Source organism: Dendrobates tinctorius, unplaced genomic scaffold (genome assembly GCF_039654945.1).
Source record: "Dendrobates tinctorius isolate UK_male_01 unplaced genomic scaffold, ASM3965494v1 ptg000095l, whole genome shotgun sequence".
Classification (NCBI taxonomy): domain Eukaryota; kingdom Metazoa; phylum Chordata; class Amphibia; order Anura; family Dendrobatidae; genus Dendrobates; species Dendrobates tinctorius.
Window position 1 is genome coordinate 2,792,443 of NW_027361763.1, and position 72,089 is coordinate 2,864,531.

The window sequence follows — 72,089 nt, forward strand, 5'->3', positions numbered from 1 at the left end:
CAAATACTGCCTATATGCCTGCTCTGATCTATACTGTCTCTCTTAGATCATCTTGTCACCATATCTTATATAAGACCTGATGACGTGATGCGGCTGGCCAATTACAGTAATTCCAGTAGCCAACATGGCTACGGCATTACTGTATATGGCAGGCAATCCCTGCATGTTTACTGGCTATCTACCAGCCAAAAAACATGTGTGGTGGGGACTTGAGCATGGTGGTTGAGCACCCACGATACTTGATTGAGCAACAAGCACACACGAGCTCGATCGATTATGGAGCAATGACGAACACACTAGCTCATCACTAGTGGCAAGGTCTATATTCCATGACCGGTGGTTAAAAACCCTGCAAACCCCCCCTTTACTTACTTGCTTGCATCCTTGGCTCCTCTTTTTATTAGGTGGCCTGGTTTGACACATCATGCCAGACCAGCTAATCAAAAGAGGAGCTGTGGATTCCATGAGGTAGCGAACTGTTCACAGGGCTCCCATCCAGCAGCCATGGAATACTGACAGACATCACGCTTGCTCATCACTAGTCATGACCCTTTCCAGCTAAGCCATGCTCTTAATCACAAAACCTCACCTTTTTCAAGTGAAATACAAATGGTGGGGCAGATTAACTAAGCTAAAGATTCCAGGACTTAGACCTAATTTCCCTCCAAAACTATGTTATATGGTTTGCACCACTTTTATTTGTGTTTTTAACACTTTGTTTGACTCATGTGACATGGTCCTAATGGAAAGGTGACATGGCTTGTAGGGAAAGAATGTATTTAGTAAATTGTGATACTCAGAACCAAAATGATGACCAAAATTGCATGAAAATTTGAAACAAATTATAAATGCAAAGTAAGCCAGTTAATAGGCAATTAAAAAAGGCTCCAAATGTATCAAATAGCATGAATTGTTCTGATAGATTTAACCCTTTAATCCCCAGGGGTATTTTGGTATTTTCGTTTTTTGTTCCCCTTCTTCCCAGAGGCATAACTTTTATTTTTTGGTCAATATTGCCCTGTGAGGGCTTGTTTTTTGTGGGACGAGTTTTACTTTTAAATGACACCATTGGTTTTAACATATCACAGATTGGAAAACAGGAAAAATTCCAAGTGCGGTGAAATTGCAAAAAAAGTGCAATCCCACAGTTGTTTTTTTTTCTTTTTTTTACCATGTTCACTAAATGCTAAAACTCTAAATCTGACCTGCCATTATGATTCTCCAGGTCACTACGAGTTCATAGACACCAAACATGTCTAGGTTCTTTTTTATCTAAGTGGTGAAGAAAAATTCCAAAATTTGTTAACCAGAAAGAAAAAAATGTGCCATTTTCTGGTACCCATAGTGTCTCCATTTTTCGTGATCTTGGGTTGGGTGAGGGTTTATATTTTTGCGTGCCGAGCTGATGTTTTTAATGATACCATTTTGGTGCAGATATGATCTTTTGATCGCCCGTTATTGCATTTTAATGCAGTGTTGCGACAACCAAAAAACTTAATTATGGCGTTGTGACTTTTTTCTCATTACGTCGTTTAGTGATCAGGTTAATTCTTATTTTTATATTGATAGATTGGGTGAGTCTGAATGCAGCGATACCAAACATGTGCATGTTTGATTTTATTTTATAGCTTTATTTTGAATGGGGCGAAAATTTGAACTTTTTTGCTTTCATTTTTTAATGTTTATAAAAACATTTTTTTTTATACTTTTGGCATGCTTCAATAGTCTCCATGGGAGACTATAAGCTGCCAGAATCTGATCGGCTGTGCTATATACAGGCGATGGGTTAAAACAAGTTTGACATTTTTTCCCAAAATTCAAATTGCACTGAATATTGGAGCATTTTCTGCCAAAGTCATGATAGTAACTTTACCACTTTTTTTTTTAAAACAAAAACTGGAGATAACCCAGGTTTCAGATCCAGTAAAGGTATATGTGAACTTCAGGATAATAATTGGATCAGTACAAGTCAATGGTGATGGAAATAGAAAATTGCATTGAAACTATTGGACCAATCTCACCTGCTTCATAAGTTTATATAAAAGCTCACCCACATCATATACAAATATCTTTGCAATATACAGAACAAAATATTTTTCTCATCTCTTTAGAGAAAAAAAAAGAAGCAAATTCAGATCAGGGAAAGGTATTGTGTGATGGAAGACGGTTCGTATTTCCATAGAGTTTTCGACTGTTTGTTGCTTCCCCATAATATATACTTTTCTGTGTGTATAATAAATGCAATTTTCTTCTGCCTTTTTATATTGAAATTACAATTTAAGTGAATGGTATTCAAAGCCCATGCATCTAACAGTAAGTGAACTATCCATTTAAACAAAGCTGAAAGCCCATTATGAAGGAACATTCGCTGCACAGTATCGGAATCATGAATCTATTCTTATGGCGGAGGAGAATTCTTTTAAAAGTCGAGCTTCAATTGTTTCTGCAATTTAAATACAATTCTTAAAAAAAAAATGAAGTCTTAATTATGTTTATTTGATGAACGGCCTCCTGTGGAAGAGGCATCCATTTTCCTTACTATAATCCCTATTATTTGATGTTGCATTTATATCGTCCTTTGGTTGTTTTATTATAGCTTAAATTTAGAGGAGCTGTCGGAAGTATTACTGATCTTTTTCAAAAGCCATTCATATCTCTTTAAAGTTTAAACTAGATGGTTGTCTCTGTTTCTGCACAATTCTTTACTATTTAACTGTAATAGAAAAAGTATACACTACCAATGTAGGAGTATTTATGATATTGCAATGTACCGTGACTCGGGCGGTCACCATTGGCAAGGTACTCATCTCCTACGTCACGGCACATTACATGAAAGTGGAGGTCCTGGCTGGCTTTGTGGACTTGTGCTGCGAGGGCATTATGCCCGGTGTTTCAGCCTCATGTAACCGTTAGTGTTGAGCATTCCGATACTGCAATATCGGGTATAGGCCGATATTCACGGTATCGGAGTTCCGATACTTTTAGAATATCGAATACCGGAATCGGAAGTTCCCATAATGCAATGAGCCAGTTTGATTTTATTCAGCCATTGAGGAATCCTAAGAAGTGTGGGCACATCCTGTTATGCATGTAGGCATGTTAACTAATGGCATGGCTGTGATTGGCTGCTGAAATGATGTCATGATGCACTATAAAAGCCGCCGCCGCCATTTTGGGTTCACTCTGCTGTGAATTTACTTAGGGACAGGACGCTGCTGTTCTGACTCTAAGGGACAGTTTGAGCTAGCGATTTGCTTTATTGTGCTTTACCCAGGCTACTTTAGCAACTGCTGTGTGAGAAGCTTTCTTTTGCCTTGCAGCGCTGTTCACGGCTGTCTGTGAGGTCTCTGTGTGTGAGTGCAGCTCACGCTGTAGTGTGTTCCGCAGCCACCTCCGGTTGTAGTCCGCACAGCGTGCGTCACTGCCTCATACATTGTCCTTTTTTGCATTAGTGCTGCTCATTTTTCCAGATTTCTCCTATTAGTGTGGTTCCATTTGTATCCAGCTAGATTGCTTGAAAACACTATATAGGAGTAGATAGAAGAGCTTTTCTGCAGCCTTGCAGCGCTATTCACTGCTGTCTGCGAGGTCTCTGTGTGAGTGCAGCTCACGCTGAAGTGTGTTCTGCAGCCACCTCTGGTTGTAGTCCGCTCAGCGTGCATCACTGCCTCATACATTGTCCTTTTTTGCATTAGTGCTGCTCATTTTTCCAGATTACTCCTATTAGTGTGGTTCCATCCGTATCCAGCTAGAATATTTGCAAACACTGTATAGGAGTTGATAGAGGAGCCTTTCTGCTGGCTTGTGCCCTGCAGCCCCAGCGAGATTAGTATTAGCCTATTTTTTAGAGCCTCATCTATTGCATTGTAGGTTACCTTCCTGCATTGTAATAGCTACAAAAAGTTTGTGATACTACCGGTTTTACATCTTTGGGCACATCCAGTGTCTTTTTGTGAAAAAAAAAAAGTTAATAAAGTTCACCAAACACTCCACTTTACAGTTGTGTAGGCCACATTAGCTCATATTAAAGTCTAGTCCACACTTTATAAAATTAGTGTTTCTTATACCTGTTAGCAGCTGTTCAGGAATAAGCACACTAAGCCCTTAGTACTTTTCTGCCTATCTTTATCAGTCTACCAAGATGAAGAAGGCAGGGAGTAAGGCACTTGGTCGTGGGCGTGGAGTTTCTGCAGGGAGAGGACGTGGGTATTCTGTGCCTGCTGCGGGCACCAGTGACTCAGCATCCCCCAGTTTTACCAGGGAACAGTCCTTTATGCGCAGCTTTGTAGGAGCTCGCCGTACCCCATTGCTGCGGGAGGAAAAAATTGAAGCCGTTGTCGGATGGATGGCAGCTAACGCATCGACTTCAATTAATTCCAGATCCTCTCAGGTCCAGAGCACTGAAGAGCACCCATCTGTCTCTTCACCACCTGCCAAATTGCCGAGGCACACCAACCTGACATACACTACATCACGCACATCAACCTGACGTAGTGTGTCAGGTTGGTGTGTGTGGCGTAGTGTACGTAAGGTTGGTGTGTGTGGCGTAGCGTACGCCAGGTTGGTGTGTGTTTGGTGTATACTATATCACACACACCAACCTGACATACACTACACCACACCACACAATACCACTCACACCAACCTGACATACACTACACCACGTACATCAACCTGATGTAGTGTGTCAGGTTGGTATGTGTGGCATAGTGTGTCAGGTTGTTGTGTGTGGCGTAGGGTACGTCAGTTTGGGGTGTGTGTGTGTGTGTGTGTGGTGTATACTACACCACACAAACCAACCTGACATACACTGCATAATTTCCATAAGCGACATGGTGTCTGCTGATTGGAGCTAATTTTCTATTCAAAAAGTCAAATGGCGCTCCTTCCCTTCCGAGCCCTGCTGTGTGCCCAAACAGTGGTTTATGACCACATATGAGGTATCAGTGTCCTCAGGAGAAATTTACCAACAAATTTTAGGACCCATTTTATCCTGTTGCCCATGAGAAAATGAAAAAGTTGAGGCTAAAACAAAATTTTTGTGGAAAAAAAGTACTTTTTCTTTTTTACGGATCAATTTGGGAAGCACCTGGGGGTTCAAGGTGCTCACTATGCATCTAAATAAGTTCCTGGGGAATCTTGTTTCCAAAATGGGGTCACTTGTGAGGGAGCTCCAATGTTTAGGCACACAGGTGCTCTCCAAATGCGACATGTCAACCGCTAACAATTGGAGCTAATTTTCCATTCAAAAAGTCAAATGGCGCTCCTACCCTTCTGGGCCTTGCCGTGCACCCAGACAGTGGTTTATGACCACATATGAGGTATCGGTGTACTCAAGATAAGTTGCCCAACAAATTTTAGGATCTATTTTATCCTGTTGCTCATGTGAAAATGATAAAATTGAGGCTAAAACAATTTTTGTGAAAAAAAAGTACTTTTTCTTTATTACGGATCAATTTGTGAAGCACCTGGGGGTTCAAGGTGCTCACTATGCATCTAGATAAGTTCCTTTGGGGGTCTAGTTTCCAAAATTAGGTCATTTGTGGGGGAGCTCTAATGTTTAGACACACAGGGGCTCTCCAAATGTGACATGGCAACTGCTAAATATTCCAGCATATTTTCCATTCAAAAAGTCATATGGTGCTCCTTCCCTTCCGAGCCCTGCCGTGCGCCCAACCAGTGGTTTATGACCACATATGAGGTATCGTTGTACTCAGGATAAATTGCCCAACAAATTTTATGATCCATTTTATTCTGTTGCCCATGTGAAAATGATAAAATTGATGCTAAAAGAAAATTTTTGTTGGAAAAATTAAAATGTCCATTTTTTCTTTCCACGTTGCTTTAGTTCCTGTGAAGCACCTGAAGGGTTAATAATCTTCTTGAATGTTGTTTTGAGTAGCTTGAGGGGTGCAGTTTTTAGAATGGTGTTACTTTTGGGTATTTTCTGCCATATAGACCCCTCAAAGTGACTTCAAATGTGAGGTGGTCCCTAAAAAAATGGTTTTATAAATTTTGTTGTAAAAATGAGAAATTGCTGGTCAACTTTTATCCCTTATAACTTCCTAACAAAAATAAATTTTGTTTCCAAAATTGTGCTGATGTAAAGTAGACATGTGGGAAATGTTATTTAGTACCTATTTTTTGTCATATAACTCTCTGGCTTAACAGAATACAAATTCAAAATTTTTCCACAAATAAACGCAAAAATTATCGACCTAAATTTACCACTAACACGAAGCCCAATATGTCACGAAAAAACCGTCTCGGAATCGCTAGGATGCGTTGAAGTGTTCCAGAGTTATTACCTCATAAAGGGACAGTGGTCAGAATTGCATAAAATGGCCTGGTCATTAAGGTCAAAATAGGCTTGGTCATGAAGGGGTTAATGGAATGTTGCGTGAAAGGAAAAGGTGTGTTAGAAAAAGTTGCACAAGCAACCGGGATAACCGCAGCCTTGAAAGGATTGTTTAGAAAAGACCATTAAAAATTTGGGGGCGATTTACAAGGAGTGGACTGCTCCTGTAGTCATTGCTTCACACCACACACAGACGTATCGAGGACATGGGCTACAAGTGTCGCATTCGTTATGTCAAGCCACTCACGACCAATAGAGAATGCCAGAAGCGTCTTTCCTGGGCCAAGGAGAAAAAGAACTGGACTGTTGCTCAGTGGTCCAAGGTGTTGTCTTCAGATGAAAGTAAATTTTGCATTTCATTTGGAAGTCAAGGTCCCAGAGTCTGGAGGAAGAGTGGAGAGGCCACAATCCAAGCTGCTTGAGGTCTAGTGTGAAATTTCCACAATCAATGATGGTTTGGGGAGCCATGTCATCTGCTGGTGTAGGTCCACTGTGTTTTATTAAGACCAAAGTCAGCACAGACATCTACCAGGGGAAATTTTAGAGCACTTCATGCTTCCCTCTGCCGACAAGCTTTTTGGAGATGGAAATTTCATTCTCCAGCAGGACTTGGCCTCGGTCCACACTGCCTAAAGTACCAATATCCGGTGTACACACACCAGTATCACTGTGCTTGATTGGCCATCAAATTCGCCTGACCTTAACCCCATAGAGAATCTATGGGGTATTGTCAAGAGAAAGATGATAGACACTGTTTGGGTGCATAGCAGAGCTTGGAAGGAAAGGAGCGCCGTTTTTCACTTTCAACGCAAAATTGGCTGGAATTAAGATTGAAGACATGTCATGTTTGGAGAGCCCCTGATGTGCCTAAACACAAGGGACACCATTTTGTAAACTAGACCACTAAGGAACTAGTCTAGATGTGTGGTGAGCACTTTGAACCCCCAAGTGTTTCACAGAAGTTTATAACGTAGCACCGTTAAAAAAATCACATTTTTTCCACAAAAATGATCTTTTCACCCACAATTATTTATTTTCCCAAAGGTAGCAGAAAAAATTGGACCCCAAAAGTTATTGTGAAAATTGTCCTGAGTATGCTGATGCCCCATATGTTGGGGTAAACCACTGTTTGGGGGCATGGCAGAGCTCAGAAGGGATGGAGAGCCAGATTTTACTGTTATGGTTTGCAGGTGCCATGGGAGAGCCCATGAGGTGCCAAAACAGGAGAATTCCCCATAAGTAACACCATTTTATGAACTACACCTCTCAATGAATTCATATAGGGGTACAGTGATCATATTGACACCATGGGTGTGTCACAGAATTTTATACCATTATTCAGTGGAGACAAAACTAAAATGCCTGGAGCCATCTGTGACCATGCCTGGAGCCATCTGTGACTGCTCCTGGCACCTAATGCCAGGTGTCAGCTGTCAGAATCAGCTGACACCTGGCCACGATCTGCCAAGCATCCCCCCGTGTGCACTTCCAATCACGATGATGTAGTATTCCATCCATGGTCAAATTGACCCAGGTAACATGGACGGAATATTGCATCAGATGTCAGAAAGGGGTTAAAAACTTTTTAATTTTTTTTTTGTTTGTTCCTTTGTCCCACTATGGGACTATCATTTTTTGCAGGCTGATCGCTTGTATAGCAAGGGGATGCAGCATCATCCCTTTGCTATGCAAACTGTCAGCACTGCACTGACATTTCAAGTTGCTGATCATGCTCTGAGTACGATCTAGCAACTTTGCTAGCTCTGGTGACCCGGATGTCATCATGTACGACATCGTGTCACCATGTCAATGATCGGGACCCTATGATGACATTGCGGGATCTGCAATCCAAAGGCAGAGGGGCTTCCTTCCCTCTGACTGCTCCCGGATTGTTGAATTTGAGGGTGTTAAAGAGGCAGGAGTGGTGCGGGGATGCTCCTGGCGCTAAGTGTCGGGTGCCAGCTGTCATAATTACCTGACATCCGGTGGCGATTGCACAAGATCTTCTGGTCACAGGGATTTATGGATATGTCCAAGGTGAGAAAGGGATGAAAGGGTTGATAATGATTTGTAGGATTGCTCCTTCCAACAGGTGGCACTATAGAGTTCAAATCATCTGACTTTCTGAAGAGGCAATTTGCATATTCTTGCAGCTATTCATTCACACTCTTTTAATATCATTCATTAAAAGTAGTTTTCTCATAAACAAAGAGCATTTTAATGAATAGATTAGGCATCAAATAAAAATAGCCCCAGCACCAAAGCCAAAACGCTAGTAGAGGTGTGAATTGCAAAATCGCATCATGGAACTCCGGTACAAATTGATCTTGGGTAGTTAACGCAGAATGGAGTAAATGAAATTGTCAAAGAAGAGGCAGCTCTCACCATCCCTTGAGAAATCCTTTATTTAGAACTGTTAAATACATGATGGCGGGAGACAAGTGTGAAGACAAATTTGGACTACATCCGTTTTGCGCTGTGTGTGCTTCCACAGGTCCACCCATCTTCCCTGTTCACTTTTTGGACTTTTTTTGCAAACTCGAGCCTTTGCTTCTTATAGTGATATTGAAGTTGAGGCTTCTTCACCTTTTTCGGGCCACAATTCCAGACCTGTGTATCATGCATCGCACGGTTGTCTGTGATCTCACTATTGCCAAGCATACGAGCCACCTCTACTGTCTCTGAATCTGATATTTTGCCTGGACATTCACCTCTTGGCTTTTGAATGGATGAGTGGATTTAATTTCATATTCTTACAACTGTCATGGCGCTCACATGATGTATTTTGGCAATTTATTTGGCTGAGAGACTGCTATCGATGAGCTGGATGATGCTGTGATGATGCTGATTTTCTTTTCTTGGGAAATCTTCATGTCTGCTTCTTCATTAGAACCAGTGACTTTTAGCATGGGAATCAACCTAATAACACACTGAGCTATAAGGGCATATGAGAAACAGATTGTAATTTGCTGTATAAAGGGTGAAAAAGATTTTTCCACCACCAGAAACAAAACAGTAACATGAAAAGAATCTGCATAACTAATCATATGCTAAACAGCTGCAAGTCAAATATATGTGTGAGATAGCCAAGATGATTGTCTATAAAATGATGGTAGCCTCACAATCAAAGCAGCAGCGGATGGTGAGATATGGAGCCTAAAAGTCAAGAGTCCAAAACATTGATACTCTTTTGCTCGTCAATTCATATTATAGCAATGACAACGAAATTAAGAACGTCAGTACTCACCCCTTTTGGAAGATACTTCAGTCCTTTTTAATTTTCACTTAATTCTGGACAATGACAAAATTGCACCACTGCTAGCAGCGTGGCAGAAGGTGCAGTGATTTCCAAAAAAGAGACATGATGGACAATGAACTTTTCGTGCTTAAATTGCACTTCTACTCCATGTCAAACATTCAAATCATATTATAACATTCTTCATAATTAATTCCTTTCCAACTATTCAATTGATTCTCTCTACTTCTGTGGTTGGCTCAGAGTGTTGATAAAGGTGTGTTTTTCTCATTCTCTACATTTTTGGATGTCCAAAGCACTGGACTTCTACTCATCATAACATTTTGGCATATTTTAGCATTAGGTTGTAATATTCTAAAATGGGAATCTTTACATCTTTAAGGAAGCACTTCCATTAAAGTTTTCATCCTTTTAATATATTGTAATCATCATATTATAAGTGTACCTGCAAGTGCACAGTGTACCTGCAATTGCTCACTTTCCCTTTCTACCCATTTTATTCTTCTCTTTTCCCTTTCTCTGCTCTATATAGACACAGGAAGTCTCTTTTCCCTGCATGAGTCATCCCCCTCTTCACTCCTGACCCATCTGCTCCTCTCCTCCCCTTGCCAAGGAATTTTTCCAGTAATTAGAGGTGAGCGACTTTGCCTTTTTTAGGGTCGAGTCGGGTTTCATGAAACCCGACTTTTGCAAAAGTCGGGTCGAACGAAATCGGCCGACTATAGCAAAAAGTCAAAGGCCGACTGAAACACGAAACCCAATGCAAGTCAATGGGGAAGCAAAGTCGGCAGGGAGTGGAGGACAGTAAACACACCGACAGTGCCCATTTCAATGCCAAAAGCATCAATTCTTATTACTGAAGCATGTCAACCTTAATTTACTTCATAATAATAGTTACGCATTGAAAACTGGGGGTTATTTGGCTAAAGTTGTGGGGGGGTAGGGCTGGCTTCAGGTTTTCGTGTGCCCTGGGCCAAAGAGTGTCAGTGAACCCCTTTAACACATACCTCAACTCATGATGCTCCGATACGGCACAGAAATATAGGTATAGTACAATGACAAATACTTTACTGCTTACATAACATGACAGATCTATTTTAAATTGTACAATAGCTCAAAAACAGGACAGTATATTACTCCATAAAGTGTTATGGCCACCACATTGTGCGCCATACAGAATAATGAGCCCCATATATTTCTCCATACAGAATAATTGGTCACATATAATGTTCCATACAGTATATGATGAGCTCCACATAATGCTACAGTATATGGTCCCTTTGGACGATGCTCCAGTGTGTTATGGGCCCAAATAATGCTCCATATATAATGGGCCCCATTTCTAATGCTCCAGTGTATAATGTGCCCCATTGATGCTGCTCCAGTGTCTGATCTGCCCCATTGCCCCATTTACAATGCTCCAGTATATGATGGGCAGGCCTCATGGATGATGCTCCAGTGTATGATGGGCCCAAATAATGCTCCATATATAATGGGCCCCATTTCTAATGCTCCAGTGTATAATGGGCCCCGTAAATGTTGCTCCAGTGTCTGATGTCCCCCATTTGGAATACTCCAGTATATGATGGGCCCCATTTTTAATTAACCCAGGCATGGTATGTGAAAAGATCTCCATGGAGTAATCTGAAGTGTGTGCTGCCGCATTCTTCACTTTTGTTGTGGGTGAAGGACACAAGGAAAGGGGTTGCTCCTGACCAGAAGCCTGCGCTTACGACTCAGTGCTTGCATTTTTTTTAAACTTCAGTAGAGGAGGTGATAGAGCTGGAGGCTGTTTCAGCAATGTAAGCCAAAAACAGTTCCTGATGCTCCGGCTTTAAAAGCAGTCTACCTACTCCCAGAAAATGGAACCTTACAGGCCTTCCAAAGATACATCATGACGCAGGCTCAACACCTCCTGCCTTAGTTGCTACTGTGTTTTTGGCACTACCAGCAGATGCACCACCACCACCATCAGTACCAGGTGGCCCCCCACACCCACATGCGCGTCCTCTTCCACCATACTTCCTCATGTTTTGGAAAATGGACCCAAAATACCAGCAGATATATGGTACTGTATCAGAAGTGTACAGCTCTATACAGTCTAGGGATAACAGTAAATCTCTGTATATATTTCATGAGTCATACACAGACGCTCACAGGCTCAGTATGGATTACCCAATAAAATAAAAGGTTGAAAAAGGGTACAGTATGACCAGATACAAGGTATGTATAGTATAGTGTAAACATTCTGAATCTCCATATACATTTCAGGAGGCAGACACAAACGCTCTCAGGCCCAGTATGGATTACAAAAGAATATGAAAAGCTGTAAATGGGTAATGTAACACAAGCGTACAGCTGTATACAGTGTTGGGGTAATCTTAAAGCTCCAAATATATTGCCGGAGTAACAGACAGACGTTCACAGGCTCATTATGGATTACACCAGAATCTAAATAGCTAAAAAGGTTACTGTATCAGAAGCGTACATCTGTATACAGTGATGGCCAAATTTTAAATCTCGGTATATATTTCCGGAGTCACCCTCAGACGCTCACTCAGTCTGGGTTTTACCATAATAAAAAATGTTGTAAAAAAGGTACTGGATAACAAGATTGCAAGTATATACACTCACTGGCCACTTTATTAGGTACACCTGTCCAACTGTGTGTTAAGACTTAATTTCTAATCAGCCAATCACATGGCGGCAACTCAGTGCATTTAGGCATGTAGACATGGTCAAGACAATCTCCTGCAGTTCAAACCGAGCATCAGTATGGGGAAGAAAGGTGATTTGAGTGCCTTTGAACATGGCATGATTGTTGGTGCCAGAAGGGCTGGTCTGAGAATTTCAGAAACTGCTGATCTACTGGGATTTTCACGCACAACCATCTCTAGGGTTTACAGAGAATGGTCCGAAAAAGAAAAAAAATCCAGTGAGCGGCAGTTCTGTGGCCGGAAATGCCATGTTGATGCCAGAGGTCAGAGGAGAATGGGCAGACTGGTTCGAGCTGATAGAAAGGCAACAGTGACTCAAATTGCCACCCGTTACAACCAAGGTAGGCAGAAGAGCATCTCTGAACGCACAGTGCGTCGAACTTTGAGGCAGATGGGCTACAGCAGCAGAAGACCACACTGGGTACCACTCCTCTCAGCTAAGAACAGGAAACTGAGGCTACAATTTGCACAAGCTCATCAAAATTGGACAGTAGAAGATTGGAAAAACGTTGCCTGGTCTGATGAGTCTCGATTTCTGCTGCGACATTCGGATGGTAGGGTCAGAATTTGGCGTAAACAACATGAAAGCATGGATCCATCCTGCCTTGTATCAACGGTTCAGGCTGGTGGTGGTGGTGTCATGGTGTGGGGAATTTTTTCTGGGCACTCTTTGGGCCCCTTGGTACCAATTGAGCATCGTTGCAACGCCACAGCCTACCTGAGTATTGTTGCTGACCATGTCCATCCCTTTATGACCACAATGTACCCAACATCTGATGGCTACTTTCAGCAGGATAATGCGCCATGTCATAAAGCTCGAATCATCTCAGATTGGTTTCTTGAACATGACAATGAGTTTACTGTACTCAAATGGCCTCCTCAGTCACCAGATCTCAATCCAATAGAGCATCTTTGAGATGTGGTGGAACGGGAGATTCGCATCAGGGATGTGCAGCCGACAAATCTGCGCCAACTGTGTGATGCCATCATGTCAATATGGTCCAAAATCTCTGAGGAATGCTTCCAGCACCTTGTTGAATCTCTGCCACGAAGAATTGAGGCAGTTCTGAAGGCAAAAGGGGGTCCAACCCCTTACTAGCATGGTGTACCTAATAAAGTGGCCAGTGAGTGTATATTATATGGTACAATTGAAATCTCCATATACATAGTCCCGTAGTCACTCTCAGACGTTCACCCAGTATGGATTTGACCGTAATACTAAATGTCGAACAAAGGTACCGTATAACAAGATACAAGCTGTATCGAGTATAGGATAAAAATTGGTATCTCCGATTCACCGTATATATAGAAGGCGTAAACCACACACGCTAACTCACTATGGATGATACCGTAACACAAAATTTTGAACAAAGGTACTGTATCAGCACATACCAGGTGTATCCAGTCTAGGGGTAATTGTTAATTTACGTCTATGCTTCCTATTAGGAGTCAGGTTTCTGCGGTCGCTATGCAGGAATCCAGACCCTCACATTCTGCAGTCTCCTGCTCTTTATCCACTGCAGGAGAGATTGCAGAGGAGATTGCCTTGCAGCAAATCTCTCCCGAGGCTGTCCTTCTGTCCTCTCACTGAGCATGCTCATGGGACGATCTCCCATTGGAGATCGAGAGTCATGGGCTCAGGTCCTGCTCCAAATCTCATTTGTCCATCTCAGAGATCTGAAGGCGTGCGGAAGATCCCGGCTGCTATAAAAGGCGCGCATGGCTGTTCCGCCATGCGCTAGTATAGACATACTTGCTGCTGAGTGAATGTTTGATGGCTGCATGATCTGGTGAATGACTCATTTGAAACCTCTTCCCTTTGATAATACACTTGTGTGAGGGATTGAGTTACTACCAGTGCCAGCACGCTATTGCTCCATACTCAGCTGCTAGCGTCTGACATTGCTCCTGCACCATAGCAGTGTCGTTGAGCGGCAGTATTCACGCCGCGTTGCAGTAGCAGCCCACTTGAGCATTCGCGGCTGCAACGCTATATACTCGGACACACATGGTAGGTCTAGAAGGACTTAGTGCCGCCATCTTGGGCTATTCCTGTGACCGCTTACCGTGTGTGTTATTGCTCTGAGCTCCTGTGCCCCTAACAGGCTCAGTACTTTATGTTTTTGCCATCTCTGTGACTAAACAGCGATTGCTTTGTGCACCAGGGTGAAGGCTAACCCCGTGCGCACCTCCGCCATATTGCTCTGCCACCGTCTAGCAGCGGTTATAGCACCAACCAGAGGGTGGACCCCGAGCGGGGAACGCACTTTATTTATATTTTTATTTAGTGCTTTCCGCCGTTCCTAACATTATACTAGCGCCAGGGTCAGGCTAGTGATGGCAGAACAGCAGCAACTCTTGCAGTGCATTCGGCAGCTTGAGGGCCGGTTGGCCACTCTTGAGAGGGCTCTCTCAGCTGCGCAATCCACCGAAGCTCCTGTGCAAGCAATCACTGACGCAGTTACGCGTATGTCCACATCCTCCCACGCGCCGACATTTACCCGCCTCCCGTTGCCCGATAAATTTTCTGGCGATGGCGCCTCCTGTAGGGGTTTCATCAGCCAGTGCTCTATCCAGCTGGAGCTACTGGCTGCGTGATTCCCTACGGAGCGGGCCAAGGTGGGGTTTATTGTCTCCCTTCTGTCGGGCAAGGTGTTGGAGTGGGCTACACCACTATGGGAGCGTGGTGACCCAGAAGTTCAGACTGCTGCTCAGTTTTTAACAGCTATTAAGCAGGTCTTCCTCAGTCCATGAGTCACGCACAACACCTCTCTTCAGCTTCTGGCTTTGACCCAAGGATCCCTCTCGGTTAGTCAGTATGCCGTTCGTTTTCAGACACTGGCTTCCGAGCTGGAGTGGTCCAACAAAGCCCTTATCCCTGTGTTTTGCAGAGGTTTGGTGGAGCACATCAAAGATGCTCTCTCTACCAGAGAGGTACCCGCAACTTTGGAGGAGCTGATTGCCATCTCCACCCGCATTGACCTCCGTTTTTCGGAGCGTGGTATGGAGCGTGCTCAATCCAAACGGAAGGTGATTTCATCTCCCAACTTTTTTGAGCCTCTGGAACCACCCGAGCCAGAGATGCCACCCCCTGAGCCCATGGAGGTGTCTTGCTCCGTTTTCGAGGCGTGTCTGGCACAAGACTCCATTTGCGGTTACCGTTGTCAACATGCTGTTGCTCCAGACAACAGCGCCCCGCAATGGCCAAACTCTGTGCCGCCGGGTAAGACCTTTGTCCCTCATCACCTTCGGCCGAGGGTTCTCGCGTGGGCACACGCTTCCAGGAGGGGTGGTCACTGCGGCTATATGCAGACCACTAAACTCCAGGCTAGGTCTTCTTGGTGGCCGCACAGGGCTCGGGGTGTAAAAAAATATATTCAGGCCGGTGCCTTTTATTCACAGGATAGCCTCTCCAAATGGAGAGTGGCGACGCCTGCCGACACACGGTGGCATCCCACTTTAACTTCCGCTCCCGTTGTCTCCCATGTGTCCCTTCTCAAACCTGGCGATCTTGCCATCCCTGATGCCTTCCGCATGTCCCAGGTTTCCTTGTCACCTACCCGGACATCAGACTTGCCTTTGGAAGAGTCTGAGGCCTACGCCCCTAATAGGCACAAGTTGGCTGGTCGGAAGTCTCAGGGAGGGGGGGCCCTTATAGGGGGGGTAATGTTAGGAGTCAGATTTCTGCGGTCGCTATGCAGGAATCCAGACCCTCACATTCTGCAGTCTCCTGCTCTTTATCCACTGCAGAAGAGATTGCAGAGGAGATTGCCTTGCAGCAAATCTCTCCTGAGGCTAAGTCCTTCTGTCCTCTTACTGAGCATGCTCATGGGACGATCTCCCATTGGAGATTGAGAGTCATGTGCTCAGGTCCTGCTCCAAATCTCATTTGTCCATCTCAGAGATCTGAAGGCGTGTGGAAGGTCCCGGCTGCTATAAAAGGCGTGCATGGCTGTTCTGCCATGCGCTAGTATAGACATACTTGCTACTGAGTGAATGTTTGATGGCTGCATGATCTGGTGAATGACTCATTTGAAACCCCTTCCCTTTGATAATACGCTTGTGTGAGGGATTGAGTTACTACCAGTGCCAGCGCGCTATTGCTCCATACTCAGTTGCTAGCATCAGACATTGCACCTGCGCCATAGCAGTGTCGTTGAGCGGCAGTATTCACGCCGCGTTGCAGTAGCAGCTCACTTGAGCGTTCGCGGCTGCGATGCTGTATACTCGGACACACACGGTAGGTCTAGAAGGACTTAGTGCCGCCATCTTGGGCTATTCCTGTGACCGCTTACCGTGTATGTTATTGCTCTGAGCTCCTGTGCCCCTAAAAGGCTCAGTACTTTATGTTTTTGCCATCTCTGTGACTAAACAGTGATTGCTTTGTGCACCTGGGTGAAGGCTAACCCCGTGCGCACCTCCGCCATATTGCTCTGCCGCCGTCTAGCAGCTGTTATACCACCTACCACAGGGTGAACCCCGAGCGGCGAACGCACTTTATTTATATTTTTATTTAGTGTTTTCCGCCGTTCCTAACACTTCCGGAGTCAGACACAGACACTCACAAGCTCACTATGTAGTACACCAGAATTTAAAAAGTAGAAAAAGGGAAAGGTAGTCGAAGCATACAACAGTATACAGTGTTGTGGTACTTTTAAATCTTCGTATATATTTCAATGTCAGTAAGCCAGTCCAGACTCTCCGCTACTGGAAACTACATGGATACAAGTACAGACGGAAAGTTGAGTGTTAGCAGAAATTTGGGAATTACTCATCGCGGGAAAACCTCCCAGTAGATGTTGCAGAGGCGATGCAGACCCTCAATTACTGTGTCTGTGGAGACAGCGAAAACGGTTCTTTGTGAAGAAAGGATTGCTTTATCGCAGTAACGTGGATCACATCACCGTTACTCGTCTCCATCAAATTATTATCACAGGGAGAGATGTAGACATGGTCCTCACTGCCTATCATGATGTGTCTGGTCATTTTGGAGTGCAAAAGACAGAAGCCACAGGCCGTAGGCTATTCTATTGGATTGGCATGAGAGGAGACATTGAAAAATGGTGGCAGGAATGTCCCACGTCTGTGACTATCAGAACTGTGAAAGGTAATCATAAAGCACCACTGCATCCGCTTGTAAGTTGACGTCCATTACAAATGGTAGCCATTGATCATCTGAAGGTAGAGGCCAGCAGGAGAGGCCATAGCTACATCTTAACCATCATCAATCAATACACCAAATTTCTAGTGACCGTCCCTGTGAAGGATTTAACTGTACAGACTACACAGCAGTGGATCAGGGAGAGGTAAGTATTGCAACTTGCAAGTGCTGTGGCCATGACCAAGCAGGGGGGCACACTTGTGGTCGACGGTACTGGCACAGGGCCCCTCATAGTACACTGGTGTGTCTGACGGCGAGTGGGCCCCCCCACCGTCAGAGACACTGTATTGTACTATGAGGGGCCCTGTGCCAGTGCCTTCGGCCATCAGAGGGCCCATCCACCTGTTCAGAGCAACGGCACTTGCCAGGGTGCGCCAGGTATTGACCCCAGCCCTTGGGGGGGTGGGCAGCCCAGTTGGGGAGGTTTAAAAAATGGCATATGTTGATGTGCTGGCTGGACATTCAGCTGCTGCAAAGGGCGGAATTGGGCAAGTCCGAGGAAGAGGAGGACAAAAGCAAGGCAGTTTTCTGGCAACCTATGTGTCATCAGGCGAAGGTGGGACAAAATCCTTCGAAACCCATTCATGGTTCATTTCAATGAAGGTTAGAGCATCAACATTTTGGGTCGACAGATGGGTCCTTTTTTCTGTCAGGATTGATCCAGCAGCACTTAAGACTCTTTCAGATAACACACTAGCAGCAGGGCAAGCGAGGTCCTGTAAGGCATATTGTGCCAATTCAGGCCAGGTGTCCAGTTTAGAGGCCCAATAGTCAAAGGGGAATGACCTGTGAGGGAAAACATCGATATGGGAGGAGAAGTAGATGGTAACCATAGTTGACAACTGCTATCTCCTGTCACTTTTAATCGATGCAGTATTAGCAGTCATGTGAGAGGTACTTGAGAAATCATTCCACAACATGGTCATTAAACCCCTGTCTCCAACGCCCTTTCGGCTGTGTGCACCATGAACACCTCTTCCGTTGTGCCCACTACGGCTCGTGGGAGAACCAGCACCGCTGCTGTGTGCTGGGAAAGCCTCAAACAAACGGTTTACCAGAGTTGCTGGTTTGTTAGCCAATATTATCTCTAGGTTCTCCTGTGGCATGATGTTGTGTAATTTGCCTTTGTAGCGTGGATCGAGGATGCTGGCCAGCCAGTCGTCGTCATCCCTCATCATTTTGGCAATGTGGGGGTCCCTTTTTAGGATCCGCAAGGCATAATCGCACATGTGGGCCCATGTTCCAGATGTCAATGATGCACTGCCACTGCTGGGTGGAGGAGCACTTTCTGGCAAATCCACATCCCTACAGTCACGCACATGGCTGCCACAAAATTACGGCCGTTATCACTGACTACCTTGCCTGTCTCAAGATGTAGACTGCCCGGCCATGGCTCAGTTTGTCGCTGCAAGTATTTGGCCAGTACCTCCGCGGTGTGTCTGTTGTCACCCAAAGACATCATCTTTAACACAGCCTGCTGACACTTACCACTAGCTGTTCGATAGTGGGACACCTCGTGTGCAACACTGCCAGCTGCGGATGGAGTGCTCGTGCGACTGCGCTCTGTGGATGAGCTTTTGCTGATGGAGGAGGAGGAGGGTTGAAAGCCTACAGCCAACTGTTTCCTATACCGAGGGCTAGGCAGCACTGTTCCACCGCCGCTGTCCCCTGTGGAGCCTGCATCCACCACATTAACCCAGTGCGCAGTGATGGACACGTAATGGCCCTGGCCATGCCTACTGGTCCATGCATCTGTTGTGAGGTGCACCTTTCCACTCACAGACTGTTTTAGTGCATGGACAATGCGGTCTTTCACATGCCGGTGTAGGGCAGGGTTGGATTTTTGAGAAAAGATCTGCCGACTGGGTAGGTCATAGCGTGGGACAGAGTAGGCCATGAGCTCGCGGAAAGCTTTGCTTTCAATCAAATGGTAGGGCATCATCTCTAATGAGATTAGTTTGGCAATGTAGGTGTTCAAACACAGTGTATGCGGATGAGGGGATGAATACTTTCTTGTCCTACCCAGAGTGTCTGGTAGGGAGAGCTGGACTGGAGAGCTGCATATGGGGGAAGTAGCAGTGGACCGGACGGAGTGAGAGGGGGTTGGTGATGGTATTGGTGGTGATGGCCTAGATTCAGTGTTGTGTTGCAAAACCATTGTGATTCCCTGAGTGTTTTGGCCTTGCGACGACACCTCTTTCCGCACTTCTTACAGGTAACCTTTGCCTCATCAGTAGGATTTTGGACAAAGAAGTGACACACTGCACTCTTCCTACTATGGTATACATTTTCTTGCCTTGCATGCTGTGCTAAGTTGACCATCTGGCCAAGCTGTCCTGCAACTCTTTTAGTTTTTGTTCCACGTTTTTGGACAGCTACGGGCCTTCCAGATAACCGCTGCTGCGATGTCAATGCCTGCTGCGGATCCTTCTCCTTATCTGAACCTTCCTCTTTACCTTCCCCTGTGTCACCGTGTAAAGTGGTATAGTATGTGGGAAGGGGCACCTGAGTTTCATCAGAGTCAGATTCTGGCTCAGTACACTGCGAGGGCAATGTAGTGCCGTGGCTGAATGTACCAGCAGAATCAGCTAGCAATTGCTGTGCATCAGTGCACTCCATGTCAGATTCATCTTTGACTGGGGAATTCAGGATTTGACTGGATAACCCAGGCATGGTATGTGAAAAGAACTCCATAGAGTAATCTGAAGTGTGGGCTGCCGCATCCTTAAATTTGGGTGGGGGTGAAGGACACAGGGAAAGGTGTTTTTCCTGACCAGAACCCTGCACTGACTGTGCTTGCAGGTTTCCAAAGTTCAGAAGAGGAGGCAATAGAGTTGGTGGCTGTTTCGGCAGTGTACGCCAAAACCTGTTCCTGATGCTCCAGCTTTAAAAGCAGTGTTCCTACTCAAAGAAAAGGGAACTTTACAGGCCTTCTTGGGCCAGAGGATGCTCAACACCTCCTGCCTTAGCTGCTATTGTACTTTTGCCAGAACCAGCCGATGCACCACCACCATCAGTACCAGCTGCGCCCCCCCTGCCCACGTCCGTGGACTCTTCCACCATACTTCCTCATGTTTGGGAAAATGTACCAAAAATACCAGCAGAGAGATGGTACTGTATGAGGCGCGTCCACCTGTGTAAGGTGTATTAAAAAAATTAAATCTGCGTATATATTTTGTTAGTCACAGACGCTCTCACAGTATGTATTTGACTGTAATCCAACAAGCAGATATACGGAACTGTATCAGAAGTGTACAGCTGTATTCGATTTTTGTGTAACTAACAATCTCCGCATATGTATTTACGGAGTGTCACACACACGCTGACTCTGTATAGATGTGACTGTAATGCAAATGGCAGATATACAATACTGTTTGAGAATTGGACAGCTCTATACGGTGTTTGTATGGAAAATTGTCAATCTCCGTCTATTTGTATACAGACTGACACACGCTGTCTCTGTCTAGTTTTGACCATAATCAAACAGCAGATATACGAAACTGTTTGAAAAGCGGACAGCTCTCTAAGGTGTAGGTCTGGAAAAATGGAAAATCTCCTCGGCTTGTTTTTCCAGAGTCACACCCAGATAGCTTCTATTTGTCCGTGATACCAGCCGGTACACGGTAGTGTGTGAGGAGCATACACCGCTATACGATGTGTGAAAAAATGAACGCTCGGTAACTCACCAGAACAAAATAATAAAAGTTGGAGCGCTTTGAAAAAGCAGTTTGATCAGCAGTGTGCACACAGCAATGCAGCTAGCAGGTAGCCTTAAAGGGCAGCCTAATCACCATCAGGGCTGCTGCACACAACAAAAATCCTCCCCTTTCACTGCACACTAACTGTACAGTGAAAAGCGCTATCAGCAGAAGCAGTTTTTTTTCTTCTTCTCTGCCTAATGCTCTCCCTATTCAGAATCAGCAGCTGCAGCTCTCCCTATTGTAAGATCGGCAGAAGTAAGATGGCGGTCGGCGGTCACGGCCTTTTATACCCACTGTGACACCACACAAAGCCAACCAATCACTTCAATGCCCTTCTCTAAGATGGTGGTGGCCGCTGCCCATGTCATCGCATTGCCCACAGTGTGCGTCTTCCATCATTGGCTGAGAAAAGGCGCTGGAAGCATTATTTGAAACACAACTTTGGCGCTCGGCTCGGCGACCACATGACCATCCTCATGCTATGGTCGGGTTTCAATCAGCGAAACCTGACTTTAGCTAAAGTCGGCGATTTTTTAATTTGACCGACCCGTTTCGCTCAACTCTACCAATAATGTATAATTGTAGTTCTAATGATGACTCATGCAGGGAAAAGACACTTCCTGTTTGTGCATAGAGCAGAGAAAGGGAAAAGAGAAGAATTACATTTCAGCGAGTCTGTTTTTAATCTTGTGATGTTATAGACATAATGGAAAAGGGAATAATTAACTGGGTAGGAGTGCAAAATGAGCAATTGTAAGTGCACAGTGCTATATAACGTGATGACTGCAATATATTCAGAGGATAAAAATGTTGAGGAGATGCTTCTTTAAGATTCTTTCTGTGTATGTTCACCTATCTCTTAACATTTTTTCTTAATTTTACTGAAAATTTAGTCACATAATTGAAAAATTTTACAGTAGAAATCAGTTCTCCATAAACTGATTTCCTGTGTATATACACAGCAGGTAATCAGAGCAGCAGTGTAAAGTATAGAAGATATACAGAAAAGCATTCTTGCACAACTATGTGGCCTTTAACAGTACAGAATGAATTTACATTAATTTCTCCATAATCCATTTGACAGCTCTTGCCACCTCAGCCTCTGCCTCTGCCCCTGCATATGACCCCCCCAATCTAAATGTTTGGAATCGGTTTATGTGTGGCAAAACCATACCTTTTGAGAAAAAAATAAATCAGCAGTGGCAAAGTCAGTTGGGTAGGTACTATAAAGGAACACTATGTGACTGCAGACACGTGGATCTTCACACCGTGTATACTGCACGTTGGGAGGATTCTCTGGTGTCAGAGCTGCGAATGTGTGACCGAAATTATGCGATTTGGATATATGCAGTCAAATGCCAGCTAGATGAGCACAGACTCACTCAATGCACATGTATTGAGCGAGGCCGGACACGTCTAGTCAGAATTAGAGATGAGCGACTTTGCCTCGGGGAGGGTCGAGTTTACCAAAAGTCGAGTCGAACGAAATCGGCCGACTATCGGCAAAAGTCGAAGGCCGACCGAAACCCGACCCCAATGCAAGTCAATGGGGAATAAAACTCGGCAGTGAGTGGAGGACAGTAAAAACACCTACAGTGCCCATTTCAATGGCAACAACATCAATTCTTATTACTTAAGCTAGTCAACCTTATTTTACTTTATAATAATAGTAATGCATTAAAAACTTTGGGTTATTTGGCTAAAGTTGTTGGGGGGGGGTACAGCCCAGTTAGTATGGTGAAAAAACTGGCATATGTTGAGGTGTAGGCTGGATGTTCAGTAGCTGTAAATGGAGGAATTGGAGAAGTTGGAGGAAGAGGAGAACAAAGCGAGCCATTTTGCTGGCAACCTATGTGTCATCAGGGGAAGGTGGTACAAAATCATTTGAAACCCATGCATGGTTCATTTTAATGAAGGTGCGATCACCTACATTTTGGGTTGACAGCCGGGTCCTTCTTTCTGTCAGGATTGATCCAGCAGCACTGAAGACTCTTTCTGATAGCACATTACCAGCAGGGCAAGCAAGCTCCTGTAAGGCATATTGTGCCAATTCAGGCCAGGTGTCCAGTTTACAGGCCCAGTAGTCAAAGGGGAATGAACTGTGAGGGAGAACATCGATAGGGGAGGAGAGGTAATTTTGAACCATAGTTGACAACTGCTGTCTCCTGTCTGTTGCAATCGATTCGGTATTACCAGTCGTGTGAGCGGTATTCGAGAAATCAGTCCACAACATGGTCATGAAACCCCTGTCTCCAACGCCACTTCGGTTGTGTGCACCACAAACAACTCTTCCATGTTGCCCAGTATGGCTCGTGGTAGAACCTGCTCCGCTGCTGTGTGCTGGGAATGCCTCTAACAAACGGTTTACCAGAGTTGCTTGTTTGTTTGCCAATATTAGCTCTAGGTTCTCCTGTGGCATGATGTTCTGTAATTTGCCTTTATAGCGTGGATCGAGAATGCTGGCCAACCAGTAGTCGTCATCCTTCATAATTTTGGCAATGCGGGGCTCCCTTTTTAGGATCCGCAAGAGATAATCACACATGTGGGCCAATGTTCCAGGTGTCAATGATGCACTGCCAGTGGTGGGTGGAGGAGCACTTTCTGACAAATCCACATCCCTCCAGTCATGCACAAACCCTGTATCTGACCTTGGCAAGCCAACATTTTCTCTTGCCCCCTGAGAAGCATCCTCCTCTCCAAAATAATAATCCCCCTCATCCTCCTCCTTCTCCTCTTCCTCTTCTTCCTCCACCTCGTCCAGGACAGTTCCCTGAGCAGACAATGCCTGACTGTCATCAAGGCTTCCCTCCTCCTCCTCCTCTGCAGATGCCTGATCCTTAATGTGCGTCAAAGTTTGCAAGAGCAGATGCATAAGTGGAATGCTCATGCTTATGATGGAGTCATCTGAGCTTACCAGCCGTGTGCTTTCCTCAAAACACTGAAGGACTTTACAGAGGTCTTTCAGCTTTGACCACTGCACACCCGACAACTCGATGTCTTCCCTCAAACTGCCTGCCCGTGTATCCTCCCACAAATGCATTACAGCCTCCCTCTGTTTGCACAGCCTCACAACCATGTGCATGGTGGAGCAGGGCTGGTAACTCCGGATAATTATTTATGAAACACTGCCCCACCAGGTTCAAGGTGTGAGCCAGGCAAGGTATGTGTCTGAGTTTTGCCAGGGCTATGGCTGCCATAAAATTACGTCCGTTATCACTGACTTCCTTGCCTGGCTCAAGATGTAAACTGCCCAGCCATGACTCAGTTTCTCGCTACAAGTAGTCCGCTAGTACGTCCGCGGTGTGTCTGTTGTCGCCCAAAGACATCATCTTTAAAACAGCCTGTTGATGCTTACCACTAGCTGTTCGACAGTGGGACACCTCGTGTGCAACACTGGCAGCTGTGGATGGAGTGCTCGTGTGACTGCGCTCTGTCGATGAGCTTTTGCTTCTGGAGGAGGAGGAGGCGGAGGGTCGAACACCTACAGCTAACTGGTGCCTATACCGTGGGCTAGGCAGCACTATCCCAGCGCCGCTGTCCCCTGTGGACCCTGCATCCACCACATTCACCCAGTGCACAGTGATGGACACGTAATGGCCCTGGCAATGCCTACTGGCCCATGCATCTGTTGTGAGGTGCACCTTTCCACTCACTGATTGTTTGAGTGCATGGACAATGCCGTCTTTCACATGCAGGTGGAGGTCAGGGATGGTTTTCTAGAAAAGAAGTGCCGACTGGGTAGGTCATAGCATGGGACAGCGTAGGCCATGAGCTCTCTGAACTCTGCGCTTTCAGCCAAACGGAAGGGCATCATCTCTAATGAGATCAGTTTGGTAATGTAGGTGTTCAAAGCCAGTGTACGCGGATGAGAGGATGAGTACTTTCTTGTCCTACTCAGAGTGTCTGGTAGGGTGAGCTGGACTTGAGAGCTGCATATGGGGGAACTAGCATTGGACATAACGGACTGAGAAGGGGTTGGTCATGGTGATGGTGGTGGTGGTGGTGATTGCCTAGATGCAGTCTTTCATTGGAAAAACATTGTGATTCCCTAACTGCTTTGGCCTTGCGACGACACCTCAACATTTCTTGCTGGTGGTGTGCTAATCGGTGGGCTTACAGTGGGGGAAGCGATGTAGCTTTGCTCGCTACCTTCTGTCGGAGCAGGTGCACATGTGCTACCTGAGGTTTTGTAGTCCATCCACGCTTGCAAAGTGCATGGTGTTTACATATGTAAGCATGCAACTGGTATTCAAATTTCGGAGATTTTTCCCTTGGCTAAAGGTCCTTCCGCACTTCTTACAGATAACCTTTGCCTCATCAATAGGATTTTGGTCAAAAAAGAGCCACACTGCACTCTTCCTACTATGGGAAAAATTTTCAGGGCTTGCACGCTGTGCTAATTTGACCGTCTGGCCAAGCTGTCCTGCAACTCTTTCTGTTTTTTTTCACATGTTTTTGGACTGCTATGGGCCTGCCAGATAACCTCAGCTGCGATGTCGATGCCTGCTGCGGATCCTCTTCTGAGCTATTGCCAGCGGCACCCTCTTCCCCCCAATAGATGCCAATCCAGGTCAACAACTGGGTCATCCATCACCTCCTCTTCAATTTCATCTGCACCTTCCTCCGTGTCACCGTGTAAGGTGGTATAGTATGCGGGAAGGGGTGCTTGAGTTTCATCAGGGTCAGAATCTGGCTCAGTAGACTGTGAAGGCAATGCAGTGCTCTGGGTGAATGTACCAGCAGAATCATATAGCATTGGCTGCATCAGTGCACTCCATGTCATATTCATCTTGGACTGGGGAATTCAGGATTTCACTTGATAACTTAGGCATGGTATGTGAAAAGAGCTCCAGGGAGTAATCTGAAGTGTGGCCTGCCGCATCCTTCACTTTTGGTGAGGGTGAAGGACACAAGGAAATGTGTTGTTCCTGACCAGGAGTCTGCACTGACAACTCAGTGATTTCAGTTTTTGAAACTTCAGAAGAGGAGGTGATAGAGCTGGAGGCTGTTCCGACAATGTAAGCCAAAACCTGTTCCTGATGCTCCGGCTTTAAAAGCAGTTTACCTACTCCCAGAAAAGGGAGCCTTCCAGGCCTTCTGGAGCCAGATGATGACGCAGGCTCAGCACCTCCTGCTTTAGGTGCTATTGTGCTTTTGGCACTACCAGCAGATGCACCACCACCACCATCAGTACCACCTGGCCCCCCCGCCCACGTTCACGACCTCTTCCACCATACTTTCTCATGTTTGGGAAAATCTCCGTACATATTTACGAAGTCACACACAGATGCTCACTCAGTATGGATTTGACCGTAATACAAACAGCAGGTATACGGTACTGTATCAGAAGCGTACAGCTGTATACGGTGTAGGGAAAAATTTAAATCTCCAAATATATTTCCAGAGTCACACACAGACGCTCACTCAGTATGTATTTGACCGTAATCCAAACAGCAGATATACGGTACTGCATGAGGAGCATACAGCTGTATACGGTGTAGGGGATCCGGAGTCACACACAGATAGTCAGCATGTATTTTTCCGTGATACCAGCAAGTACACGGTAGTGTGTGAGGAGCGTACAGCTCTATATGATGTGGTAAAAAATGAACGGTCGGTAACTGTGCAGAAAAAAAGAATAAAAGTATTAGTACTATGTAAAAAGAAGTCTGCACAGAAGTGTGCACACAGCAATACAGCTATCAGGCAGCCTAATAACCAGCGCTGCTGCACACAAGAAAATCCTCCCCTGTCACTGCACACTAACTGTACAGCACAATTGCTATCAGCACAAGCACATAAGAACTTCTTATATCTTTACAGCCCTAACTCTTTCCATACTGATAAACAGCAACCTCTCCCTACTGTTAAGATCGGCAGAAGTAAAATGGAGGTCGGCGGTCAGGGCTTTTATAGACACTATGACGCCCCCCAAAGCAAGCCAATTACTGCAATGCCCTTCTCTATGATGGTGGTGGACGCTGCACATGTCATCTCATTGCCCACAGTGTACGTCCTTGCTCATTGGCTGAAAAAAGGCACCTGCAAGCATTCTGGGAAATCTGACTTTGGTGCTCGTTTTGCCGACCGCATGGCCGACTTTGGCATAAGTCGGCAACTTATGAATTTGGCCGACCTGTTTCGCTCAACTCTAGTCGGAATGTGTCCGGAAGTAGGCAAATCGCATATTTGTGGTCACATGACTGGCACCCGAGAATCCTCACAATCCGCAGTAAGTGCGATGTGAGGATTCACAAGTCAGCAGTCACAGAGTGACTGCAGACTTGTAGCCTAAGCCTGGACAACATCTTTAATTTCTGCATGGAAAAAGCCTGCAATATATGGAAGAGATTTATGAAAACAGATCTATAAAAACTCACTTACTATAATCCACCGTGCAACTTTGCAAATTAGCAGTTATTAACCAAAGCAATTTTGACCCTTGTGTACATGCCTTACTGGTGGTGACATATGATTGTAGATTGATTGTTTTTTGCTATGGGAGGTTGTGACCATCGTTGCTATCAGTGTGCCTATTTTCAATAAGCAGTGTGTCATATCCCTGTGCAAGGCTTTTAATGTGGATAACTGTAGAGATGAGCGACTTTTCCTTTTTTCAGGTCGAGTCGGGTTTCATGAAACCCGACTTTCTAAAAAGTTGGGTTGAACGAAATCGGCCGACTATAGGGAAAAGTCAGGGTCCGACTGAAACACGAAACCCAATGCAAGTCAATGGGGAAGCAAAGTCGGCAGGGAGTGGAGGACAGTAAACACAGCTACAGTGCCCATTTCAATGCCAAAAACATCAATTCTTATTACTTAAGCTTGGCAACCTTAATTTACTTTATAATAATAGTTATGCATTGAAAACTGGGGGTTATTTGGCTAAAGTTGTGGGGGGGTAGGGCTGGCGCCTGGTTTTCGTATGCCCTGGGCCAAAGAGTGTCAGTGCGCCCTTTTAACACGTACCACAGTTCATAATGCTCCGATATGCCACAGAAATATAGGTATAGTACAATGAAAAATACTTCACTGCTTACATGACATGACTGATATCTATTTTAAATTCTACAATAGCTCAAAAATCTGACAGTATATTCCTCCATACAGTATTATGGCCACCACTTTGTGCGCCACAAAGAAAAATGAGCCCCATGTTTTTCTCCATACAGAATAATTGGCCCCATATAATGTTCCATACAATATATGATGAGTTCCACATAATGCTATAGTATATGTTGGTCCCCATGGATGATGCTCCACTGTCTTATGGGCCCAAATAATGCTCCATATATAATGGGTCCCATTTCTAATGCTCCAGTGTATAATGTGCCCCGTAAATGCTGCTCCAGTGTCTGATGTACCCCATTTGGAATGCTCCAGTATATGTTGGTCCACATGGACGATGCTCCAGTGTGTTATGGGCCCAAATAATGCTCCATAATGGACCCCATTTCTAATGCTCCAGTGTATAATGGGCCCCGTAAATGCTGCTCCAGTGTCTGATGTCCCCCATTTGGAATGCATCAGTATATGTTGGTCCCCATGGATGATGCTCCAGTGTGTTATGGGCCCAAATAATGCTCCATATATAATGGGCCCCATTTCTAATGCTCCAGTGTATAATGTGCCCCATAAATGCTGCTCCAGTGTCTGATGTCCCCCATTTGGAATGCTCCAGTATATGTTGGTCCCCATGGACGATGCTCCAGTGTGTTATCGGCCCTGTGGTGTAATGACCACTGTGTCCACTAGGGGGTGCTGTGTGGATGTCCCAAGAGAATGGATGAGTGGCAGAATCCTGAAGGATAGTTATGTATCTCAAAGTGGGTGGCTTTGAGATGGAGACTTGTGTATGTGTGATCAGCAATATCATGGCTGAGGTGTTGTTTCTAAGGATAAGGGAGAAGTCTTCAGGTAACTAGAGAGATGGGCGGGTTCTGGTTACCTACAAACCCACCCAGGGGTGTGTCTGAAAACGCCTGTATTAAAAGGTTATGAGTGTGTGAAGGACCTGTGATGAGGTCATAGTCACATGACCCGGTGGGCGTGGCTATAGACCATATAATGTGGCTAGGGTAGGTCACATGGGGTGAATGCTGGGACCTGATTGGTCCAGTTTGGAAGGTCCCGTGAGGAGAAGGATCTCCTCACTAACAGCCTGTGGAGCGGCTGTGTGTGAGCAATGGCGATGTGTGCCTGAGAGCTCCCTGGAGGGAACTAACATATGCGATGGTGAAGCCGCATAAGGAACCCTGACGGGTGAAATAACGCTGAGGCTGATTAGCCTATCCAATGGACGCTATGCTGATATGACTTGCATGTTGATTATGCTGGTTTATGCTGAACAATAAACCGTATGGACTGTGATGGTATATGAAAATCCTGGTGCCGGATGTGATTTTTGTGGCTGCCAAGCGAGAATACCCTACTTACATGACAGCGCTACCTCACAATTGGTGGAGAATGCGGGCAGTGGTGTAGCCTTGTTGCTGGGAGCAACGGATAAGGACTGCAAAATTTGGTGGCAAAGAGCAACGCTGAGCCAGGAGGGCTGACGGTTGTGGAAGCCATGTGATGTGCTGCTGACTGGCCACATGTGAGCAGAGCCTGTGACGGCCTGCAAGTGGGGAAGCCACTGTACGGCTGTGGTTCTGGAAACCGTGGGGCGGCCTAGTGAGTAAGACACTGACCGGATTGGTGAGCCCAGTGTGGCCGCTTCCCCAGGAGAAAGAGACTGGTGATTGCTAGGGTGCCTCTGCGGAGAAGAGGTACCCGAGGACCTGTGTGGGCAACACAGGAGAAACAGACTGGTGTTCGTGCGGTACTGACCTGGGTCAATGAGTAAAACGGTGACCCGTGTGGCCGACACAGGTATCGGACAGATGTTCGTGTGGTACTGACCTGGGTCAGTGAGGAAGACAGTGTACCTGGAGGGTTCAGTGAGGAAGGGTCCTGGAGGGTCAGCCCTGGGGGAAGAGTCAGATCCCAGGAGCACGTGGTGTGACCTTGGACCTGGTGAGGCGCGAGTGTTGGGCTGTTTCAGGCGGAAACAGATGTCCTGAAGAGCACCCGCCGAGCCCCTGGACCTGGTGAGGCCGGTGTGTGGGGAGACTCTGGGAGGAGGGTCGCTCCCTGAATCGCACCCTGTGCGCCCTGTGTGTTGGACGGTCTCAAGTGGAGACAGGAGCGTCCGGAATAGCACATAGTCAGGATACGTGAGTTTTTGAGTTTTTGTGGTGTGTTTTTTCTTCTTTTTTCTCGACTCAGCCTGCGGTAGCTCAGTGGGAGTCAAGAAGGTGACAAGCGGCTTGATGTGGCTCAGTGGGGTCACGAAGGTGACAAGCGGCTTCCGGTAACTCGGCGGGGTTACGAAGGTGACAAAACGGCTTCTGGTGGATCGGTGGGTCCACGAAGATGGCACAGCAGGAGCTGCAGTGACTCCAGCCGCTGTGTGTGTGAACAGCAGCCGGTGGTGCCGGTGATCGGTGACAGCAGGAGCTGTGGTGGTGCCAACAAAGACTTGTGTGGTATCGTAAGAGACATAAACTGTGTGGTGTTAACTGTTGTCTGAGAAGACCGGTATAACAGACATGGGGAGATCCCGAAAGGGGGTGGAATCCCAAAAGGGGGCGGTGACCCAAATTGGGGTGGTAGCCCAAAAGGGGGTGGAGTACCACATTGGGGTGGTAACCAAAAAAGAAGTGGAGTCCCAAAAGAGGGTGGAGTCTCAGAGAGAGGTGGAAACCCTAATTGGGGTGGTGGTCCAGAAAGGGGCCGAGTGTGAGGAAATAGCAGCACGGGTTGGCTCAGTGGGTATGTCTGGGAAACTGCAGTGTTCGTGTATGTCATTTCAAGAGTGTGGGATATACTTTCCGGAGCATGACGGGCCGCAAGTGTGTACAGTGATGCTGCACCGAGAAGGAATCTCGGGACGGTTGGACTACAAGAGTCAGGTGACTCTGGTAGGAACTCCTCTCACTTTCTGTCTGACCGAGAAAATGGCCCAGGTTCGCTGTAAACATGGGGTCACGGTGAACTATGTGCTAGACAGAGTGGTGTTTGAGGGGCCCGTAGGCAGTGAGTGCCAAGGTGGCGGGAAGCCACCAGACTTAGTGTATACCTTGGAGGGCGGCCGGGACTTTGTCGTGTTGGATGACCTATGGTACGAGGAGGGAGATGTTCCTACGGTTGGGCTAACAGATACTAAGACGGTGACGGCTCGTGACGTGGAGAGGTCAGAGTGTGAAGTGACCGGGAAAAGGGGTACGTCAGCCCAACGGATGAACCGGACATCTCGTGACAAAACTGACACTGACATGATAGATAAGACGGCTGAAGTAGTCACACGGTTAGTGAGTAACTGGAGGGGTGACTCGGCAGGTCGGGGTGGCGCAATCTCTGGGGGTGACTGTGGCTCTGAGAGAGACAGGGAGCACAGACTAGAGGAGCTAGAGAAAGAAGTCTCTGAGCTCAAAGGTCACATGGTAACGTGGCAAGAACTGAATAAGGCCCTCAGGGACGAGGCAGAAGAACAGGTTAAACGAGAAAGAGTCCTGAGACAAACGGCCGAGCACAGGGTCGAGGAGCTCGAGAAAGAAGTCTTGGAGCTCAGAGGTCACCTGTCCACCTGGCAAAGTGTGAACAAGAACTTCAAGGAAGAGATGGAGGAACTCAGAGGAGTAGTTAACAGTCTTCGGTGGGAGAAATTGGACGAAGACTTACCGCGGGTGAGCGTGAGTGATAAGACAGAACTGCCAGTAGCCATAGTGGCCAAGGGTCATGAAGTGATCCAATCATGTGAAGTTGATGAGTTAAGAACTGAAGAAGACAGTCACCCGGTCGGGTCAGCTGTAGTGAGGGAAGTGTCCGTGGTAAGGCCAGAGCCTCCTGGCCTGGAAGAGAGCAAGACCACGTCCTTCAAGACTGTGATTGATGTTCCAGAAGACATGCAAGACGCTTGTGCAGAGGAAGGTGTACATGAGGCTTTCAAAGAGGCGGTCAAGGCGTGTGAGGTGCACTGGGCACCTGAGACGCAGCAGTTAGTGATAATATCCGCCAGAGAAGATACAGCAAACCAGGTAGCTGTCCTGAAAGAGATGCATTTGCAGTGTCTCCACGTCAAACAGTTGGTCAGGCTGAGTAATGTGAAAGCTGCTCGACGCCTGGAGTTAGCCAGGGAGGCTATGGATCGGCTTGGTTCGCGGAAAGACGTGGTTCCGGTACCCAAAGCTCTGATTGGGAGAATCATTGGAAGATCCGGGAAGGTAATGCAAGACCTTGTGAATATCTCCGGTGTGGTGAGGGTGAGGATCCCTCCTGATGATGAAGACCAGGTATCCAGTGAAGTGGGTAGAATTCCCATCATGGTTGTTGGCTCCATGGAGATCCTGAGAGACTTTTGGATGCTCGTAGAGTATCGAGTGGGGTACCTGCAAGAAATTGAGCAGTTGAGGCTGGACCGTCAGCGAATTAATAAAGAAGTACGGAATACCAGGTGGCGGCCGCCTCCAACCCAAGATGTAAGGACCCGAAGGGTTCCTCCAAGTAATGACATGGCAGGTGGCCGAAGAATGTCAGCAAGTGGCAGTTCGATGGGCCGTGTGAAGCTGAGAGACCTTAGTTCCTGTGAGACGCTGAATGAGCCAGACTCACGCCAGACATTAGGACCTTTTAAGACTGATGACCGTACCAACCGGGAGAACCGGTCAGTAGGAGAACGATCAGGTGACGAAGCGCATTCTAGGAGGGTGGTGACTAAACAGTGTCTGATGACGCAGACAGACTGCAACTGGAGGGTCAAAGACAATGACCGATATTTTGACTGCTGGGGACGTGGGAGGCCTAATGCAGAGATGAGGCCGTATGACAGATGGAGACGGTTTTTTCGACCTGGGGGGCAAGGTGTAATGACTGCCCGGTCTCGAGATCCTGTTGTAAGATTGTGTGTTCAACCCCACAAGTTTGAACAGAGGGGCGGGGTATGTGGTGTAATGACAACTGTGTTCACTAGGGGGCGCTGTGTGGATGTCCCAAGAGAACGGATCAGTGGCAGAATCCTGAAGGATAGGTATGTATCTCAAAGTGGGTGGCTTTGAGATGGAGACTTGTGTATCTGTGATCAGCAATATCATGGCTGAGGTGTTGTTTCTAAGGATAAGGGAGAAGTCTTCAGGTAAATAGAGAGATGGGCGGGTTCTGGTTACCTACAAACCCACCCAGGGGTGTGTCTGAAAACGCCTGTATTAAAAGGCTATGAGTGTGTGAAGGACCTGTGATGAGGTCATAGTCACGTGACCCGGTGGGCGTGGCTATAGACCATATAATGTGGCTAGGGTAGGTCACGTATGCGATGGTGAAGCCGCATAAGGAACCCTGACGGGTGAGAACGCTGAGGCTGATTAGCCTATCCAATGGACGCTATGCTGATATGACTTGTATGTTGATTACGCTGGTTTATGCTGAACAATAAACCATATGGACTGTGATGGTATATGAAAATCCTGGTGCCGGATGTGATTTTTGTGGCTGCCAAGCGAGAATCCCCTACTTACATGACAGCGCTACCTCACAGCCCAAATAATGCTCCATATATAATGGGCCCCGTAAATGCTGCTCCAGTGTCTGATGTCCCCCATTTGGAATGCTCCAGTATATGTTGGTCCCCATGGATGATGCTCCAGTGTGTTATGGGCCTAAATAATGCTCCATATATAATGGACCCCATTTCAAATGCTCCAGCGTATAATGGGATCCGTAAATGCTGCTCCAGTGTCTGATGTCCCCCATTTAGAATGCTCCAATATATGATGGGCCAAATGGATGATGCTCCAGTGTATGATGGGCCCCATATATCATTCTCCAGTGTATATTGCTCCCCAAAAAATGCTCCCAACATTTAAAAAAATTAAATACCTCTCCTTGCTGGGCACTGCTCTACTCTGGACTCCTCAGCATTGCCATTTTAAAGCTCTCTGCACTTGTACTGTTTCGGTAGAGGGCATACAGACGTGATGTCATCGCGCTCTGTAACCTGAATGCCACTGTCAGGAAAGGCAGAAGACGTCACGGCGGTGGAGCAGGGAGAGGTAAGTATTGCAAGTGCTGTGGCCCTGAGCAAGCATGGGGGGCCCACTCGTGGGCAATGGCACTGGCACAGGGCCCCTCATAGTATGACGGTATGTCTGACGGCGAGTGGGCCCTCCCATCGGCAGAGACACTTTTGCGTACTATGAGGGGTCCTGTGCCACTGCTGTCGTCCACGAGTAGGACCCCCCCACCTGCTCAGGGAACCGGCACTTTCATCTGCACCTTCCTCTGTGTCACAGTGTAAGGTGGTATAGTATGCGGAAGGGGCACCTGAGATTCATCAGTGTCACATTCTGGCTCTGTAGAGTGTGAGTGGAATGTAGTGCTGTGGGTCAATGTACCAGCAGAATCATCAAGCAGTGGCTGTGCATCAGTGCACTCCATCTCCAATTCGTGTTGGACGGGGGAATTCAGAATTTCACTTGATAACACAGGTATAGCCTGTGAAAAGAGCTCCATGGAGTAATCTGAAGTGTGGGCTGCCGCATCATTCACTGTTGGTGGGGGTGAAGGAGACAAGGAAAGGGGTTGTTCCTGACCAGAAGCCTGCACTGACAACTCAGTGATTGCATTTTTTTTAAACTTCTGAAGAGGAGGCGATAGAGCTGGAGGCTTTTTCGGCAATGTAAGGCAAAACCAGTTCCTGATGGTCCGGCATTAAAAGCAGTTTACCTACTCCCAGAAAAGGGAGCCTTAAAGGTCTTTTTGTGCCAGCTGATGACTCAGGCTCAACACCTCCTGCCTTAGCTGCTATTGTGCTTTTGGCAATACCAGCTGATGCACCACCACCACCATCAGTACCAGCTGGCCCCCCCACACCCACATCCACAGCCTCTTTTACCATACGTAATAATTTTTTGAAAATGGACTAAAAATAACAGCAGATATATGGTACTGTTTCAGAAGCGGACAGCTCTATACAGTCTAGGGATAAGTGTAAATCTCCATATATATTTCATGAGTCAGACACAGATGGTCACAGGCTCAGTATGGATTAAACACTAATATAAAAATTTTCAAAAGGGTACAGTATCACTAGATACAAGGTATATATAGTAAAGTTTAAACATACTGAATCTCCGTATACATTTCAGGAGGCAAACACAGACGCTCTCAGGCCCAGTATGGATCCGACATCAATATAGAAAGTTGAGAAACGGTACTATGGCGCCCCTGAGGGTACGGTCGCCACAGCGGTACTGCACCTCATCCAAAGGTGTGGTATCCCACCCTCAAGTAAGGAGGGATCACCACTCAGGATTCCTAACCCTGCACTCAACACACACACATGTTAGTCAGTGCTTTCTGGGTGTGCCCGGTGGGAGGATGGCCTCATCCCAGACTGACTAGGAAAGGGTGTTGGGGGTTAGTGTGGAAGGTAGGTACAGTGGGAGAAGCTTAGATAGTGGAGTGATTGTGGGCATCCAATCAGAGAGAGCAAGCTGACAGTTGATGGGTGGAGTTAGTTTGAGGTAACTGGATCTTTCTAGAGAGTTGTCAGTCGGTGACAGGACAGAGTAAGAGCAGGATTGCTGTGAGAGGGCTGAGGGTCAGAGAAGAGAGAAAAATCTTGTCCAAGCTCCTAGACTGGAAGGAAGGGGTCCTTGGAGCACGGGAAGTGCAATAAGCCACCTGTGAAGCCCATTTTTGGAGAAGGAAGGACCAGGCCTCGTTGGGGAAGGTGGCTCATGAAGGTAGTGGAGAAATACAGGGCTCAGCTAGAAATACAGAGGCTGAGGTAACTTTAAGTGCCTCAGTCGCAGCCGCATTCAATGCTCAAAAAGGCAGCAGTTGGAATAAAGGACCCTGGAGCCTGACCCACGTCGCCCAGTGTGATCCGTGGCTGCTGGCTTGGGACACTGTTTGCGAAAGCCCACAGCAGGAAGGAAGGGAGAGATCAGCGCAGAGACACGGCCTAACTGCACCCAACTGTGTCCTTGGTGGCTTTTACAACTCGCCTGCTACACACGCTACACTCAGCATCACCGTCAACGGCTCACAAACACCATCTCAACTGCCCCGGGATACAGCTCTGCCCGTGGAAAGCTTCATCATCTTGTCTGCTTTAACACCGGCACAGAGGATCTGCATTGCAGCGTTGGCTTCCCTAGCCGAGTACCACGGGTGGCGTCATGATCCCCTTTACCAAATTAATTATCATACCATCTTTCCCCTCATCTGAACTGTCATCTTCTTTATTGGACACCCAGGGCCACGGACCGGGTCCCAATCACCACCGTGACATACTTCCCCCTTAAAAGAACCTGAAAGGCCCGGTACTGAGTAACCCCTAGCCCTGCATGGCGTTTCATTTTAACACCAGATAACAGGGATATATTGTATAGCTTCAACATTATAAATCTACGTATATATTTGAGGAAGCAGACACAGATGTTGTCATGGCCAGTATGGATTCGGCAACAATCTAAAAAGTAGAAAAAGGGTACAGTATCACCAGATCCAAGGTATATATAGTATAGTTTCAACATTCAAAATCTCCCTATTTATTTTAGGAGGCAGACACAGACGCTCTGAGGCCCATTATGGATTACACAACAATATAAAAAGCAGTAAAAGGGGAATGGATCCCAAGCGCACTGCTGTATACAGTGTTGGGGGTCATTTGGCGATCTACATACATATTTCAAGATTAACACACAGCCTCTCACAGGCTCAGTATGGATCACACCATAATATAAAAAGAGGATCCGCAAGAAATAATCACACATGTGTGCCAATGTTCCAGGTGTCAATGATGCACTTAGAGTGGTGGGTGGAGGATGAATTTCGAGCACGAAGGGTACTGGTTCAAGAGATATAAGGTATATATAAAAAGTGTAAAAAGGTTACTGTATCACCAGATACAAGGTACATATAGTAGTGTTTAAACATTATAAATCTCCTTATTTTTTTCAGGAGGCAGACACAGACGCTCTCAGGGTCAGTATGGATTACACAATATAAAAACCAGTAAAATGGTAATGGATCAGATGCATACAGCTGCATACAGTGTTGGGGTAATTGTAAATCTCAGTAGATATTTCCAGAGTCAGAAACTGACTCTCACTGGCCCAGTATGGATTAGACCACTATATAAAAAGCAGTAAATGGTTAAGGTATCACAAGCGTACAGCTGTATACAGTGTTGGGTTAATCTTAAATCTACAAATATATTTCTGGAGTTACAGACAGATGTTCACAGGCTCAGTATGGATTACACAAGAATATAAAAAGTTGAAAAAGGGTAATGTTTTACAATCGGCTAGCTGCATACATTGTTGGTGTCATTTTAAATCTTCTTATATTTTACCAGAGTAAGACACAAACTCTCACAGGCTCAGTATGGATTACACCCGAATATAAAAATGAGAAAAAGGGAAATGTATTCAAAACGCACACCAGTGTACAGTGTTGGAGTACTTTGAAATTTCGTTTATATATCAGTGTCAGTCTGCCAGTCCAGACTCTCCGCTAGAGGAAGGTAGATGGATAAACGTACAGACGTAGAGTCGAGTGATTTTAGATGTTTTTGAATTTGTAATCAAGGAAAAAATCTCCCGGGAGAAATCGCAGAGGCGATGCTGACCCTCAATAACTTTAACCACTTAATGTCTATGGACGTGCACAGTCCGTCATGGCAGGAGGTAACTTTCAGCACCATGATGGACTCTGCACGTCCTGCCTTTGAACTGTTACTGCGTGTAAACACGCAGTTTCAGTTCAGTGCCGACAGCTGTCTATGACAGCTGAGAGGCACAGGAAGGGGGGCAGGGATCCTTTCACTCTGTCCCTGCACCCACAGCGCTGTGATTGGTCGGTCAATCTGACAGACCAAACACAGCAGTGATCAGCAAGAGAAGCTGAAATTTGAGCTTCTCCTTGCCTGATCAGTGTAGGAGCCCAGCGCTGCAGTGGCTGAGCCTCCTACACTGACAGATAGGAGCGGAGCCCCCACCGCCCATGGTTGTTAACCCCCTCACTGCTGCGATCGAGCATGATCGCAGCATTCAGAGGGGGAGGCAGAGGGTAGGGGGCTCCCTCTGCCTCAGGTCGGCGTCCCTGTGATGTAATGGCGGGGCCCGACCTGTGCCATGATGACCCGGAGGTGTCATGACAACCTCCGGGTCATTTACCTACAGAAAGCTGGTGAGATCATGCTCACAGCATGGTGTCAGCAGCTCTCAGCATTGGTATAATGCATTACAATGCTGGAGCATTGTAATGTATTATACCTAAAGTGAAAGCGAAAGTGAAAGTCCCATAAAGGGACAAGGTTAAAAAAAAAACATTTAAAAAAATGTAAAAAAATTCTTAAAAAATAATATAAAAAATCCCCTAAAAATTACACATTTTTATGTAAAAAAATAAAACAAACAAAAAAAACACATGTTTGGTATCACCACGTCCGTAAAAATCCCATCTATAAAAGTATCACCCTAGTTAACCCGTTCAGTGAATGCCGTAAAAAAAAGCACAAAAAAGTAGCAAATTATACTTTTTCCAAGCAGTATCATCATACCGCTTGGAAAAAGTGCAATAACACGCGATCAAAAAGACAAATATAAATAAACATGGCACCGCTGAAAATGTCATCTTGTCCCGCAAAAAACGAGCCGCCATACAGCATCATCAGCAAAAAAATAAAAAAGTTATAGCTCGCAGAATAAAGCGATGCAAAAATATTTTTTCTATAAAAGTTTTTATTGTGTAAAAAACACCAAAACATAAAACAAGATATAAATGTGACATTGCTGTAATCGTAGTGACCCGAAGAATAAAGCTGCCATACTAATTTTACCACATGTGGAACGGAGGGGGGGGGGGAGCATTTCTAAATTGCTGGGTTTTGTTCATTCAAAAAATGAACATGAAATGAAAATCAGAATAGAAAGTGATCAAAAAAGTCATGTGCCCAAAAATGGTACCAATAAAAACGTCAGCTCTTCCCGCAAAAATCAAGCCCGCATGTGACTCTGTCGGCCGAAATATGGAAAAATTATAGCTCATTGAAGATCATTTTTGTGGAAAAAATATGATTTTTTAATTTTGCGGCTCTACGTTATAACCTTCTGTGTAGCCCTTGGGGGTTCAAAGTGCTCAACACACATTTAGATAAGTTCCTTGGGGGGTCTAGTTTCCAAAATGGGGTCACTTATGGGGGGTTTCCACTGTTTAGGTACATCAGGGGCTCTCCAAAAGCGACATGGCATCCGCTCTCGATTCCAGCCAATTTGACATTCAAAATCTCAAATGATGCTCCTTCCCTTCTCCTTGCCGTGCGCCTAAAGAGTGCTCTTCCTCCACACATGGGGTATCGGTGTACTCAGGAGAAATTGCACAACAAATATTGTGGTTCATTTTCTCCTGATACCCTTGACAAAATAAAAAAAATTGTGTCCAAATAAAAAATTTTGGGAAAAAAAGTTAAATGTTCATTTTTTCCTTCCACATTGCTTCAATTCTTTTGAAGTACCTAAATGGTTAATAAACATCTTGAATGTGGTTTTGAACACCTTGAGGGGTGCAGTTTTTAGAATGGTGTCGCTTTTGGGTATTTTCTGTTATATTGACCCCCCAAACTCACTTCAAATGTGAGGTGGTCCCTAAAAAAATGGTTTTGTAAATTTTGTTGGAAAAATGAGAAATCGCTGGTCAACTTCTAACCCTTATAACTTCCTAAGAAAAAAAACTTTTGGTTCCAAATTTGTGCTGATGTAAAGTAGACATGTGGGAAATGTTATTTATTAACTATTTTTTGTGACATACCTCTCTGATTTAAGGGCATAAAAATTAAAAGTTTGAAAATTGCTAAATTTTAAAAATTTTCGCCATATTTCCATTTTTTTCATAAATAAACGCAAGTCATATCGAAGAAATTTTACCATTAACATGAAGTACAGTATGTCACGAAAAAACAGTCTCAGAATCAGCAGGATACGTTGAAGCGTTCCAGAGTTATAACCACGTAAAGTGACAGTGGTCTGATTTCAAAATTAAGGCCTGGTCTTTAACCTACAAAATGGCTTGGTCGTTAAGGGGTTAACTGTGGATACAGCAAAAACGCAAATTAGTGAAGAAAGGGTTGCTGTATTGCAGTAGCGTCGATCCCATCACCGTAACTCGTCTCCATCAAATTGTGATCACACAGAGAGCAGTAGACATGGTCCTCACTGCCTATCATGATCTGTCTGGTCACTTTGGAGTGCAAAACACAGAAGCCACAAGCCGCAGGGGATTCTATTGGATTGCCATGAGAGGAGACATTGAGAAATGGTGGCAGGAATGTCACACGTCTGTGACTATGAAAAATGTGAAAGGTGATCAAAAAGCACCACAGCATCCGATTGGGAGTTGACGTCCATTACAAATGGTAGCCATTGGTAATCTGAAGGTAGAGGCCAGCAGGACAGGACATAGCTACATCTTAACCATCATCGATCAGTACACCAAATTTGTAGTGGCCGTCCCTGTGACGGATTTAACTGGCCAGACTACAGAGCGGTGGAGCAGGGAGAGGTAAGAATTGCAAGTGCTGTGTCCTTGAGCAAAGAGGGGGGGACCCACTCATGGGCGCCGGTACTGGCACAGGGCCCCTCATAGTACTCCAGTGTGTCTGATGGCGAGTGGGCCCCTCCAACGTCAGACACTTTATTGTATTATGAGAGGGCCTGTGCCAGTGCTGTCGCCCAAGGGTTGGGCCACACACCTGTTCAGGGCAACAGCACTTGCCCCGGTGCGGCAGGTGTTTACCCCAGGCCTGGGGTGGGGGGCAGCCAATTTCGGGTGGTTTAAAAAATGGCATATGTTGATGTGTAGGCTGGAATTTCAGCTGCTGCAAATGAAGGAATTGGTGAAGTCAGAGGAAGAGGAGGACAAAAGAGAGCCTTTTTTCTGGCAACCTATGTGTTATCAGGGGAGGGTGGGACAAAATCTTTTGAAACCCATGCATTGTTCACTTTAACGAAGTTTAGATCATCAACATTTTGGGTTGACAGACGTGTCCTCTTTTCTGCCAGGATTAATCCAGCAGCACTGAAGACTCTTTCAGATAGCACACTACCAGCTGGGCAAGCGAGCTCCTATAAGGCATATTGTGCCAATTCAGGCCATGTGTCCAGTTTTGAGGCCCAATAATCAAAGGGGAATGACCTGTGAGGGAGAACCTCAATATGGTAGGAGAAGTAGTTTGTAACCATAGTTGACAACTGCTGTCTCCTGTCACTTGCAATCGATTCTGTATTAGCTGTCTTGTGCGCGGGACTTGAGAAATCAGACCATAACATGGTCAGGAAACCCCTGTCTCCAACGCCAGTTCGGCTGTGTGCACCATGAACACCTCTTCCATTTTGCCCACTACGGCTCGTGGGAGAATCAGCTCTGCTGCTGTGTGCTGGGAAAGCCTCAAACAACCTGTTTACCAGAGTTGCTTGTTTGTTAGCCAATATTAGCTCTAGGCTTTCCTGTGGCATGATGTTGTGTAATTTGCCTTTATAGCATGGATCGAGGATGCTGGCCAACCAGTAGTCGTCATCCCTCATCATTTTGGCAATGCGGGGGTCCCTTTTTAGGATCTGCACGGCATAGTCACACATGTGGGCCAATGTTCCAGGTGTCAATGCTGCACTGCCAGTGGTGGGTGGAGGAGCACTTTCTGGCAAATCCACATCCCTCCAGTCACGCACAAACCCTGTACCTGACCTTGGCATGCCCACATGTTCTCTTGCCCCCTGAGAAGAACCCTCCTCCCCTAAATAATCATCCCCCTCATCCTCCTCCTCATCTTCCTCTTCTTCCTCCACCTCATCCACGCCAGTTCCCTGACCAGACAATGGCTGACTGTCATCAAGGATTCCCTCCTCCTCCTCCTCCTCCTGTTGCTCCTCAGCTGCAGACACCTGATCCTTGATGTGCGTCAACGTTTGCATGAGCAGACGCATAAGTGGTATGCTCATGCTTATGATGGCATCGTCTGCGCTTATCAGCTGTGTGCATTCCTCTAAACACTGAAGGACTTTACAGAGGTCTTTCAGCTTTGACTACTGCACACCCGACAATTCCATGTCTGCCCTCAAACTGCCAGCCTGTGTATCCTCCCACAAATGCATTACAGCCTGCCTCTGTTTGCACAGCCTCTCAACTGTCATGAACTCATTTTCTGCTCCACCAGTTGAGAGTTCCCCTTCCGTTTTCCCTCTGGTGGTGACAGGAGGTAGTGCGGTTGGTTTAAGTGGTGGTGATCTGCCACCTGATGAGGAAGATAATGATTGGATCTCTGGAGTATCAGACTGGATATAAGACAACCGACGCCCTATCCTGGTGCTAGTGATTCAGTCTGCTTCTCAGGTCTTGGACTCAGCTCTGTTCCAGTCTTCTCAAGTTAAGTTTGTTTTTGCTAATGTTCACACTTGCTCTTGTTGGTCAATTCAGTTTTTTGTGTAATCAGCCTGCCCCTGTTGGGGCTATGTTGAAATTCCACTCCTATTAATCAGTATTTTCCAATCTGCTTTTTGTCCCTTATTAGATTGGTCTCTTTTTTGCTCTGTCTCAGAATATTTAAGAGTGCTGATATAGGTTTAGAAGTCTCGTGACTTCAGGGTTAATTTTGCTATCAGAAGTGTTGGACAATATTTTTGTAGTTTTTTTTTGGCAGATTGCAGACAGTGTCTTTCCTTTTCTGTCCTTTTTAGTTAGCTGGGCCCCATTGTTTGCTCAGCCTATTTTCCTGCCTTTGTTTGTATTTTCATCTTGTTTCACCGTCAATACATGTGTGGGGGCTGTCTTTCCTTTGGGGTCTGCTCTGGGGCAGTTAGTTTTCCTCTTTTCCTGCTTTAGGCTTATGTAGTTCTCCAGTTGTGACGAGGCATCTAGGACCAACGTAGGAGCGCTCCACGACTGCTGCTAGTTGTGCGGTTAAGATCAGGGATCTGCAATCTGCATAGTTACCAACTTCTCTGGTTTTCAGAGACTTAGCTTGTTGTCTTTTTTTCCTCCTCGGTTTCCCACTCATAACACTCAACCATGTGCATGGTGGAGTTCCATCTTGTTGCAATGTCTATGATTAGGCGGTGCTGGGGGAGGATGAGTGAACGCTGCAGCTGCTGCATACGAGTGGAGTGGACGTTTGAGCGACGGATGTGCGAACACAGTCTTCACATCTTATGGAGCAGGGCTGTTAACTCCGGATAATTATTTAGGATGGAATCTCCAGCGCTGGACTTCAGTTAAAAATACATGAACCATGAGTAAGACCCTCTAGGTCGAAACGCGTTGGTTGGAGACCACCAGAGACCCCATCTGCCTGTATGTCCTTATCCACACTTTTTTCTGTTCGATTTTAAGAATTTACAATAAATGATGTATTTTTAACTGAAGTCCAGCGCTGGAGATTCCATCCTTTATTTTGCTTCAGTCAACACCCCTGATCAAGGTGACTCCGTGCGCAGGAGGATTATGGATCGCAACCGAGACTGGTGAGCTGACCTCCCTTCATTTTCCCTATCCTTCTATAAGGATAATTATTTAGGAAGCACTGCACCACCAGGTTCAAGGTGTGAGCCAGGCAAGGTATGTGTGTGAGTTTTTAAAGGGCTATGACTGCCACAAAATTCCACCCATTATCACTGACTACCTTGCATGTCTCAAGATGTAGACTGCCCAGCCATGACTCAGTTTGTCGATGCAAGTACTCGGCCAGTACCTCCGCGGTGTGTCTACTGTCGCCCAAAGACATCATTTTTAAAACAGCCTGCTGCTGCTTACCACTAGCTGTTCGTTAGTGGGACATCTCGTATGCAACACTGACAGATGTGGATGGAGTGCTCATGCGACTGCGCTCTGTCGACGAGCTTTCGCTTCTGGAGGAGGAGGCTCAAATGCCTACACCCAACTGTTTCCTATACCGTGGGCTAGGCAGCACTGTTCCACCGCCGCTGTCCCCTGTGGAGCCTGCATCCACCACATTAACCCAATGTGCAGTGATGGACACGTAACGGCCCTGGCCATGCATACTGGTCCATGCATCTGTTGTGAGGTGCACCTTTCCACTCACTGATTGTTTTAGTGCATGGACAATGCGATCTTTCATATGCCGGTGGAGGGCAGGGATGGCTTTTCGAGAAAAGAAGTGCCGACTGGGTAGGTCATAGCATGGGACAGCGTAGGCCATGAGCTCTCGGAATGCTGCGCTTTCAGCCAAACGGAAGGGCATAATCTCTAATGAGATCAGTTTGGTAATGTAGGCGTTCAAAGCCAGTGTATGCAGATGAGAGGATGAGTACTTTCTTGTCCTACTCAGAGTGTCTGGTAGAGTGAGCTGGACTTGGGAGCTGCATATGGGGGAACTAGCATTGGACATGACGGACTGAGAAGGGATTGGTGATGGTCAGGGTGTTGATGGCCTAGATTCAGTGTTTCCTCATGAAAATATTGTGTTTGCATGACTGGTTTGGCCTAGCGACGACACCTCAACATTTCTTGATGGTGGTGTGCTTAGCGGTGGCCTTACAGTGGGGGAAGCGATGGAGCGTTGCCGGCTAACTTGAGTCGGAGCAGGTGCACATGTGCTACCTGAGCATTTGTAGTCCATCCACGCTTGCAAGTGCATGTTGGTTAAATGTCTAAGCATGCAACTGGTATTCAAATTTCTTAGATGTTTCCCTCTGCTAAAGGTCCTTCGGCACTTCTTACAGATAACCTTTGCGTCATCAGTAGGATTTTGGTCATAAAAGTGCCACACTGCACTCTTCCTACTATGGTACAAATTTTCAGGGCTTGCACGCTGAGCTAATTTTACCGTCTGGCCAAGCTTTCCTGCAACTCTTTTAGTTTTCTTGCCAAGTTTTTTGACAGCTACGGGCCTGCCGGATAACCACTGCTGCGATGACAATGCCTGCTGCTTATCCTTCTCCTGTTCTGACCTTTTGTCACCAGCACGCTCTTCCCCCATTGGATGCCAATTCGGGTCAACAACTGGGTCATCCATGACCTAGTCTTCAATGTCATCTGCACTTTCCTCTGTACCTTCCTCTGTGTCACCGTGTACGGTGGTATAGTATGCGGGAAGGGGCACCTGAGTTTCATCAGGGTCTGATTCGGGCTCAGTAGACTGTGAAGGCAATGTAGTGGTGTGGGTGAATGTACCAGCAGATTTGTCTAGCAGTGGCTGTGCATCAGTGCACTCCATGTCAGATTCATCTTGGACTGGGGAATTCAGGATTTGACTTGGTAACCCAGGAATGGTATGTGAAAAGAGATCCATGGAGTAATCTGAAGTGTGTGCTGCAGCATCCTTCCCTTTTGGTGTGGGTGAAGGACACAATGAAAGGTGTTGTTCCTGACCAGAGGCCTGCACTGACGACTCTGTGCTTGCATTTTTTGTAACTTCAGAAGAGGAGGCAATAGAGATGGAGGCTGTTTCGGCAGTGTAAGCCAAAACCCGTTCCTGATGCTCCGGCTTTAAAAGCGGTTAACCTACTCCCAGAAAAGGGAACCTTAAAGGCCTTCTTGTGCCAAACGATGACGCAGGCTCAACACCTCCTGCCTAGGCTGCTTTTTTGCTTTTGCCAGAACCAGCCGATGCACCACCACCACCATCAGTACCAGCTGCGCCCCCCGCCCACGTCCGCGGCCTCTTCCACCAGACTTCCTCATGTTTGGGAAAATGTACCAAAAACACCAGCATAGGAATGGTACTGTATGAGTAGCGTACAGCTGCGTAAGGTGTATGTAAGAAGTGAAATCTCTGTATATATTTTGTGAGTCACAGACGCTCAACCAGTATGTATTTCACCCTATTTCAACAAGCAGATATACGGTACTGTATCAGAGGTGTACAGCTGTATACGTCGTTGGTGAAACTGTCAATCTCCGTATATGTATTTACGGAATGTCACACACACACGCTGACTCTGTGTAGATGTGACCGTAATAAGAACACCTGATATCCAATACTGTTTGACAATCGGACTGCTCAATACAGTGTATAAAGAAATGGAAATGTCCATATATGCATTTATGGAGTGTCACACACACATGCTGACTCTGTGTAGATGTGACAGTAATAAGAACACCAGATATCCGATACTGTTTGACAATCGGACTGCTCAATATGGTGTATAAAGAAATGGAAATGTCCATATATGCATTTATGGAGTGTCACACACACACGCTGACTCTGTGTAGATGTGACAGTAATAAGAACACAAGATATCCAATACTGTTTGACAATCGGACTGCTCAATATGGTGTATAAAGAAATGGAAATGTCCGTATATGTATTTATGGAGTGTCACACACACGCTGACTCTGTGTAGATGTGACAGTAATAAGAACACCAGATATCAGATACTGTTTGAGAATCGGACTGCTCAATATGGTGTATGTATGGAAAAATGTTAATCTCTGTGTATTTTTTTACGGAGTCACACACATATAGCATGTATTTGTCCATGATACCAGCCGGTACACGGTAGTGTGTGAGGAGCGTACACCTCTATACGGTGTGTGAAAAAATGTACACTCAGTATCTACTGTGCAGAAAAAAAGGAATAAAAGGATTTTTGCTTTTAAGCAATGCAGCTATCAGGGAGCCTTATAAGGCAGCCTAATAACCACCAGCACTGCTGCTCACAAATATATCCTCCCCTGTCACTGCACACTGTACAGTTGTGCTTTGCAGTGACATTCGCTATCAGCACAAGCAATTTTTTATACTTTTTCCCTGCCTAAACACTCTCCCTATTGAGAACGATCAGCAGCAACCTCTCCCTATGCTAAGATCGGCAAAAGTAAGATGGCGGTCAGCGGTCACAGCCTTTTATAGGCACTGTGATGCCACACAAAGCCAGCCAATCACTTGCATGCCCTTCTCTAACATGGTGGGGGCTGCTGCTGATGTAATCGCGTTATGATTGGCTGAAAATAGGCGCTGGAAGAATTGTGGGAAACACGACTTTGGCGCTCAAGTCAGCAACCTCATGACCGACCTCACGCTATGGTCTGGTTTCGATCGGCGAAACTCGACTTTAGCAAAAGTCGGCGGATTCTGAATTTAGCTCAACTCTAGATAACTGCAGACAATATGCAATTTTTATACATGTTCCCTCGTTTTCTAAAAAGGAATTTATCTACAATATTTTTCTATATAATGTGTTAATAGCATGAATTAGGGCAAATACCCTGAAACCAGCGATATTTCACTTAGTTTATTGGGTGTAGCAGTTATGATAGGATCACTGTTTTCTCTGCTGCATATCTAGCAGTGCTCTGAATACTGAGACCTGCATAACCCCGCCCACATCGCTTACTGCTAGCTTTCTGTGTACACTCTATATTGACAAAGCTGTTAATCAGTGGTGGGGTCGTGGCTGGACCAGGAGGCATGAGACACCTAGTCCTGTAATGATAATCTCCTGCTAATAAAACCGACTTTATTGAAACGGCAAAACACAGACTAATCAGTGGCACATCGGGGTCTCATTCCCTACATAATACGTATAAGAACATAGAAAATGGTAAGAAAAAGAAAATGATTTGTTTCTGCATTATATGCCACCTATTATTTTGTTTAAAGTGTACATGTTAAATTTTAAAAATACGTTCTCTACAAAAGGAATGACACTATTTTTGGCTATTATATGCCTGGTCAACTTAATGTTTCCACTGCTTTTCCTCTCTCCAACTGTATCTTAGATTTTTAGCTATCTCTGAGATAGTGGTGTACACTAGCTGCTATGGCGTCTCCTGTAGACAGTACACAGAAACAGACAGATTCCTACTTTTATTTTTACATGTTGAGATGCAGCATCAGAGGACAATATAGGGCAGCATGGAGGATTTTATGCCGCAATACTTAGCTGTGTGACTGTGAATCCAGCATTGTAAAAACATACATTTTTGTGAAGCTGCAGCAAGATCTGCCTGGGTCTCACTGTGCTCCTCACTTCTTCTCCTCCTTACTCTCTCCATAAAGCATTATAATGATGTAATCTGACACCTCATTGCGCTGATAGTAGTGTGGATGTTTTTCTGAGTGGATAATGCGTTCAGGAGGCAAGAGGGAGGGGAAAAGTGGCTTAAAAACGGAGAAATAAGCATATTTCTACATTATGACAATATTTCTTATAGACTCTTGTACAGTTGATTTATGCAAATGTAGTTGAAACAGCCGTGACTATTTAATTAAGATGCACCTTTCCCTTCTACATACAGAGTGAGCACCGCTGATCGCGGCCGAGTATCAGCTGATTATCACAGCTGACACCCGGCACTATGTGTCATGGGCAGTCAAGGACCGCCCCTGACACGTTAACCCCTGGCACACTGTGATCAAACAAGATCGCAGTGTATCAGGGGTTTAGGGAAGCAACGGCAGGGAGGGGGCGCCTTCCGTGCTTCCCCTGAGACCCCCAGCGCAGCCCGATGAGCTGCGCTGCTCTGGGGGCCTCCTTCTCTGCAGGTCCCTGGAACCAATATCATGGCGGGGACCTTTGGGGGCCTGCAGGGAGCCGGCTTCCTCACTGCCTTCAGAGCGCCGGCATGAGGAAGCCTCCAGCAGTGCCTGTGTCAGATCGCTGATCTGTCACAGCGATCTGTGATGTGACAAATCAGCGATCTGTCACATGACAGTGATGTCCCCCCTGGGACATTGTAATAAAGTAAAAAAAAGTGTAAAAATAATTTATTAAAAAATCGCTAAATAAATTAAAAAAAAAATTCCCTAATAAATTCATTTTTTGGAAATAAAAAAAAACACAATAAAAGTACACATATTTAGTATTGCCGCGTCCGTAACGACCCGCCCTATAAAACTGTCTCATTAGTTAACCCCTTTAGCGAACCCCTTAAAAAATAAAAATAAAAGACAAAGCAAAAAATAATGCTTTATTATCATACCGCCGAACAAAAAGTGCAATTATTATTATTTCATATTATAGCGCCATTTATTCCATGGCGCTTTACATGTGAGGAGGGGTTTAACGCGCGATCAAAAAACGGATATAAATAACTATAGTACCGCTGAAAACGTCATCTTGTCCAGGAAAAAACGAGCTGCCATACAGCGTCATCAGCGAAAAAATAAAAAAGTTATAGCTCGCAGAATAAAGTGATGCAAAATTAATTATTTTTTATATAAAATGGTTTTCATTGCATAAAAGTGCCAAAACATAAAAAAATGACATAAATGAGGTACCGCTGTAATCATACTGACATGAAGAATAAAACCGCTTTATCAATTTTACCGCACGCAGAACAGTGTAAACGCACCCCCCCAATAGAAATTATTGAAATGCTGGTTTTTGTTAATTCTGCGTCACAAAAATCAGAATAAAAAGCGATCAAAAAATGTCACATGCCTGAAAATGGTACCAACAAAAACGTCATCTCGTCCCGCAAAAAATAAGACCTCATATGACTCGGTGGGTTAAAATATGGAAAAATTATAGCTCTCAAAATGTGGTGATGCAAAAACTATTTTTACAATAAAAAGAGTCTTTTAGCGTGCGACAGGTGCCAAACATAAAAGCCGCCATAAATAGTAAATCAAACCTCCCGTTATCACCCCCTTAGTTAGGGAAAAACAATAAAATTGTCCCATTAGGGTTAGGGCTAGGGTTAGGGTTAGGGGTAGTGTTAGGGTTAGGGCTAGGGTTACGGCTAGGGTTAGGGCTGAGATTAGGGTTAGGGGTGTGTTGGGGTTAGGGCTGGAGTTAGAATTTGGGGGTTTCCACTGTTTGGGCACATCAGATGCTCTCCAAACGCAACATGGCATCTGATCTCAATTCCAGCCAATTCTGCATTGAAAAAGTCAAATGGTGCTCCTTCCCTTCGAAGCTCTGCCTTGCGCCCAAACAGTGTTTTACCCCCACATATGGGGCATCAGCCTACTCAGGACAAATTGCAAAACAACTTTTGGGGTCCAATTTCTCCTGTTACCCTTAGGAAAATAAAAAATTGGGGGCAAAAATATAATTTTGTGGAAAAAATATGATTTGTTTATTTTCACGCCCGGGCGTTCTAAACTTCTGTGAAGCACTGGGGGGGTTCAAAGTGCTCACCATACATCTAGATAAGTTCCTTAGGTGGTCTAGTTTCCAAAATGGAATCACTTGTGGGGGGTTTCCACTGTTTAGGTACATTAGGGGCTATCCAAAGGCAACATGACACCCGCAGACCATTCCATCAAAGTCTGCATTCCAAAACGTCACTACTTCCCTTCCGAGCCCCGATGTGTGCCCAAACAGTAGTTTTCCCCCACATATGGGGTATCAGCCTACTCAGGACAAATTGGACAACAACTTTTGGGGCCCAATTTCTCCTGTTACCCTTGGGTAAAATAAAAAATTGGGGACTAAAAGATCATGTTTGTGGAAAAAATATGATTTTTTTTATTTTCATGCCCGGGCATTATAAACTTCTGTGAAGCCCTTGGGTTCAAAGTGCTCACCACACATCTAGATAAGTTCCTTGGGCGGGTCTAGTTTCTAAAATGGTGTCATTTGTGGGGGGTTTCCACTGTTTAGGCACATCAGGGGCTTTCCAAACGCGGCATGGCGTCTGATCTCAATTCCAGCCAAAAAAGTCAAATGGTGCTGCTTCCCTTCCGAGCTCTGCCATGCGCCCAAATAGTCATTTACAACCACATATAGGGTATCAGCGTACTCAGCACAAATTGCTCAATAACTTTTAGGGTCCTGTTACCCTTGGGAAAATAAAAATTGGGGGTGAAAAGATCATTTTTGTGGAAAAATATGATTTTTAATTATACGGCTGTACGTTATAAACTTCTGTGAAGCCCTTGTGGGTTCAAAGTTCTCACCACATATCTAGATAAGTTCCATGGGGGGTCTAGTCTCCAAAATGGGGTCACTTGTGGGGAGTTTTAATAATTTAGGTACATCAGGGGCTCTCCAAATGCACATGACACCCGCAGACCATTCCATCAAAGTCTGCATTCCAAAACGTCACTACTTCCCTTCCGAGACCCGACATGTGCCCATACAGTAGTTTTCACGCACATATGGGGTATCAGCGTACTCAGGACAAATTGGACAACAACTTTTGGGGTCCAATTTCTCCTGTTACCCTTGGGAAAATAAAAAAATTGGGGACTAATTGATCATGTTTGTGGGGGGTTTCCACTGTTTAGGCACATCAGGGGCTCTCCAAACATGACATGGCGTCCTATCTGAATTCCAGCCAATTTTGCATTGAAAAAGTCAAACAGCGCTCCTTCCCTTCTGAGCTCTGCTATGCGCTGAAACAGTGGTTACCCCCTACATATCAGGTATCAGCGTACTCAGGACAAATTGCACAATAACTTTTGCAGTCCAATTTCTCCTGTTACCCTTGGTAAAATAAAAAAAATTGGACCTGAAGTAATTTTTTTGTGAAAAAAAGTTAAATGTTCATTTTTTTTAAACATTCAAAAAATTCCTGTGAAGCACCTGAGCGGATAAGAAACTTCTTGAATGTGGTTTTGAGCACCTTGAGGGGTACAGTTTTTAGAATGGTGTCACTTTTGGGTATTTTCTATCATATAGACCCCTCAAAGTGACTTCAACTGTGATGTGGTCCGTAAAAATAAAATGGTGTTGTAAAGATGAGAAATCGCTGGTCAACTTTTAACCCTTATAACTTCCTAACAAAACAAATGTTGATTCCAACGTTATGCTGATGTAAAGGAAACAGATGTGAAATGTTACTTATTAAGTCATTTGCATGCCATATCTTTGTGATTTAAGGACATAAAAATTCAAAGTTGGAAAATTATGAAATTTTCAAAATATTGGCCAAATTTCTGTCTTTTCACAAATAAAAGCAAGTTATATGAATTAAATTTTACCACTAACATGAAGTACAATATGTCTCGAGAAAACATTGTCAGAATCAGTGGGATCCATGAAAGCGTTTCAGAGTTATTACCTCATAAAGGGACAGTGGTCAGAATTGTAAAAATTGGCCCGGTCATGAACGTGCAAACCACCCTTGGGGGTAAAGGGGTTAAAGGGAATCTGTCATCCCATTTTATGAGTATCAGCTGCCGGCACCGCCATCAGGGGCTTATCTACAGCATTCTGTAATGCTGTAGATAAGCCCCCGATGTAACCTGAAAGATAAGAAAAATGAGTTATATTATACACAACCCGGGGTGGTCCAGTTCCAGTTTTGGTCTGATGGGTGTTGCTTTCCGGTCCGGCGCCTCCCATCTTCTAACGGTGACATCCTCTTCTTTGTTGCCTGTCACAGCTCCTGTGCAGTTGCACTGCTCTGAACTGTGGAGGGCAGAGCAAAGTCCTGCTGTGCGCAGGTGCTGGGAGAGGTCCGGTGCCTGCGCACTACAGTATTCTGCTCTGCCCTCAACAGGGCAGAGCAGTGCAACTGCACAGGAGCTGTGACAGGCAACAAAGAGGACATCACCGTTAGAAGATGGGAGGCGCCGGACCACAACACCCATCAGACCAAAACCGGAACTGGACCACCCCGGGTTGTGTATAATATAACTCATTTTTCTTATCTTTCAGGTTACATCGTGGGCTTATCTACAGCATTACAGAATACTGTAGATAAGCCCTTGATGGAGGTGCCGGCAGCTGATACTCAAAAAATGGGGTGACAGATTCCCTTTAATGAATTTGGCTTATTAGAGACAATGCCTAAACAGAATCTGTGTAGTGACCTGTTGATCGATGCAAATCCAGCTTCTCTGGGCAGCCAGACATTTCTCTTAATGTGTACACTACGGAAGAAACATAGTATTACGTAGAGGACTTCGGACAATATAGAATTCTATTGAAGGTTCGGGTCCAGCGATAAGAGATAAAAAAGTAAATCTATCTCTCCATGTGGACTCATAGAGGGGGCACCAAATGGGGGAATCCTGTCTACGACTTCCATATGCTTTAACAGGACATGTAAAGAAGAGTTGCTATATGAGACATCCCCTTTAAGCCTTCTATCACGTATTATCTTTAATATTCAAAAAGAGTGCCCATAGTTTAGCAGAAGTTGTGATCTTTCACTTTTATTATTCCCAAGTTTCATCTCATATCATCTATTACTGGCATCCTCTTCCCAGTTACACGTCTATTTATTCGCCCCTCGGAATTTATACTGAGTAAGATCTGCTTTGATAGCATGACATATTGTTTATTTTGTTCCATTTGTTCTAACTTTGCCTCCTATTTTGCCATTGCTCGGCATGTATCGGCCTCCTCCTCTCGACTGTTACTTTTAGCTGCTTTCATTTAAGGATCCTATTTCTCCTGAGATAGAACCACCAACTGATTGTTGTTTCATCATAGCCCAAATTTATAGGCACTGACTTGCTCTCAAGGGATGGCAGTCATATTTATGATGCTCAATATATAATTTTTTCTTTCCTATGGTCCTTTTTTGTATTATGCATTTCGAGACATCAAACACAAAAAAAACCCTGCATATCCAGGAGGTATTAATGCAAAAATATTTTACTCTAGCGGAGACACCATAAATAATAACAGGTGAATCTAAACCCCTTTACATTTCATCAGCCAGACTTCTAGAGTCTTCAGAACTTGGCAAAAACTTTCTTGCTGTGTTTTTCATTTCCTTCGTACTTTATGTCTTTTTTTTTCTCCCCGGCACTGCCTAAAAACCTACTTTCGTGCTCTCTGTGCAGAGTCGTAAAGCGTCCTTACGAGTCTCTAGTCGGACATGTACCATTCAAGTCTTCTTCATACACGAACTAAACTCTGTCTCCCCCTATTTATTAGATAAGACAAATTATCCAGTGCTTTTTAATTTTTGACGAACATTCAAAAAGTCTTAAATTTTGATAAATCGATAACTTTTAAATAGAAGATAAATCCAAAAATTAAATAATAAAAGTGTATTTTCTCAATAGAATGCAGCTTCTCTGGTTTCTTTTTATGTCTATGAAATTTCAGAAATGACATTGCGTTGCCTCCTAATCGACAGCAATGTATGTATGAGCCAGTCCGTAAAAGATTGCATTCAGATGAAGAGAATTCAATTCTCTTGCAAGCACTTGATATTGATCACACAGGTGTCAGCTGGATGATAGACCATATGGTTACCGTGTATCCGGAACTAATTCGATGAGAGGTAAAAGTCTTTTTTCTGAAGTATTTGGAAGGTAATGAAATAACCTCATGCTTTTATTAAATTAACAAAAGAAGCCGGGAAATATTCATTTGGTTCAATAAGGGGGTGTATGAATAAACTTCTAAAGAAAGAGAAAATGGAGTTTCTTCATAGGCAATGACTAACACGCTTTGCTATGTAGAACAGTTTTCTTCTATACTGAGATAAAAGAGAAGACATTTATGAAGTTTTATTATTTTTAGATTTTCTGGCCAACTTCTTATGAGTCGTTTTTGATATTTCTGTTTGATCACTAAAAGTAGAATCCGCCCTTTTCTCACCATGGAAATTGGAAGGGATAAAAGTTGATCAGCAATTTTCCAGCAAAATTTGCAAAGCCAATTTTTATAGGGACCACATCGTGTTAGCGTTGGTGGATTGCACTAAATAAAAATGAATAATAAAGTGCAATCGCAACCCGGGGTCAACCATGCAGAGATGTATAACTGTTGCTAGAAAGCAATGACAGAACACACACTGAGCGATTGCTTGTACACACGCCACTTAGTGTGAACAGGGAGCTGAGTTCCAAGCTCTGTTACTCCACAGAGTGGAACTGCAGAAAGAAAGCAAGATACTAACCCTGTTAAATGTCACAAGGAAAGTAGCAAATATGACGCTAGGTGAAGAACCCTATCGCTCTCTCAGGGAAGTCTAGGCTAAGGGTTGGTCTTGCTCTGTAACTCAGCTGTCCTAACCGCGCACAAGACGGAAACAGATGCTAAGCCAAGCGGAAGTTTCCCACCCTACACTACCTGCCTAGACACACAGTCACTGGTAAAAGAATGGCACACACGTGCAAACAGAGTGGTAGCGTATCCACTCACACACAATCATAAATGATGCCAGCTCGGGCGCCACTGGGAGCCTTGCAAGCACCAGGCTCCTCCCCAAACACTCATGCCCAGTCAGCCAAGACATCGCCCACAGGCCAATCTGGAGCTACCACCTCAAAAGTGCAGCAAACGTCCGACCACCAATGAGCAGACGCCACATCACGGACATGCTCAGCAATGTGATTTCTGGTCTTTGGCTCCAGAGCGTCAGGTCGCTGCTGCCTATCGCTGGTAGCCAAAAGACTTGGCTGGAGAGCCAGCAGAAACCAAATGAACAGCACAAGCTTGTAAGCTTGAGCAAGATTCTGGGACCGACATCTGTACTGAGCAGCAGCGGCAGAGTCCGAATGGGAGACCACAGAGGTAGACAAGGCTTGGGATCTATCGTGTGCAGCGGGAGAATTCTGTCGCCTAACACATTGCATTTGAAGTAACTTTGAGGTACCTATATGACAGAAAATACCCAAACGTGACACCATTATAAAAACCGCATCCTTCAAAGTGCTCAAAACCACATAAAATATGTTTATTAAATATAGCATCAAAGAATATTAGAGTTGGATGGGACCTTAAGGGTCATCGTGTCCCACCCCTTACTCAATGCAGGATTCACTAAACCATCCCAGACAGATGTCTATCTAGCCTCTGTTTGAAGATATCCATTGAAGGAGAACTCACCCCCTCTGGTGGCAACCTGTTCCACCCACTCTCAAAAAGTTTTCTTTATAATATTTAATCTATATCTTCTCCCTTTCAGTTTCATTCTATTGCTTCTCAGGTTTCCATGTGCAAATGAGAATAATGATGATCCATCTATTAGTCGCTGCCCAGTGTTCAAGCTTATCCAGATGCTTCTGAATTCTTTTCCTGTCTTCTAGTGTTAGATATCTCTCCTAGCTTTGCAATTTCTGCAAAATTGATTAGTTTACCTTCAGATCCCTTATCTAAATCATGTATAAAAATGTTGAACAACACTAAGGCCATGAAAGAATCTTGTGGTTCCCCACTTGAAGCACTCTTCCAGTTGGATGTGCAACCATTTATTACCAAATATGAATCAAGCTAACCATAGCCTTCTCAGTCCCATACTTGGTCATTTTTTCAATAAGGATAATATGATATACTTTATCAAACGCTTTGCTGAAGTTGAGATATACTATTTCTACTGCATTTTTCTCATCCACCCAGTCAGTGATTTCATCATAGCAGGACATTAGATTAATATGGCATGACTTGCTTGCTGCAAACTCATGCTGGCTCTGTTTAATTATTGTATCCTTATCCAAATACTTACGTACATGATAATTAATAATTTGTGCAAAGATCTTCCCTGGTATAGAAGTAAGGCTCACTGGCCTGTATTTTCCTGGCTCCATCTTCTTACCATTTTTGAGGATAAGGAAAACTGGGACTTCTTGGGTTTTCTAGAATTTTTCAAAGATTGTGGCTAGTGGTTCTGAAATTTCCTCTGCTACCTCTTTTAATTCCCTCGGATGTAATTTATCTGGACCTGGAGATTTCAATTCACTCAATTTGAAGTGTTTCCTTACCATCTCTCTGTTTATTGATAGTGTGAATTATTTTATTCCTTTGATAGCACTGTAAATATCAATTGATGTTACAATTACTTTCTTAGAGAACACAAATGTACAATAGGAATTTAAAATTTCAGCCTTCTCAACATCATTTTTGACCACTTCACCCTTTTCATCCTGTAAAAATCCTACAGCATCTTTGACTTTTCTTTTGCTTTTGACTTACCTCCAAAATCCTTTTTACAGCTTTTGGTCTCCCTTGCAAGCCTCACTTCATTACTGGCTTTAGCTCTTCTAACGCTTACCCTGCATTCCCTGCAAACAGCAATATATTCTTCTTTAGATATGTCCCCCTCTTTCCATTTAATATACATTCTTTTTATCCTTTTTAGCAAGCTATTAAGTTCTGTTCATACATCCTGGTCTCTTTAATTGCTTCTAATTCTTCCTTCTTTTCGAGATTGATACCACATGTGCAGTGAGAATTTAATTTAGCAAAATCTCCAATCCTTCTTGGACATTTCTGTCCATTAGAACATCCAGCTATTGGACCTTTCCTACCCAATTTCTGAGTCCAATAAAATCTGCCTTTATGAAGTCTAACTTTAAAGTCTGAGTCCTCAATGGTTTTCCTTCTCTTGTAATCCAAAATTTGAGGATAGCATGATCGCTGCCCCCTAAATTACCAGCCACCTCTACTTCCTCAACCATTTCCTCCCTGTTGGAAAGAATTAGGTCCAAGATTGAAGGTTCTCTTGTTTTCTCTTCTACCTTTTCAAAGATAAAGCTGTCAGTAAGAGAAGATGAGAATTTTTTGTACCCAGTACTTTTGCCTGAGAGAGATTCCCAACAAATTTCTCGATAGTTAAAATCTTCCATGACCACTATGTTATACTTTTTTGAAAGTAGACATCTGATGTAAATAGAGTTCATCCATATCTGCAGTCTATCCAGGTGTCCTGTAGCAAACAGTTACAATAGTGTATTTTCTGTTCTTCTCTCCTTGTATTCTTACCCAGACAGTTTCCACTGAGCTACCATTCTCTGAAGCTTGGATCTCTGTGGAGATATACATTTCCTAACATACAATGCAACACTTCCTTCCCTCTTGTTAATCTGTTTCTAATAAATAATTTGTTACCTTCAAGATTTGTATTCCAATCATGTGTAACATCCCACCAAGTTTCAGTGATGCCTATTATATCATATTTCTCTTCCTGTGTTAGCGGTTCCAATTCTTCTTGTTTGTTTCCCATGCTCTGTGCTTTTCTATAGACACATTTTAGTTTGCAGTTGGTTTCTCTTGCTCCTCTATATTTATTCAGAGTTTGCTGTTTTTGTTCTTTATTTCTACCTCTTATAGCAGGGTTGTTAAAAAAAAAAAACTAGCTGCACATTTTTTTCCTGGCTGTATAGTTCCCATCCCATATTGCTCTATTTTAAAGCTCTCCTGATGAGTGTAGCAAGGCATCTGCCAAATATGTGTTTTCTTGTTTTCATAAGATGCAACCCATCTCTAGAAAGTAGTCCATCATATAGATAACTCACTCCATGGTAAAGAATCCCAAAATGTTGCTCATGGCAGCTTTGGCATAGCCAGTTGTTCACCTGTATAATCCTGTTCAATCTCCTTGGTCCATGTCCGTCCACTGGGAGGATGGATGAGAAGACAAAAATAATTTTTACCTCAAATATATCAGTTTAGCCCAAAATTTTTCACTTTCACAAGGGTAACAGGAGAAAGTGGACCATATAATTTGTTGTACAATTCCTCCTGAGTACACCTATATACCATATGTGTTTGAAAACAGCAATTTATGCACACAGCAGGGCTCAAATGGAATGCGTGCCAACTGAATTCTGGAGCTCATTTTGGGCTGGAAAAAATTGTGAATGCTATGTCACATTTGAAGAGCCACTGACATGCCAAGAAAGCATAATGTCCCACAACTAACCCTATTTTGGAAGCTAGACCTCTTAAGCAATTCATCTAGAGGTGTAGTGAGCAATTTTAACCTTTAGGCGATTGATAGAATTGTCTAACATTAGGCTGAGTAAATGAAAAATTATTTTTTTATCCAATAAAATGTTGCTTTAGCCCCAAGTTTTTAATTTTCAAAAGGGATAATAAAAGAAAATAAATGGTAGAATTTGTTACGCAGCTCCTCCTGAGTTTGCCAATACCTCGTATGTTGTCAAAAACTACTTTTTAGGCATAGTGCAAAACTCAGAAAGGAAGGAGCAAATTATTGGAGTTCAGATTTTGCTGGAATGGTTTGAGGGTGCCAGGTCACATTGGCAGAGCATGTGACTTGCCAGAACAGCAGAACCTCCAATAAGTGACCCCATTTTAAAAACTGCATTCCCCAATGTACGGTATTCATCTATGGGTGCAGTGGTCATGTTGACACTGCATGTGCCTAACAGAAGTAATTTTCCCCAGCTGGCCCTGTGTAGTGATAATACTTCCGATTCTGACTGCAATACTGCAATAATGTCCCCTGTCCTGTTCTTCATCTATATAGTAAGAAAAATTATCCTTCTTAACTGTCACTGCTTCCACGATGAACAACATCCTCTTCCTCATCGATAGCTCCACCAAGGAAAAAAAATAAAATACCTTTAAATTTTACCTCTAAAATGTTTACTTTCGCAAGAGGTATCACCAGAATTGGATCCAACAGTTTGTTTCCCACTTTCTTTCGAGCACAGTGATACTCCACACGTGATCAAAAAGTACTGTTTAGACAAACGGCACTGCTCAGAACGCATGGAGAAATATTTCAATTTTGGAACATAAATTGTCTGAAATAGATTACGGGTGAAATGTTACATTTGCAGGGCCTGTAAGTTGCCTAAACAGCATAACACCCCCCCCACAATTTACCATATTTTGGTAATTACACCACTCAAGGATTTTATCAAGGGGTGTAGTAAGCATTATAAACCCAAAGGTACTACACACATTAGGGTGTCATATTGAATAGGCTGTGTCACGGGGCAGTAGGGGGAAAACAGGAGACGTGGAACCAGGGCCCCTGAACTGCCCATCAGGCTAAGGGGGTTCCTTAACTTGGGGGTACACTTAATGGTAGCGAGGCCGAAGTCCCCGACCTGTCCCTATCTCCTGTTTAGCCCTGAGCTAAACCCCCAACCCCCTCCCCTGGAGGTGAGACAGGGAAAAAAGTGCACTGCACCAAAAACCAAAGGAAAGAGCCAACAGACAAGGTAAAACAAAACAACACTTAGCTTGCTCTGCTGCAATGCTCCTGGACAGCAGAGTTAGACACTTAACAGCAGCATACAACTGAAGCACCACAGAACTCTGCCAGCTCCTGACTCCAGCTTGGTTGGTCTCCGAAGAGCAAGTGTATCACCAACAGTAAGCTGCAGCACCAGGTGGCCTTATAAAGGGAGGTGGGAGTGGCTCCCACCTGCAAGGAAAATTAATCACAATGCAGTAACAACAGCGGCCACTGGGGGGCAAAACTGACATTAACCCCCAATGGCCTGAAAGGAAAAAAGTTATTATGTGGAAATCCAGATCTGACACAGATCCAAGAAATGGATCGTGACATTACCCCTCCCTCAAAGAGGGGCCTCTGGACCCTCGACATAGTGCCTCACCAAAAAACAACCTATGATGAAGATGCCTGGATACAGTTGAGTTCACCTAGGTAAACATCTGACTCACAGGTTTATGGTAAATGTGGTTATATATATGTTCTGGAGGCGACACTCATCTCCAGAGCGTCGACCTGGGGAACAAATTGTGTATGGGCATAACAGAGGGTAACTCCAGCTGGTAGGTCGCTGGGCCGAGAATGGCAGACACCCGATAAAGACCGATAACTCGAGAATTCCAGAATCCAGCAGCACACTTCCACCGGATGTGATTGGTGGACACCCATACATACTCGTTCACACACAGGTCCGGACCTGAAAGTTTATTGCCACTCACGCATTTGCCACAAAATGGTGAACTCTTCGAAGGACTGACAACAGAGGCGTCCCTCTGTGTCACCACACTCACACCCCCACGATTTTCAGAGGAAACCACCACCCTCCGTTGACCCTTCCTCCTAAGAGGACTCCGACTAACAGGGTTAGCTAATGGTGATGGTTGAGACTGGTCCCTCCTCCCTGGCAACACCTCTTCTGCCCCCACTGGAGAAGAAGGGAATGGTTCTAGCAAGACAGTCGAGACAGTAGCCCCCAGGCAGCAGCCCTCACATGACTGCCCCAGCTGACAACTTCCCCAGACCGCCAATCTGTCACCAGGTTGTGTTTCTTTAACCAAGGGTGGCCTAAAACAATGGGTGATGGTATTCCCCCCCAGACGTAGCCTCACAGGGACTCCTCATGATGAGTCCCTATACGAAGATGTATATTATCTACGACTTGGGTCAAGCTCCCCTGGCTTAGTGGGACAGAGTTAATAGTCTGGACGCTTAAGGGTTTTGCTAGCGTCCTACACCTGAGGCCATGGGTCTGGACAAAGTGGGCATCCACCAGGTTGACTCCAGCTCCACTGTCCATAACTACCGGAAGGCCCTCAGTTTCCCCAGCCACCATAAGTTCCACCTATAGGGTACACTGAGGGGAAGAAATGGAGGAAATATACACTCCCTGGTCATCTCCCTCCATACGACCAGGGGGACGCGGCTTCTTCGGTGGTACAGAAGATTTGGCGTGCTGGGAAGGCTCCTATAAAATGGCCAGTCTGCCCACAGTAAAAACATGCCCCCACACCTCGGCAAACCGCAGGCAACCCCTTCTTGGAATCAACTACTCTGAGCTGCATGGGTTCCTCCAACAGTTCAGGTGTGACCTCCTCCCTAGCAAGGACTATAGGGGGCACATATGGTGTATGTCTCTACCTGAGGCATCTATCCACCCGGATGGCAAGGGACATGGCGGCCTCCAGTGACCTGGGGGCGGTGTACAGCACTAGAGTATCCTGCAACCTTGGCGACAGACCCTGCACAAATGACTCCTAAGGGCAGGGTCATTCCAATGAGTATCCGTGGCCCACCTCCTAACCTCAGAGCAGTACTCCTCAGCCGGTCGGCCCACCCCCGCTTGATTTTACGGAGTCGGGTTTCCGCTAGAGAGACTCCATCAGGATCGCCATACACCAGCGCCAGAGCTGTAAAAAACCCATCTACTGACCGTAAGGATGGCGAACCAGTCGGCAGGGAGAAAGCCCAGGCCTGGGGATCACCCCTGAGTAGGGAGACAATAATCCCCACGCGCCGTTCTTCACTCCCAGAAGAACGGGGGCGGAGCCTGAAATATAATTTACAGGCCTCCTGAAACACTATAAATTTGTCTCTCCCTCCAGAAAACTTGTCAGGGAGAGATATCTTAGGTTCTGGTTGAGCCTGTACCTGAGCAGAGGCCAAGGTCCCCACCAACTGCTGCAGTTGTTGCACCATCTCACCCCGCAGCACCTTAAGCTCATCGGTGAGAGACTATAGCAGTTGGGCGAAGGCCTGCATTTGAGCGATGGCTCACTAGGAAAAATGTGATGGTTGGTAATAATGTCACGGGGCAGTAGGGGGAAAACAGGAGACGTGGAACCAAGGCCCCTGAACTGCCCCTCAGGCTAAGGGGGTGCCCTGACTTTTCTTAACTTGGGGGTACATGTAATGATAGTGAGGCCCAAGTCCCTGACCTGTCCCTATCTCCTGTTTAGCCCTGAGCTAAACCCCCAATCCCCTCCCCAGAAGGTGAGACAGGGAAAAAAGTGCACTACACCAAAACCAAAGGAAAGAGCCAACAGACAGGGTAAAACAAAACAACACTTAGCTTGCTCTGCTGCAATGCTCCTGGACAGCAGAGTTAGACACTTAAGAGCAGCATACAACTGAAGCACCACAGAACTCTGCCAGCTCCTGACTCCAGCTTGGTTGGTCTCTGAAGAGCAAGTGTATCACCAACAGTGAGCTGCAGCACCAGGTGGCCTTATAAAGGGAGTGCAATACTCAGCACTTTTTTTAAACTTTTGAAAAAACACTAAACCTAACCTAAACCCTAGGCCTAACATCTAAGCACAACCCTACCACTGGTAGCTGAGACCCCAGAGATTTTTGGACTCTAGGGGGCGCTATAGACTTATTCTCTATCGCCATTTTAAAACTTATCGGCCACCGTTTTAATGCATATTTGTTGTCGTTATGGGGTTTGCTGAGCACATTTGCTTAGCAATTTTAGGATGAGTACACCCCTTTCTACTTCTAGTAAAATGGTTGACATGAAGCAAAGATGATGAATTTGGTTTTACCCATACTGAGTTTTTGCATGCCTGAGATTATAATTTATAGACTCTCAGGAACTATTTTATTAATCATTCACTACCAGTAAAAGTGAAAAAACAACAATGTATAAGTAAATGAACATAAAATGCTCAGGCAAGGGGTTTTTGTAGTAACTGGATTTCATTAACTGTTCAGTTACACAGGCTTATTAATGATTTTAAAGAAAAAAAAAAAAAACAACAGAGCAAATTAGATTCAGTATTAATCTCTACTTTGTCCACAATGGACATGTTTATTTCTAGGTAATTATTTAATTCTGTCCGATAATTAGAAATAATTATTCAAGCATTTAATTTAATGAAAAGAAATAATGCAACAGTCACCAAACGGGAGAAGAAGTAAAGAGAAATGAGAATGATGGACAGGAAAATGAGATAAGTTAAATAGTACATCGTTTAACATGGTAATTATGTTAAATGTGCACATTTGTAATGCTTTGAAATTCAATAAAAAGTGATCAATATTATCTTGTACAGTCACATCATCCTCTCACCGTTTTATTAAAATAATGATTATCCCAAGAAGCAACCTGGACAAGCAGCAAATAATTAAATTTCCGCCATTCACTTTTGTACTTAATGCTTCCCTTTAATTATTTCCTACTACAGACTATTCTCTAATATATCAGGCATTTGTTTATTTACTAATTATTTTTGTATTTGTATAATGTCATAAATGTTTTCGAACCTCTGGAAAACAGAGATCAACTAATCCTTTTTGGTAAGTATGGTGGAATGATGGTTCAGCAAGTGCTGTATAATGTGCCGTTTCCATTATTTTCACCAATTTTATGACTCGGATTGAAGAGGCCCTCACTCTCCCGAACACCTGGGACCTCGCAGGTATATCAGAACATCGTCTGTAAGACATGCACAGCACATCTACTGAGGATATGTCTAGGTGTTCTATCAGACTTCTCGGAAATGGATATTCAGTATGGTGGTACATACCAATGCATGCAAACAATTCCCGGGATATGTATGAAATTTGTAGGTCAGTAGCCCAATCACATAAGTTTCATAGACTTGGATCCATCACAGCATGCCTGCAGTTAGGAAACTGAACCGGAAAGTTAGCAACACATCTCAAGTTCAAGTATATCTGCACCCTGTGAAGAATTATAGATTTGCCTCACTTATCAAGTGAATGGGGATAGATATCTTTTCTATCAATATATTATTCTAAGTTGTGTGGGGTTGAGTGGTGCCATACTGTAGAGGATGCACCTTGAGACATCTAATTATATGGGTATAAGGCTCACTAAGTGAGGTGGATCCTTTTATCCTCAGGTCTGAGTGGGCACGCGGACCCCGGGCATTGATGCAGCAAAACAGGAAGGAATGTGGAAGTGACACACTCAGAAATCTTAGGAGCAGTAAGACGGATGAAGAACAGTTTACAGAGAAGGTGGAGCACACCAAACATAGAGGTCTAAAGTCTCCATTCCAAGATAAAGGTGTGTGCGTTAGTGGGCCTTAAATAGATCCAGGGAGATGATGTCATTGATCTAGGCCAGGCAACTTGAAAAAAGAGATGTGGAGCACAACAGAGGGCAGTGGATCCAGGGGAAGGAAGTGGAGACTGTGATATCCAGAACAGATGTTTAACAATGGGCACAATACTGTGTGGTGTAACTTTGTTGAATCATGCTTTGTATTTGGAGTGTACTGTGGAGGAGGTATTACTTTTGGGGGTACTGTGGAGGCATCATAATGTGTGCAGTCCTTAAACTTGTAGTACCTCAGTGATCTACTTTGCATTTAATAATTAATAAGTAATGTTAGGGCATCTAAGGGGGGAATGTTTCTCCTTGTGGAGAGTGCGAATGTGGCATAAGGTGACTTACAGATCATGCAATGCTTCTCTGCAAATATAACCCCTTCACGACATGCGCCGTGCATGTACGGCACATGTCGTGTCTCTCCCTCTGATGTGATCTCCGGCGATGAGCACACGTTTCCCAATGTAACAGGCAAGATTAACCCCCCCTGCCCAGAATATACCCAGGGTTAAAGTGGCCTAGGCCAGATTACACCCCAGGTATATTCTGGTCTAGGCCAAACTATACCGCGGGGTATAAATTGGCCTAGGTCAGTTTATACCCCTCTGGGCAAGAATATACCCTGGGTATATTATGTCCTAGGCCAAACTATACCACGGGGTATAAAGTGGCGTAGGCCAGATTATACCCCTCTTGGTGAGAATGTACACCAGCTGCTGTAGATCAGACTTTTCAGGCTTTTGAGAACCATTGAGTGATATACTCAATAACGGGGTCTCATGCAGCACACGGGGAGGAGACAGCGAACGGAGTCCCAGGCAACACGCGGGGGGGCAGTGACATTGAATGGGGCCCCCGGCAGCCCATGGGGGAAAGGACAGCTAACGGGGTCCCAGGCAGCACACAGGCCCCCATACAGCATACAGGGGCCCCTGGCAATGCACAGGGGGGGCAGAGACAGTGCACGGGGCCCCTGGGCAGCACACAGGGGGCAGAGACAGCAAATGGGTCCCAGGCAGTACACGGGGCCTGTGCTGCCTGGGACCCCGTGCACTGTCTATGCCCCATGTGTGCTGCCCAGCGGCCCCGTGCACTGTCTCTGCCCCCCTGTACATTGCCAGGGGCCCCTGTATGCTGTCTGGGGCCCTGTGTGCTGCCTGAGACAGTGCACAGGGCCCCAGGAAGCACACAGGGGCCCCAGGCAGCACACGGTGGCAGAGACAGCTAACGAGGTCCCAGGCAGCACACAGGGCCCCAGACAGCATACAGGGGCTCCTGGCAAAGCACAGGGGTGCAGAGACACGCATAGGGCCCCAGGGAAGGCACACAGCGGGCAGAGACAGCGAATGGGTCCCAGGCAGCATACGGAGGCCCCAGGCAGTGCACAGGGCCCCAGGAAGCACACGGGGGGAAAAGACAGCGAACAGGGTCCCAGGCAGCACACAGGGGCCCCAGACATCGGACAGGGGCCCCAGACATTGCACAGGGGCCCCAGACATCACACAGGGGCCCAGACATTGCACAGGATTGCGTGATATACTCAAGAACAGGGCCCCAGACATCACACAGGAGGTCCCAAACAGCGCAGAGGGGGTCCCAGACAGCACAATTGGGGGCGCTGTCTCTGCCCCCTTGCATGCTGTCTCTACCCCCTGTGCGCTTTCTGGGGCCCCGTGTGCTGTCTCGGACGTAGCGAAAAAAAATAAAAATGCCAGAATTCCGTTTTGTTTGGTCGTCGCAACATTGCATTAAAATACAGTAACGGGTGATCAAAAGATCATATCTATGTCAAAATGGTATCAATAAAAATGACAGCTCGTCATTTAAAAAATAAGCCCTCACCTAGTCCCAGATCCTGAAAAATCAAGACGCTACAGGTCTCGGAAAATGTCAATTTTTATTTTTTTTAACACACTGTATTTTGTTTTCACCACTTCAATAAAAAACAACCTAGGCTTGTTTGATGTCTATGAACTCATACTGGAGATACATAATGGCAGGTCAGTTTAATCATTTGGTGAGCATGGCTGTTTTCCAGTACACTATATGGTAAAATCAATGATGTCATTCAAAAGTACAACTTGTCTAAAGCAAGCCCTCACACAGTCACATTGACAAAAAAATAAAGTAATGGCTCTGGGAAAAAGGGGAGCAAAAAACAGAATCAATAACTAAAATCGGCTGCTGCATGAAGGGGTTAGATATGAAATATGCAAATATCTTCTTCATAGATGGAGAGGACTGAAACTTTAGCACCTACTATTGGATGTAGCAATCAAAAAAGATAGCATTGACCCTTTAGCGAGCCTATCCACATAACTTAGGGAAAGAAGTAGGGATGCGTGAACCCGAACACACACCTAGTGTCCAGTGCCAAACCCCGAACATGGACTTTTTACTGTATGTCCGGTTTCCAAGTATTGGCATGGCTGTGATTGGTTGACACACCACATCACCTGGCCTGTATAAAGTCTGGATCATGAGAGCCACCACAGATTTTGACTGCACACTCTGCAAATAAAATGCTGTATGTATTCTGCAACCCTTGTCTATAGTAGTATTGTGCTAGTACTGTTCTAAAACTCACTGTGTCTAATCTGCAAACCTGCCTGTAAGAGAACTGTGCTATAAGCCATTGTGTACTCTGCACCCCACCTGTTAGAGTACTGTTCCTTTAAGCCACTGTGTGTACTCTGCACCCACATGCCTCTGAGAGTACTGTTCCAAAAGTCACTTTGTTTGCTCTACACCCTCCGCCTGTGGGAGTACTGTTCATTTAGGCCACTTTATGTACTCTGCACCCCCTCCTGTGGGATTACTGTTCATTTACGCCGCTTTGTGTACTCTGCACCCCCCGTCTGTGGGATTACTGATCCTTTAAGCACCTGTGTGTTTTCTAGTAGTTTGAGAAATAAATAATTTGCATTAGGTGCCTTGGGGTAACTAACGGTCGACTATCCCTTCTAACCCTACCAAGCCCTGTTGGGGTTGGGAGAAAAGTGAGAAGATAGAAAAAAAAGTGTAATGTTCAACTAAGTTTGGACAGTAATCTACATTTGATTGTGGGGGAAATATATATAATTTAAAATGTTACTGCTCACAAACTAAATTAAGAACTTGATCAACATCAATGAATTAGTAATGGGCCAGTAGGAAAGAATCGGGCGATAACCCTAATGTGTCTCCTTCCTGCCAGCGGAGGATGGCACCCTAGATGATATAAACAAATTTTTTGCGCCCCCACTCCAGACGGCTGTCCCTCCTTTCCCTAAATGCTATAAATGTGTCTCCATAGAGGACAGTACATAATGGGCAGTGCGGGGATAGAGAGGTAAATATTGTCTAGCAAGAAATATATACAACAATGATCTGGAAAACTCGACATGTCATATTTAGTGTTGAGCATTCCGATACTGCAAATATCGGGTATCGGCCGATATTCGCGGTATCGTAATTCTGATACTGAGTTTCGATACTTTTTGCATGTTGAATACCGGAATCGGAAGTTCCCATAATGCTAAGAGCCAGTTTGATTTGATTCAGCCAATGATGAATCCTAAGAAGTGTGGGCACATCCTGTTAGGCATGTAGGCATGTTAACTAATGGCATGGCTGTGATTGGCTGCTGAAATGATGTCATGATGCACTATAAAAGCTGCTGCCGCCATTTTGGGTTCACTCTGCTGTGAATTCAGTTAGGAACTGGACGCTGCTGTTCAGACTCTGAGGGACAGTTAGAGATAGCGATTTTCTACATAGTGCTTTAGCCAGGCTACTTTATCAACCGCTGTAGCTTTCTTTTGCCTTGCAGCGCTGTTCACAGCTGTCTGCAAGGTCTGTGTGTGTGAGTGCAGCTCACGCTGTAGTGTGTTCTACAGCCACCTCTGGTTGTAGTCCGCTGAGCGTGCGTCAATGCCTCATACATAGTCCTTTTTTGTTTTATTGCTGCTCATTTTTCCTGATTTCTTCTATTAGTGTGCTTCCATCCGTATCCATCTACATTGGTTGCAAACACTATAGGAGTAGACAGCAGAGCCTTTCTGCAGCCTTTCAGTGCTAGTGCACAGTTCTCTGCACTGTTCACGGCTGTCTGTGAGGTCTCTGTGTGTGAGTGCAGCTCACGCTGTAGTGTGTTCTGCAGCCACCTCTGGTTGTAGTCCACTCAGCGTGCGTCACTGCCTCATACATTGTCCTTTTTTGCTATAGTGCTGCTTATTTTTCCTGAATTTCTCCTATTAGTGTGCTTCCATCTGTATCCAGCTAGATTGGTTGCAAACACTATATAGGGGTAGATAGAGGAGCCTTTCTGCTGGCTTGTGCCCTGCAGCCCCAGCCAGATTAGTATTAGCCTATTTTTTGTAGCCTCATCTATTGCATTGTAGGTTACCTTCCTGCATTGTAATAGCTACAAAAAGTTTGTGATACTATCACTTTTACATCTTTGGTCACATCCTTTTTTTGTGTGAAAAAAAACACGTAAAAAAAGTTCACCAAACACTCCACTTTACAGTTGTGTAGGCCACATTAGCTCATATTAAAGTGTAGTCCACACTTTATAAAATTAGTGTTTCTTATACCTGTTAGCAGCTGTTCAGGAATAAGCACACTAAGCCCTTAGTACTTTTCTGCCTATTTTTATAAGTCTACCAAGATGAGGAAGGCAGGGAGTAAGGCACGTGGTCGTGGGCGTGGAGTTTCAGCAGGGAGAGGACGTGGGGATTCTGTGCCTGCTGCGGGTACTAGTGACTCAGCATCCCCCAGTTTTCCCAGGGAACAGTCCTTTATGCGCAGCTTTGTAGGAGCTCGCCGTACCCCACTGCAGTGGGAGGAACAAATTGAAGCCATAGTCAGATGGATGGCAGCTAACGCATCGACTTCAATTACTTCCACATCCTCTCAGGTCCAGAGCACTGAAGAGCCACCATCTGTCTCTTCACCACCTGCCAAATTGCCCAGGCAGTCAGAGAGCCCTGGACAGGAGCCATCTCTTCTTCTGTTCTCTGAATCTCTTGACTTGGAAAGAGGGGGCCAGCCAAGCAGCATTCTAGACTGTGAAGAAGAGGGAGTATGCAGTGATGCGCAACAGCTTTGTTTCTCTGAATCTGAAGAGGCGGGTGGGCCAGTGCCTATGGTTAGCACACCTCAGTACGCATCTGATGATGAGACTCAGGTGCCACTTTCTGGTGCGTACTGTGCTGGCAAGACTACCCAGGAGAAGCAGATGTTTGAAGAGGGTAGAGTAGATGATGAGGTCCTTGACCCATCATGGCGTGAGGAACAGAAAGGTGGTGGAAGCAGCTCTGAAGAAGAGATTCCCTGAATGGCCAAAACAGGAGGGAGAGGGAGGGGGCAGACTTGGTTTCCTGTAGCCTGCACTTCGGCACCCATTAGGAGCATTCCTCTTCCAAAACCCAAAACGCACGCTCCCAGGACTTGCAGTGCGTGGTGCTTTTTTGACACAGTTGCAGATGACATTTGCTTTGTCAAATGCAAGCTGTGTAATCAGAAAGCCAAAAGAGGGAAAAGTGTCAGCAACCTCATTACCAGAAATATGTGGAAACATGTGCGGACCAAGCACGTGGTGGAGTTACAAAGACACACTGAAGACATAGGCCAACCTACAGCACCACCTACCACCTCTTCAGCTCGTGTTGTAGCCACTTCCTCCAGCTCACACACAGCTGGTTCGGCTTCCTCACAGTATCGCCATGTAAGAACCTCTGGCACTGTTGTACAGAGACCCAGTGTAATTCCACCCACAGCACCACGTTCTCTGTCATCCTCACACTCCCAGGCCACTCTACAGCCATCAGTAGTACAGGCATGGGAGAAAAGGCGGCCATACTCGGCAAAACATCCCCGAGCACAGGCTCTGAATGCTGGCATTGCAAAACTATTGTCTCTTGAAATGCTCTCATTCAGGCTGGTGGAGACTGACACCTTCCGTAACTTCATGGCATTGGCAGTCCCACAATACTATGTGCCAAGCCACTTTAATTTCAGCAGGCAAGCCGTCCCTGCCCTGCAAAAGCATGTGGAGGGAAAAATTAAACATGCGCTACTAAACGGCATCAGTAGCAAGGTCCACCTGACCACTGATGCGTGGACCAGTAACCATGGACAGGGATGATACCTTTCTCTCACTGCCCATTGAGTAAATGTTGTGGAGCCGGGTACAGATCTTGAGAGTGGCGCTGTACGTGTTCTGCCAACTCCAAGGATCCCAGGAATCCAGTCTGTACACATTGACTCCTCCTCATACTCCAGTTCCTCCGAATCAGCGCTGCAGGAGCCGTCATGGTCTACCTCCACATGAACCCGTGAACGCTTACCTGTTACGACCGATATCAACACAGCCGTGGCCAAACGTCAACAAGCCGTACTGAAATTAATTTCTTTGGGGAATCGAAGCCATACAGCGCAAGAGCTCTGGAATGCCATCAAGCAGGAGAGCGACATGTGGTTTGTGCCAGTGAATCTCCAGCCAGGCTTGGTAGTGTGTGACAATGGCCGAAATCTGGTGGCAGCTCTGGGCCTAGGCAACCTAACTCACATCCCATGTCTGGCACATGTGCTCAACTTGGTCGTGCAGAGTTTTTTGAGGGACTATACGGATCTTGATGCACTTCTGCACAAGGTCCGCATAGAGTGCACTCACTTGCGACATTTCAGCATGGCAAGATCGCGCATTGCAGCTCTGCAGCGCCGATTCCACCTTCCGGAACATTGCATCATATGTGACCTACCCACCAGGTGGAACTCAAAGTTACATATGTTGGAGCGGTTGTGTGAACAGCAGGCAGCAGTAATGGAGTACCAGCTGCATCAGGTGCAAACAAGTCGCACTGCGCGCCGTTCACACTTCACCACCACTGAGTGGGCCTCTATGAAGGACATCTGCCATGTTTTGCGTGCCTTCGATGATTCCACGTGGATGGTGAGTGCAGATGATGCTCTAGTCAGCATGACTGTCCCCCTTATCTGCCTGCTTGAAAAAACACTGCAAGCACTAAGGGAGGAGGTTGTGGAAGAGGTGGAGGATGAGGAGTCCCAAATGCCATCTGCTTCTGGACAGCCTGCGCAACGTGGTTCCTCACAAAGGCCTAGGCAGAGGACACTTTGTGAGGAGGATGAGGAGGAGTCAATGGAGGAGGAAGACATCTCTCCAGAGGAGGGAGGTACACAATGCTCTAGTAGTCAGTATGTAGAGCGAGGGTGGGGTGATGCAGAGCAGGCAGAGATGACGCCTCAAGCAGGGGACAGCGTTTCTTGACCAGTTGGGAGTCTGCAGCACATGGTTGATTTCATGCTGCAGTGCCTGAGAAACAAGCGCCGCATCACCCACAATCTCAACATGGCTGATTATTGGGTGTACACCCTCCTAGATTCTCGCTACAGGGACAACTTACAAAGCCTCATGACACCGTTGAACCGGGAGCGTAAAATGCGGGAGTACCAAGACACACTGGTGCA